Raw genomic sequence first — 72,089 nt, 5'->3', positions numbered from 1 at the left:
CAAACGAATCCAGGTGCATTCTGGAGTAGCTTCCACAAGTACTGGCAAGTAAGCACTCCAAAGCTTCTTGCAGTCCAGATGGTCAGCTGTACCAACAGTACATTGGTACCCATACCCTCTCTTGGGACCTTCCCAAGAGAGTTTGGCTGACAATGTCACTTTGGTAAGATCACAAGGGGGTCCTTGTTACGGGTTTATAGAAAAACTGTGTGCAGTCCTGTCCAGACTTATCCATCCCTTTTATGCATCCACAATGAGCAAAAGAAACAAGCCAGGAAAATGGAAAAAATCAAAGTTTACTATTAAGTAGCAGAGTCAACGAGAAAATTAAACAAGCAGCTTCAAAAACACAAAACCTCCAGCTTCAAAATAACTCAGTCCATCTGAAGCAACAAAACTCACATAAAGTTCTTTGCATTAAATTCATGCATCTTCTTTGGAGATTTCTTCAATGGTGCAAGGAGACAAGCATAGTAGGCTCTCAGCCAGGAAACTTACTCCGAGTAAGTTCTGAAGCAAGTGATTCAGTAAGTCCCAAAAAACATTACAAACATCCCCCAAATTATACCCCATTCAGGGAGTGGTTCAAGCTTGTTATCCTTGATTGTTCTAATTACCCAACTATGAGTTGTAATTGACCAGGTGTTTTTCCCTTAACACACACATACACAAGTAGTGATCCCACAGAAACTTAGTCAACTACATGCATATACTGCAATAGTCCTGGGATTCTTCTTGTGATGAATGAAAGGCTGGAATAAATGTTCTTGCTGTGGAACTGGCTTATGTCATCTGGACTGATTGTGTAGACTAGAGGAGAGGCACTTCCTCCATGTTCCAGCTACCATTTTTTGAACTAAGGAGAGAAGAACAGCCAGGCACAGTTCCATCATGCCTTGGCCGGAGCAGCAATACTGGAATCCAGGATTCAAATTCCCACTCAACCTAGATAAATAGGAGGAGGGAATCCTCTCCGTGGAAGAGAGGTATAGTGGTCCCTCATGAGGAGAGTGGCCCTGACAGGTTGCCCAGAAATATTTTAGGACATGGCCAGCCTTAACATTAACATAATGGAAGTCCCCACCCCATGCAAAAAAGTTTGAGGATCATGAAAGGGCAGCAAATTTTAATGTTATATTGATCATTATACATAATGGAGGGTATTGGGGGATTCTTTGCCTTCTGTGCATATTGGGCACAGAATATTATATACCTAGACTTGGAGGAGCAGGCACAATTTACTACTTTATCTTCGTAAGCTAAGGTTTTGTATGCTAGTATCAAGGGAATACAATCTCTTTTGCATTAATGAAAAGACATGGGATCCTTTGACACTGCACAATTATAGTGCTATGACTTTGCTTTAAGACAAGGAAGACTCAGTTCATTCCTCTGAAATTAGCATCTAATATTCATTGGTAGTCTTCCATAAAAGTACTAAACAGGACTGGTCCATCTTAGTTTCATAGATTAGACAGGATTTAGTGACTTTAGGATATTTAAGAATTACATTTAGCTGTGTAAAGAGGGACATTTACAATCTTAGGTCAGAGAGTATCTCACCCAACTACAAACCCCAGGATTCCATAGAAAGTAGCCGTGAAGGTTAAAATGGAATTGTATTAAGCCTGTAGTGTGAAAAAGGCTAAACTCTAGTCATAATTCTGTATGACAAAAAGCAACATTTTGTGACTAATATTGTATAGCTGTGTTGTTTAGTCTCAAACAACACAGCTTTTTCAAATGCTGATGGGAGCAGAACACTTTTCAGCATGTCAGTGTGTATTATTCAAACTTTGTTGTGCCAGTAATACTACCTGTTGAAAATGAAGCCAAAACTCTCCAAATTTCCCAGGGGCCATGTATTTTAATGAGAATGTGCTAGCTATTCATTGAAAGGGCTAACTTTGGATTTCTGTAAAAAAAAAAGTGCACATCTGTGTTGGCTGTGTTTTCATGCCTTATTGATAAAAGAAAAATGCTTTCCCCAAGTCAATTACTTCCATGTATACACTTCCTTCCAATCCCCCCTCCTTTTGGTATCATGTCTTTCCCTAAAATAATATGCTTTCAGGTGTGATTCAGGAAACACAAATCCAGGGGAAAAGCAGAAGGTTTAGAGTTTGTTTGCTTGCTTGTGTATTGCAATCAATCTTTGGGAAATTTGACAGCCGAGGCAGGGAGTTGAGAAGCCACTTAATCCTTTCCAAACAGGCAAATAGACTGTGGAAATTTGTTCTGCCAATCTGTTTTTCTCATCCAAAAGGAAAACATAAGCAGATTCAGTGTCTTTTTCTATATGTTGTAAAGAGAGGTGGGGATTAGTGATTATGGTAATGGTGATGTAATGAGGAGGCTTATTTAGATTTTTACAATGGGCTTAACCACAAGCCTACCATTTTCTACCATCCATACCTTTTTTCGCAGTGACAGGTGTTGCTATTAATGGCTACAATCCTGTTGGTTAATTCCAGCTGGGTTAGACACATTGAAATAATGGTTGAATTGTGAGTAATTCCCATTTATTCCATGTTTCTATTCTAGTTGGAACTAATACAGGATTTAGGTCTTTAAGGTGAGACATAGGTCTACATGGGCCAAATAAAATGGATTCATCTTACAACAATTGCCCCGAGGAGTCCACATGAACTATGGCTTGTTTCACAACAGAAGCCCTGCTTCCAGCTGTTGACTTGGCACAAGGCGAACGGCAATTTATTCTGGAACTACCAGGAAGCTCTTAATTGATGCATGTTTTTTGGATGTGAACTGATTTTCAGAGTCCTTGTGTCAAACAGACCCATTGCTGTGTCATGAGCTAAAAACAGCTCTTTGGCAGAACCTTGCTGACAATATCACTTTTGGTCATCACAAAGCTGGGTGCTCTGTTATGAACATATCAGAAGTGATGTTGCCAGCAAGGCTCTGCCAGGAAACTTCTTGGAGTGCTTTTGGCCTATGAAATGGTGGTGGATGTGGAGGTCCCAATGCACTGTCAGCTGGTCAGCCATCTGGATAACAAAGGGCTCTGGAGATGCTCCCATAATCATGTGGCAGCTCCAGAGTGCAGCAATCTGCATTATTGTGGTAGGTGGAAGAGATGCAGCTTTAGATAGAATTTAGGCCCTGATACTTGGAGGAACACCTGTTTCTATATTTATCGGTCCAATGACAGTGGTGAGAGCAATACAATGTGAAATCACATGGGATAGGTCTTTAGGATGATAGAAACATAATGCTGAAAGGCTTAATCTTCTTCATGCAGAAATACACAACTCCTGAAGCACTCCTGAAACATTCCCATCCAGTCTCCATTTAAAGGCCTCCAAAGATGGAGAATCCACAACCACCATGACAACCTATTCCATTGGGTTGTTGTATGTTTTTCGGGCTGTATGGCCATATTCCAGAAGTATTCTCTCCTGATGTTTCACCCACAGGCAGGCATCCTCAGAGGTTGTGAGGTTCTGAGGATGCCATAGATGTGGGCGAAACGTCAGGAGAGAATACTTCTGGAACATGGTCATACAGCCCGAAAAACATACAACAACCCTGTGATCCCGGCCATGAAAGCCTTCGACAACACAACCTATTCCATTGTTGAGCAGTTCTTACACTAAAATTTTTTCCTTTAAAGATGTTGTTTTTCCAAGTTTTTTCAACTCTCTTTTTATTATTCAAAGTGCAAGTAATAAAGCCCTAAACAGCTCGGGTCCTGCTTACTTGTGTGACCATATGTCCCCTTATGAACCAGCGCAAGCTCTTAGATCCGCTGGGGAGGCCCTTTTCTCACTCCCGCCTCTGTTGCAAACATGACTGGTGGAGACGGGGGAGAGGGCCTTCTTGGTGGTGGCCCACCAGCTCTGGAACTCTCTCCCTAGGGAGATTAGATTAGCACCTACCCTGGCCACATTCCGCAAAAATTTGAAGGCTTGGATGTTTCAACGTGCTTTCGAACAGTAGATGCGTTGTGTTGTCGAAGGCTTTCATGGCCGGGATCACAGGGTTGTTGTATGTTTTCCGGGCTCTATGGCCATGTTCTAGAAGTATTCTCTCCTGACGTTTCACCCACATCTATGGCAGGCATCCTCAGAGTTTGTGAGGAATATGGGAAAACTAAGCAAGGAAGGTTTATATATATCTGTGGAAAGTCCATGGTGAGAAGAACTCTTTGTCAGTTGGAGGCCAGTCTGAATGTTGTAGTTAATCACCTAAATAGCATTGAATAGCTTCATCTCCTGGCTTCTTCCTGCCTGGGGGCATCCTTTGTTCAGAGTCATTAGCTGCCCATGTCTGAAACTCCTCTGTTTTCAGACTGTTGCTTCTTATTTACTGTTCTGATTTTTGAGTTTTTTTAATACTGGTAGCCAGGTTTTGTTCATTTTCATGGTTTCCTCCTTTCTGTTGAAGTTGTCCACATGCTTGTGGATTTCAATGTCTTCTTTGTGTAGTCTGACATGATAATTGTTGGAGTGATCAAGCATTTCTGTGTTCTCAAATAATATACTGTGTCCAGGTTGGTTCATCAAGTGCTCTGCTATGGCTGACTTCTCTGGTTGAGTGAGTCTGCAGTGCCTTTCATGTTCTTTGACTCGTGTTTGGGCAATGTTGCGTTTGGTGTTTCCTCTGTAGACTTGTCCACAGTATACGGTAGACTCCTGCAGAGGTGAGAGGATCCCTCTTGTCCTTCGCTGACCGTAGCATTTGTTGGATTTTCTTTGCAGATAGTTTGTAGGTTGTGCTTCTTCATCAGTTTGCCTATGCGGTCAGTGGTTCCCTTGATGTATGGTAAGAACACCTTTCCTCTGGGCGGGTATTTGTCTTTACTCTCATGGCTTGCTCTTGGCCTTACACCTCTTCTGATGTCCATGGTGGAGTATCCATTGGCCTGTAGAGCCCAGTTTAGGTGGTTTAGTAGATGCGTTTTTATCGCCTTCCAGTCTTAACTATTTACTTTCCTAACCCTCAGCACTTTACCCTATTCCTGAATCTCATTGTCTTGCATTTTTGCATATGCCTGCACTCCCTGTAATTTCTTAAAAACCCCAACATTTAGTCCTGATGCTCGCTGATGTATTTTATGAATATCATTTTACTGTTATTGTTTATTGTTTAAATTATATATGCTGTCGTCATATTGTTTTATCTGTTGATTGGGCTTGGCCCCTATGTGAACCACTTCAAGTCCCCTCAGGGAGATGGAAGCGGGCTATAAATAAAGTTGTTGTTATTATTCTTGTTCAGAACTCAAGACATATGGTCTATGTGTGTTACCATATAATTTAAAATGTTTTTTCCTGTATTATCCAAGGCAATCTGCCTTTTATTTCTGCATTTTTTATTTATTTAAAATATTGAAAAATTGTGAATTTTACATATTCGGTACTTAAAACTTCTTATACATTCTTTAACAAATTTGCAGTACAGAGTTATGTATATCATAGTTCCTATAGTATTTTCACTCTCTAACTATATTACATACTCATATTATTTACTTTGGTTACCCTTCACCTAGTGCTATTTTGGGAGAATGTTTTTACAGAAATAAAGGGAATCACCAAAACAGAAATAATAGGAATGCCTGAAACAGCACTGTTGTCATTTATGGATAATATTCAAATATCAAAAGAGTTAAAGAAACTAATCGCCAACTTGGTAACAGCAGCAAGATTGTTAATAGCCAAAAAATGGAAAGGAGGGGAGGGGAGTGCCAATTGGAAGAATGGTATAAGGAGATTTGGGATATTGTGATAAATGATAAATTGACATGCAGGGCCGGCCCAAGGAAATTTTCAAGTGTAAGCGAAACAGGATTTTGGTGCCCCCCCTCAAAAAAAAACCCAATCACCGAGAAATAAAAGGTAGAAGTGAATAGAATGGATAAAAGAGTTTACCTTACAACCAGAAGTTTATTAACAACATTATGTTCATATAGTAACATTACATAGAATTAACGCCAATCTGGGATTTTAATAATTAAATATTTTAATAAACTTTGCAACAATTTTAATTTTTTTGTTATTTCTAGTCTACAAGTACTACACAAAGGTTTCCTGGTCATGATATCTCTTCAGAAGATTTTTCAGACTTCAGACTAGCTTCAGATCAGTTTTGTTTTGGGAGAACGCAGCCCCAGGAGAATAGACACTTCCTTTCTCAGGAAGTGAACTCTTGTCCTTCAGAAGTGCCACGCCAGCGTGGACCATTGTAATGGGAGTGGCAACATAGCCAGCCTATGGCCCCTTCACTTGAGTGGATATTTTAACATCCAGTTTTCCTTAACACAAATCCACATCTTCAGTGTCAGTCCCAGTAATGCCAATACAGGAAGGTGGAAATGGTATTGCTGAAGTCACAGTGGCAAGGTCTTGACTGGTTGATGGTCCTGGTAGAGGCTCTGAGATTGGTATCTTTCTGTCATCAGCATGATCTGATTCAGTCAATTTTGTTGTCTCTGGCTTTCCTGTCTGACATGATGGTGAAGTCGTGAAAAACCTTTGCAATGCTTTAGCTTGACTCTTATCTTCTTGGCTATGCTGCAACCTCCTTTTACGATGAAATGCTCCCGATGGCTTCTTCTTGCTTGACATTTTCTGCTAAAAAACCCAACTCATCATATAAGGAAGGGGAATGACGCAGAACAACTTTCAGCTTATGACAACACAGCAGAAATACAGCCTGCAGCTCCATCCAAGTACAGTAGAGTCTCATTTATCCCACATAAATGGGCCAGCAGAGCGTTGGATAATCAAAAAATGGTGATTAGCATTGAATAGCCTTGCTAGACATAGTTATGGACCAAGCATTTGAGCATTATTCCTAGCAGTGCTATACTTGAGGACTTTATAAGTACAGCAGAGACTCTACAGTAGAGTCTCTACTGTAGAGTCTCACTTATCCAACATAAATGGGCCAGCAGAACGTTGGATAAGCGAATACGTTGTATAATAAGGAGAGATTAAGAAAAAGCCTATTAAACATCAAAATAGGTTTTGAGTTTACAAATTAAGCACCACAGCATCATGTTAGACAACAAATTTGACAGAAAAAGTAGTTCCATGCGTAGTAATGCTATGTAGTAATTACAGTAGAGTCTTACTTATCCAAGACTCCCGTATCCAATGCATTTTTGTAGTCAATGTTTTCAATATATCGTGAGAGGGCCAGCTAACACCTCCCAACAAAGTATTCCCATCATCAAAGTCTGGTAAATCCTCTGTTTTCTCACGGCCACAGACGGTAGAAGCACATACCATATTGCAAAGAACACCACTCTGAAAACAGGGGAATTCCAGACAGGAAACAATCAGGGCCAGCTAACACCTCCCAACAAAAAATTCACTTAGAGAGGAAACAGCCAGGCTGTAAAGCTGCAAGGCCATTACATCCTTATCATTTTTCCTAATTGCAGCATTCATACTTGCCTCTAACAGACAAAAAAAAAAAAAACAATCGGAAATATTGTAAATTCACAACCTTTAAGAAATAATATCCCCTGATGGCACAGCATGTGAAAGCACTGAGCTGCTGAAATTCTGGACCAAAAGGCCGCAGCAGGTTTGAATTGGGGGACCAGAGTGAGCCCTCACTGTTAGCCCCAGCTTCTGCCAACCCAGAAGTTCAAAAACATGCAAATTTGAGTGCATCAATAGGTACTGCTCCAGCGGGAAGGTAACGCCGCTCCATGCAGTCATCTCACATGACCTTGGAGGAGTCTACGGACAACGCTGGCTCTTTGGCTTAGAAATGGAGATGAGCACCAAACCCCAGAATCAGACATGACTGGACTTAATGTCAGGGGGAAACGTTTACCCTTTAGGGTTGTTGTATGTCTTTCGGGCTGTGTGGCCATGTTCCAGAAGTATTCTCTCCTGACGTTTCACCCACATCTATGGCAGGCATCCTCAGAGGTTGTGAGATATCCATATCATGTCGCCCTAAATGGCTGGACGCACGTGCCGATCGGCCGGCCGATCTGCGCCTGCGTCCAGCAATCAGAGCTTTGCAGTTTGGCGTGGCGGCAGCGGTGGCGCTATGGGGCGCTGTCGAGGCGTCGACAGCGCCCCCTAGTGGCGTGCACCCGAGGTGGCAGCTTAACCAGCCTCATAAGGTAAACCAGCCCTGGCAGTGAACATACCACGTTCACTGGATTGATATCCAGGAAAGCTTAGTCTCAAGGGTGTTTGTTACTGAATTCCTTTATGACTTTTCATAAAGGAATCTCTCACCTTTGACAACTCTTTCTCTGGAGGTTTTTAAGCAGAGGCTGGGTTTTTTCCATGTCAGGATCGACTTGAGAAACTGCAAGTTGCTTCTGGTGTGAAAGAATGGACGGCCTGCAAGGTTGTTGCCTAGGGGATGCCCGGATGTTTTGATGTTTTTACCATCCTTGTGGGAGGCTACTCTCAAGTCCCCACATGGGGAGCTGGAGCTGACAGAGGGAGCTCAACCACTCTCCTTGGCTTTGAACTGCCGACCTGTCAGTCAGAGGCTGGGTGACTATCGGTCATGTGTGCTTTGATTGTATTTTTCTGCATAGCAGGGAGTGTGACTGGTTGGTCCTCGTGGTTTCTTCCAAATCTAGGATTCAGTGATTCCATATTTGTATGATGAAGCTTGCTTCAAAGCAACCTGGAAGATACTACATGGTACTGTATTGAGGAAATCTTGAAATAGCTTAAAACAGCACCACTTTTTGAATGCCTTCAGCCACTAAAAAAACCCCTCAAAACAAACAGGGCAGAGCTGGGCCTATCTTTTCCTGCAGTCTCACAAGACTTCAAGAAAGATACAAACCAGATCCTAACATAATTGGGACCACGTGCACAGCCCAGTCCAGCCTGAAAACAACAAGGACAAAGCGAGGGTTGTGAACGTCTGGTGGCCCTGGCCTCACGCCGATTCTTCTTTCTCCCTCTTTCCAGACGCGGAGCTGTTAAAATGCTAGAATTCCGCAAGAGCCTTGAAAAGAGGGAGAGAGGCAACTGAGTACATGAAGAATAAATGGAGCCCAGAATGAACTTTAGGCTTTGGTTAAAATAAGTAGCTGTAGGTGTAATAGTTAAACTAGAAATACATGTTGATATTATAAATGTTTCTTTTTATATAACTGTAGCAGAGAAAGTATCTTTTGGCCAGTTGGAAGTGACACATAATCCGTTTTTTTGGTTTCATTTAGTGAACTTAGTGAGGGCAGGCTTTGGCACCCAAATTATGAATTTTGATATCACCTGTTGATAAGTCGAGGGTTCTTCTGTGGAGAAGGGAAAACTCCTGCTACCCCATTTTTCCAGGGAAGTATTCAGAAGCGGTGGCATGTGCAGAGAGTCGAGGGGCTGGTGCATCTTTGAGGTTATCTTGGGATGGACTAGGCTTTCACTTTTTGTCACTCCATTCAAAGTTGATGGCTTATTTCGTAAGAATTAAGATACAGGGCATATTGATCTGTGGATAAGTCAACCCAAGTTTTTGGGATGTATTTTTCTTACTAAAAGTACTAGACTTATATGTAAGTATATAGGGTAGTTATTGTACAGTAGATCCTCAGTTAACCAGCACCCGTGCGAATTAGCTGTTGAACGAATGTAGTTTCTGGCTGCTTGAGAGTAACTCTTTAAAACAGGCCTAACACTATACCCCGTACCGTACCAAACCCAAAACTCTGTATTGACTTGGTATTACTATGGAAATACAGTAATTAAACACAAATGAAGACAAATAAAGACAAACTTTAAAGATAAAGGTTTCCCCTTGAAATTAAGTCTAGTCATGACCAAATCTAGGGGTTGGTGCTAATTTTCATTTTTAAGCTGAAAAGCCCGTGTTGTACATAGATGCCTCCAAGGTCATGTGGTCGTCATGACTGCATGGAGTGGTACCTATTGATCTACTCACATTTGCATGTTTTCAAACTGCTAGGTTGGCAGAAGCTAACAGTGGGAGCTCACCCTGCTCCCTGAATTTGAACCGCCAACCTTTCGGTCAGCAAGTTCAGCAGCTCAGCTGTCAATACAGTATTATTTCTTCCAATTTTTTGCCAGTTCCTTGAGGGTTCTGGTTAACTAGGAATCTACTCTCCATACCTCTTATAAGGGTTAACCTCTGGTTTGCTTTTTTTTTTCGTGTCAGGAGCAACTTGAGTCGCTTCTGGAGTGAGAGAATTGGCCGTCTGTTGCCCAGGGGACGCTTGGATGTTTTTGATGTTTTTACCATCCTTGTGGGAGGCTTCTCTCATGTCCCTGCATGGGGCTGGAGCTGATAGAGGGAGCTCATTCGCACTCTCCCTGGGTGGGATTCGAACCTGTCAGCTTTCAGGTCAGCAAGCCAACCTTTAGTCAACTACACCATCTGGGGCTCCTAACTGGTTTGCTAATAAAACTGTGAAAAAAAGTGGAATCCTGTACAGTAGAGTCTCACTTATCCAACATAAATGGGCCGGCAGAACGTTGGATAAGTGAATATGTTGGATAATAAGGAGGGATTAAGGAAAAGCCTATTAAAAATCAAATTAATTAGGATTTTACAAATTAAGCACCAAAACATCATGTTATACAACAAATTTGACAGAAAAAGTAGTTCAATATACAGTAATGCTACTGTATTTAAGAATTTAGCACCAAAATATCACAATGTACTGAAAAACATTGACTACAAAAATGCGTTGGATAATCCAGAACATTGGATAAGCGAGTGTTGGATAAGTGAGACTCTACTTATTTGGAAAGCTCTGGTCTACTGCCTATGTATGCAGTGTTTGTAGATGTGGCATTTGTTATACACCTTGAATGTGGTTTTATTGTGGTTCCACTTTAGGTGGAAAGAGCATGACAGGGGACCCTTGGGGGAGGGGAGTCTCCTGGGGGTCTCCTCCTCGCAGACCTTCTTTGGAAGGCGGGCTTTTCCTCCTCGCCCCTTCAGGCACCCCTCCCCCAAGTCCCCCTCCCCTCGCTTTCTTCGTCTCTTTGGGAGCGCGCGGGGGTTTTGTTTTGCCCGGCCGAGCCCTGAGCCTTCCTTCTCTTCGCCTCTCTTTGCGGAGCTGCAGGGAGGAGGTGCCGGCCCTCCACTGGCGGGGAGACCAAGAGGGAGAGGGAACGAAAGAGGCAGAGTTGGGCTGAGGCAGCGCTGAGGAGGAAGGAGGCGCCCCGGGCTTGGCGTGTCTCTCCCCCCACCCCCCCCACCCCCTTCAGCCTCTCCTTTTCTTCAGCCTCAGCGGGGAAGCCTCTTTCCGGAGCTGGAAGGTGAGGGAAGCGCCTGTGAGCCTCGCAGCCTCCCAAAGTGAGAGGCAGGGAAGAGGAGAAGGGCGGAGGCAGGCGCGCTTCTGGCTCCGCTCCCCACGTTTTCCATCTGTCTTTTCTTCCCTCATTTTCCGCCGCTGTGCAAGTGGTGCCAGACTCCTGAGGGAAGAAGAAGGAGGAGGATCTCGGGAGGGTTTCTTCCAGGTCCCATCTATCTCCTTCCCGGCTTTGTTTTGGAGCTGGGCCCCCGCCTTGAAGATCCTCTCGTTCTCGAAGCCCTCGTCTCCCACCAACCCAAAGGGGAGATTTTGGGGGGCTCAGAGCCCCTTCAAGCCGCCCCTCGGGTTTGTAAAGTGGGGGGAAAGGCGCTCCCGAGGGTCTGGTTGGGCGCGTTTCCTCCTGCTCTGGTGGATCCCAGCCACTTCAGAGCTTTGTAGTTTGGCGCGGCGGCAGCGGCGGCGCTACGGGGCGCTGTCGAGGTGTCGACAGCGCCCCCTAGCGGCGGCGCCCGAGGCGGCAGCTTAACTGGCCTCGTAAGGTAAACCGGCCCTGTTGACATGTAATATTAAGATTAAAAGAGGGTTATTAAAAAGAATGATTTTGGAAAGATATGGGGAAAATTTATAGAGTTTGTCTAATTAGAAGGTAAGAGGAACAAACCTGTAAAAGAAACAATGGAATTTTGGAAATAAATATTGTAATTGGCTGGTCTGTGGTGAAGAGATAGCACTTTAAAATGTTTTTAAAAGTATAACCAGTATTCGTTATTAGCTACTTACTGTGCATACTAATGTATAACTCTAGAAATGTTAGTCAAAAAACAGACCCCAAAGCCTGGAGTGACGAAGTCAATATAGATTGATTGTACTTTAACTCGTATAAAAATAGGAGCCATTCACTGAGTACTGTGACAAAAAGTGAGATCTCAATGCATTCCAGGAAAACCTAAAAGAAGCACCAACACTCTATTCTCTCATCTGCAATACTGCTTCTGGCCTTTTTGATTGTCTTAGCAGGAAAATGGCATGAAATAGCATGAAAATGACTGCAGCGGCTCTTTGGTGCTTCTCCTCAAAGGAGAGTAGGTCAGTTCTTCTTTTAGGTTCTTTTTGGAAGGACTAAGCTCTCCTCTTTCACCACTCTACGCAGTGAAGAAAATAGTTCTTTAAAATAAGAATTCACACTGTACCTTAATCTTTATGGAGAAAGGAACCTTTTCCTTCTGAGTAGAGTAGCAACAGTCCCTTTTGAATGCCTGGGCAGGAAATGGCATCAGAGGCGGTATGGTGCTGCTGGTCTCCAGATGGATCACTAGCACTTTCCCTTCTGTATGGAATGACCCTCAGATTATCCACAGGTCATATCAAAATCCATAATTCAACCTCACTTATATGTGAGGCTGATTTATGCACAAATATGTTGTCGAAGGCTTTCATGGCCAGGATCACAGGGTTGTTGTATGTTTTCTGGGCTGTCTGGCCATGTTCCAGAAGTATTCTCTCCTGATGGTTCACCCACATCTATGGCAGGCATCCTCAGAGGTTGTGAGGTATGGAGAAACTAAGCAAGGAAGGTTTATATATATCTGTGGAAAGTCCAAGGTGAGAGAAGAACTCTTGTCAGTTGGAGGCCAGTGTGAATGTTGTAGTTAATCACCTTAATTAGCATTGAATAGCTTCATCTCCTGGCTTCTTCCTGCCTGGGGGCATCCTTTGTTCAGAGTCATTAGCTGCCCCTGGTTGATTCATGTCTGGAACTCCTCGGTTTTCAGAGTGTTGCTATGCACAAATATATATGGTAGTTGGTCATAACTAAATAGTGATGATGAATAGGGAAACAGTATATCTATAAAATCGTTCCAGATTCGTGACTGCTATTTACCCACAATTGTGACACTATTACCTGTAACTGTCCCACAACTTTACCACACATTAACTGTATGGGGAGAAGGAAGTCCATTCTGCCAGCAATTGGAGTATAGGTGAATATTTCTGTCAGATTTGGAACATCAAACCAGGAGATGATACTTAGTTAAAAATGTTTAACTATGAAGCTGATACAGAATACTGGTCCAATTTCCCCCCTTTATGGATTGTCATTGTAGCATTCTGCTCCATTTATGACACAGACCCATTTTCATGTGTGTGTCTAGTAGACACTACATTGTCCTTATAGGAAAAAAGAGAAACAAAATAAATTTCAACTAAAATGAGATTATGTAGAAGATTCCACAACTATTGCAAAGACTAGATTTATACATGTATGTCTTGTGTTTTCCCATTTTCCTACAACTTTCCTATATAAAGGCTATAATATGCCATCAATAGAAATATTAAAATCCAAACCTGAGAAGTTTTACGGAAGAGAAAATTGCATTTTCTACAATAAAGTAAGCCCTTTAGTTTTAACCATTGTCTCCTTCACCTCTATCTGCACATTGCTTTTCCCGTTCCCGTACTCTCGTACCGGGTTACCTAGTGTTTAATCAACAGCCTAATGTGGTAACTCATTTGCAACAATGATTCTCCACCTTTCAGACTGTCTGGAGCCAACCTTCATCAAACAGTTGCTGTTGTACTTAGCACCTTAATGGTCTTTCTGACCAAACAATGTGTTGGTGGAGGTGGAAATAGATCCTTAGAGATGGGAATAATTATGGGACAGACACAACACAAATGCTTCTGGTGCCAGATTTGGTTACTTCCAATAAGCAAAATTAAAGCAAACGTAATCTCTTCTATGGTTACATTGCAAGTTTCTTCAGGAGATGTTAGGTCAATAGTTTAGAAGACTTAAATGGCCTTGAGGTGCACTCTTGAAAGTCAGAAGGATCAGGGGCTGGGATGGAGCTTGTGTAAGCTGTATTTGTGTACCAAAGCATGGCACAAAATATGGTGCAATTATTATATGAATTTTACTAACGTGTCATATGGAGTCCCTTCCTTACATCAAGTGGGAGGGCCAGATTGTTCAATGGAAATCTAGAAAGTGTGGATGTGACCTCTGGGATCATCACATAGTTTGGGATTGATTGTTTGTAACTCAGTATCAAGTTGATCTGGTCTTTTCGTTGTAATAAATTGAGCATATTGTATTGTTACTTTGTCATTATTTCACTAGAGCCTCCAAAGAAGGAGCTTCCACTACACTCTGAAGCAGGGAGTTCCACTACTGAATATTAGGAAATTCTTCCTAATGTTCAGGTGGAATCTCCTTCCTTGTAGTTTGAAGCCATTGTTCCGTGTCCTAATCTCCAGAGCAGCAGAAAACAAGCTTGCTCCCTCCTCCCTATGACTTCCCTTCGCATATTTATACATGGCCCTCATCATGTCTGGGCTGTGGTGCAGCTGGTTAGAAGCCAGCTGCAATAAATCATTACTGACTGAGAGGTCATGAGTTCGAAGACAGCCCGGGTCAGAGTGAGCACCCAACCATTAAATAGTTAACTTGCTGTTGACCGATGCAGTCCGAAAGACAGTTGCATTGGTTGGTTAGGAAATTTAGGTCTTGCTTTATGCAGGGAGGCTAATTTAGCTAATGTACAACACCATAAAACCTTCCAGCAGTATGTGGAAGAATGAGGAAGTACTCCATCAAGGACTCAGTGTCACAAGTGGACGGTGAAGCGGCAGCTCCCCCTGTGGCCAGAATCAAGCATACCCTCATGAAACCAGAAGCTGGAACATTAAATTGACTCTGCGTCTGTCTGTGTCTGTCTATATATGTCGTATGTCTAATGGCATTGAATGTTTGCCATGTATAAGTGCATTGTGATCCACCCAGAGTCCTGTTCGGGGTGAGAAGGGCGGAATATAAATACTGTAAATAAATAAATACATACATACATAAAATAAATAAATGTCTCCTCTCAGCCTTTTCTTCTGCAGGTTAAGCATGCCCAATTCTTTAAAGCACTCCTCATAGGTTTTGTTCTCCAGACCCCTGATCATTTTAGTTGCCCCCTCTGAACACGTTCCAGCTTGTCAACATTTCCTTTAAATCGCGGTGCTCAGAATTAGACACAGTATTCCAGGTGTGGTCTGACCACACCTTCCAACAGTAAATGACCATGCAGTAAACAGTGCTTGGAAGTAGCCTTCTGGGATTGGTAAGGGAGGACATTGTAGTAGTCCACAATGTCCACAAAATGACATTTTCACATGTAACTTGCAATCACTAACAAGATTCTGGTTTAAGGTGCTGGAATGTGGATGACTTGTTCTCTGCTCTGGATTGTAACATTAGCTTTACTTCTGATTATATTCCACTATGAACACCATCTTGCTTCCCAAATGCCAGTTTTTACAATATCAACATTCACCATCAAAACAGTAAAAACAAAATAACGCAAAGCAGAGGGATATTCACTTAATTTGAGTGACAATTATGGTAAAGAGATTGGCTGTCCCATTCTCTGTTCTCCTCCCCCCCCCCCCCCCCCGCCAAAGCACATTTCAAGCATCTGAAGATTTAAACAGCAATAAACAATTTTATGTGCAATTCATCCAAGCATATCTTTATTTGCAATAAAAAGTGAAAACAGCCTGGGAAAGAAAGATGGGGAAATAAGGCATAAAATGCAGCCCAAAAGACCTTCAAAAGGCCCAAGATATAAATAAATAAAACAGTATCAAAATAATAATAGTAAAAAAACAACTAATGATGATGTTTATCAAAAGCTTTTTTTTACACAACACCCATTTAAAAACAATAAATATCTCTGAATAATTCATGGATTAGCGTAAGATGAAAATCATTTTTCTTCCTAAAGGTCTTAGTCCAAATATTTCAAATGACAGATTCTTCTCTCCACCCAGCTATTGATTACAATGTCATGTAAATCTTATTACAGAGACACAGGGGTCACGTCTCGAGTATGGTCATTAATTTATTTCTCTCTGAGTGTATCAGCAATATTTGCAGGAGAAAACAAAATTTGAAAACCTCTTGGAGCTGTTTTGAATATACATTATTTAGTGTAAATTTTGTCTTTGCATTTAGGCATAGGGAATCAGAGGATGGATTCACTTGGCAACGAAGGAGAGAAATAATATTTGATTGTTGTTTCCACAAAAAATGGTCACAATCCACACCCAGAGTCTAAAGCAGCTACTGAGGCCTCTTTCACAAAGCTGAATAAAATCCCTCATTATCTTTGAACTGGAATATATGGCAGTGTGGACTCAGATAACCCCATTCAAAACAGATATTGTAGCATTATCTTGACCTACTCTATTCCCCATCTCTTGCCAGTCTGTTCTCCTTTTGGACACAATACAGCAGACTTATGGTCAATCTCCTCCAACTAGTGCAATAAAGTGAATTTGCTCCTGCTCATGAGCAAAACATGAGGCCTCTAGAGACCATCTATACTGAATTAACTTTTGATTACCAGCAGCACAATGGAACATTGCTGAAGGCTTGGTTGCATTTTTCACCTCGTATTTATAGAAGTCTATTTGAGAAATGAGAATCCTAGTATAAATGTGGATGGTACAAGAGTGTGGAGTGTTTAAAATAAAAGTTTCTATACTGATGGCACTTCTAAATAGACACTATAACACTATAACCCAGTTTGGAAGTGGATGAAAATGAACTGGTTTCACTGTGCAGTGCCTACACAAAAATCCCAGAAACCAGTTTGAGGCTAGGACAGTGACCATAGTATCTATGATTAAACAGCAGCTGGAAAATGCAGGGTTTTTGCCTTAAGCAGTCCACTGAGATGCACTGATGCACATATAACCATGTCTGCTTGGGAGTATATAGAGTATATTCTTTGCATGCAGCATATCATCTGGCTTGTTCTGGACTTTCTGGTGAATTTTTTAATGCACTGTTTTTGGCTTTATACATGCTGCAACATGCATTGGAAGTGTACATTTTATGTACATCCTGCCCTCAAGACGGCTTCAAACTGCATTATAGTGAATGTGTAGAACATCCTAAAGTAAAGATAAAGGTTTCCCTTTAAGTCTAGGGGTTGGAGCTCATCTTAATTTCTAAGCCGAAGAGCCGGCGTTGCCCATAGACACCTCCAAGGTCATGTGGCTGGCATGACTGCATGGAGCACCGTTACCTTCCTGCCAGAGCAGTACCTATTGATCTACTCACATTTGCATGTTTTCTAACTGCTAGTTTGGCAGAAGCTGGAGCTAACAGCAGGAGCTCACCCCGCTCCCCGGATTCAAACCACCAACCTTTCGGCCAGCAAGTTCAGCAGATCAGCGGTTTAATCTGCTGTGAGTGTCTCAGTGAGTGTGTAGAACATCCTAAGTTAGGTAAATAAAGTGATGTCAACCTGTATACTGTGTAAATGCACCCCATATTTATAATGAGGAGTACTTGAAACATAAACCAATGTTGTGTTTAGATTTGGGTCCCAACTCCAATGTATGTGCAGTAGAGTCTCACTTATCTAACATAAACGGGCCAGCAGAAGATTGGATAAGCCAAAACATTGGATAATAAGGAGGGATTAAGTAAAAGCCTATTAAACATCAAATTATGTTATGATTTTACCAGTTAAGCACTAAAACATCATGTTTTACAGCAAATCAACAGAAAAAGCAGTTTGATAAACGGTAATGTTATGTAGTAATTATTGTATTTACAAATTTAGCACCAAATCATCGCAATGTATTGAAAACATTGATTTCAAAAACATTGGCTACTAACAAATTGACTCCAAATAAAGATAGAATTGCATAAAATGAACTTACAGAAATTGAATGCATAAAAAGTTCAGTCCTTGCTGCCTAGAGAAAGATCTGTGGATCTGGGTGGGAGACAGACTGCGTTGGATAATCCAGAACGTTGGATAAGCGAATGTTGGATAAGTGAGACTCTACTGTATGTATACAAGGATATTCCAAATTCTGGGGAAAAAATCCAGAACACTCCTGATCCTGACCATTTCAGGCAAAGGATACTCTACTTCTACATATTTTCCCAGCCAATATGAAAGTTCATCACTTATTAAAGCAAGTGCTTCTTTTTCATTTCCTTCTGGATGGAAACTGCTTTATGTATGCACCATTCTGCGTGATGCAACTGCTTCTTCAACATTTCACACTTCATAAAACGCCTGACAGTGTAGCTTTTCAAAATACGCTTCTAATAAATCCAGTCTAATATTAACATTAATAAACCAAAGTAGGTCTTCGTTAGTGTGCTTTTCAAGGCACGAATATTCACATTCTAGTAGAGTAGTTAAAGAAATTAGCTTGATTGATTTAAAAAATGTGATCAATGTTTTTTAAAGTTTTTTTTTCATTTCAATGTTTGGGTGATTATTGTTCTGGTTGTAATTCTAGCGAGACTTATCCTGGGTGTAGTTATCATATCTACATAACAATGTACAACCACATACAAATGTATTGAGATCATCTTAATATAACACCCTCCCCACCCAACCCCGGTTTGATGAAAAGTAAGCCATTTGTACTCAAGGATAAGGATAAGATTGCAGTGTTACTTCTATTTTTCTGTACCCCTCCCAGCTCGAATGGAGTTGGGTTATATTGTAGGAATAATATGTCATACACACTTGAATGTGTTCAATGGATTTTTAAAATGTATTTCTTCTATATGACTATACTTCTAGATTTGCTTCAGATGAGCTTCTGAATCTATAAAATGTGATGACTGATCTATATGGAAGGGAAAATGGGATCCCTGAAATAGGTTTTGGTTTTTTTTTTTTTTATTTGCAACCATTTCTTATTCTGGAATAATACTAGCAGAATGAGTTGGAAATTCAGTCTGTAACTGTCTACAAATGCATTGACATTCATACAACCAAAATCTACGTCGCACTGAATCTCCACTCCTGTGATGTTCGTAAATAAATGACAAATAATATCCCCCAAATCTTTGAAGCCATTACCTTTTAGCATCTCACCATTTTTGTCCAACTGCATTTTGAAGAGGTCATAAAATAAGCTATTTTGAGGGAGCTGTGCAGGAGAGGAACCATTTCAGTCAGCTTTGTGCTTTGTTTTGGTGTGGTAAAATGGTTGCTTTCCTGTTTAAAAGTCTGTTCTATCCACAGAAGTCAAAAGTTCAAGAGAAGATCAAAAGTTCAGCTGGAAAAAATAAAAGGAAATTAACTTAAAAAGAACAAAAGTCTTGAATACTCAAGGGACTGAGAGAAACACATTTGATATTTTAATTCCATTTTAATGAATGTTTTAACAGTATTGGCTGAGATCGTACATCTGGGGCTACAATGTGAAATGTACAAGGATGGAATTATTCCACTGACACAGTACACAACCATACTAGTAAACTGTAATAAACACAACAGGGCACCACACAAGATATCCAAGCTTTTGAGTAGTAAGCAATACAGTGAATGATCAAGGATTATGTGTAATAGATATGACATTCTTAACGGCTTGGACCTTGATTGTTGGATTATGTGATTTTAATGTTATATTGATATGTTTTTAATTCTACATTTTAATGTTAAATGATGTTGTTGTTTTATGATTTAATTGATTATGTTACTATTATTTTGTTAGTTGTTTGAATGTAAGGCATTTAATTTTGCCATAATTATGTTGGAAACTGCTTTGAGTCCCTGTTGAGAGGAGAAAAGCAGTATACAAATGAAGTAAGTGAATAAATAAATATCCCATTGCACAATTAGGGCTCCCAACAGCCTTACAGTTGCCTTCAAAGGGCCATTTGTAATTGTAAGACTGTATAAATCAGTGATGGCCAACCTATGACACGCGTGTCAGCACTGACACGCCTAGCCATTTTTGCTAACACGCTGCCGCATGCAGATTGATTGGATGACTAATGTCTTTTGTGGCCAAATTTGGTGTGATTTGGTCCAGTGGTTTTGTTGTTTACTCCATGGGAATTATGCACACACACACACACACACACACATATATAAAATTATTCTATTATTATTCTATTATTATTGTAGTATATTATTATATTATTACTATTATATTATTCATGACTACATTGAAACTACAATAGAGAGAAATCAGCGTGGAAACTGCAAGAGCTACCATAGATTATTGTACATGGAAATAATTGTAGTAAATAGTTTTTGATTTATTAGTTATATATTACAATTATATATTTTTGTTATTTAAACTATATATATTGTGAAATTATGGTTTTTTTTCTCGGAGTGACACACCACCCAAGTCATGCTAGGGTTTTAAGTGTATTTTGACACACCAAGTGCAAAAGGTTGCCCATCATTGGTATAAATGTAACTATGTTGCCATGGTATTGAACACCTGATTGGCCACATAAAATGATGTCGAGGGCCAGATTTGGCCTGCAAGTCTTGCATTAGACACATGTGATCTAAAATAATAGTAGTCACTTTAAAACAGTGGTTCCCAACCTGTGGTCCATGGACCACCAGTGGTCCCCAAGAACTAAAATATGGTTCGCTGCCTCACCGTTACTACACTGTTGCAATGAGAGTGACTGGTCTTGCAAAACCCTCTTATAGTGCTGAGGCAATGGGAATGTCGGGAGGGGAGAGGTTGCCTACCCACAAAAGGCGTGACAACAAGCCTCCTGACTGCTGCTTCTCTTCCTCCTCCATCCCCCTGAGTGGAGCCATTCCATGTGGTGAATGGAAGAGGGGGGACTTTGGTGTTTTTGTTTTTAGTATTGTTCCTGGGGCTATTTGGGGTGCTGATTCAGAAAATTGCATTGGATAGACCATGTCAGCTCTAGATGATTAAATATGGTTTTCTGTGGGCGAGCAGATGGCGACTACTGGATGGCATATGTTCTGTATCAGAAACTAGAGCTGGTGTGGTCTATCCAATGCAATTTTCTAAATCAGCACACCAAATAACCAAACTGAATCTAAAGTTGATCAAAAACTGATTCGTAACCTTTTTGGTACTAATGTTGGAGAGTGCTCCATGGTCAAAGTGGTCCATAATCAAGTGGTCCCTGGTCAAAAAAAAGTTGGGAACCAATGCTTTAAAAAGACTAACAATCCATGACATGATTTATTGCTTAAAACAAGACAAAGTAACCACAGCACATATACAAATAGGATACAATTAATTAATCAGTTAAAATAAATTAATCTTCATTTCTTTCATCCTCTCCAGCAAGAATGAATAATATTTATCCCTCCTGAATGAAATCATAGAATCATAGAATAATATAGTTGGAAGAGACCACATGGGCCATTTAGTCCAATCCCCTGCCATGCAGGATTGTGAAGATTTTTGTACATTTAGGGAAGTGGTTTGACACATCAAATTTCTTTTGTAAAAAAAAGTGTCTTGGGACACAACTATACTGGCCACTTAGAGTGAAAGGCACAAAGATGACCTCTGTGATGCCCAAATGATGCCCAGGACTGATCTGGTTTAATGTGGGGCAAAGCTGCTTAACGTGACCATGACACATGTTAACGAAAGTTGTAGATTGCTCCAAATTCTCCTTGCAACTTTGGGACGATAGTTTCAAAATAGATTTACCCCCAGTTGTCGGAATGCCTACACTAGCTTATGTGTATGGTCTTTCAAACCTAATGGCTGTCATAGCAAGCAGAAGCTTGAAACATACTCTGTGTTGTTTTCTCCAAGCACATTTTGTAAGATATGGAATAAAATCCAAACAGCATACAAGGTGCTTCTCTCTCTCATGTGTTCACCAACTTATGTTGAAAGACAATTTCAGAACTCTTTCTTCTCTGCAAGAGTGGCTTCTTCAGCCCAGCAGTGGTAGAATATATTGAATTTATACGGTGACATTCACACTGCATGTCTGCTGAAACTCGGGTGCTTGTAATTTAAGGGGAAGCCATTTATTCTCCAGTGGGTGCTCTGCGAGGCCATTTGCGAAAGCTTTCAGAGGCGTCATTTAAAGAGGGCATCCATCACATGAAGCTGGACTCCTTCGCTGAGTGAAGATTTTCACACTGCTGCGCCTGGGATGTAAACAAAGATAATGCATTTGATTTTTGTATCGATTACTCGAAGGGAGGCTAAAAGCATCACAGGAGACAAAGGGGATTTTCCAAATCCAAACAGCCTGCCAGACCTAGTTTACTTCTGTTTCTATCAGATGTGGTCTCCCTTTTTCTCCTTTCCTCTTCACTTTCGGAACTTTGTGACAGATTCTACATTTCGCTTCTTCACTTTCACACTTTCACTGTGGTGATCCATGGCTGATCAGAGCAGGAAGGTTGGTAATTATTGCTGGATGAAATTAAACAAAGAAGAAACATTATTTCTGTGTGTATGTGTGTTTTTGTGATGTCCTGGGATAACATATTTATTTATTTTGAAGGGTTTAAAGTACATTAATAAAGAAAAGAAAATAGATTTTATTAGGTTTTTCAATCACCACCAATAGAACTGTTATGATAATGTGGGACATATGCTTCCATTACATCATTGTAAATATGAACAATTTAGCTGGAATGTGGTTGGGCTAATTTTTACATATAAATTCAGTTACTCCTGCTCTTGTACTATTTTGGCCACTGTGCAATGCTTAGTTCACAGCTGCAAAAACAAAGAGCACCTCTACAACGCAAGAAAAAACGGGTAACAAAATAATTATAATTATAATAGTAATTATTATTACACTGACCACTTAGTGCAAAAGGTAAGAAGATCAGCTCTGTGCTGGCTAAACAACGTGGGAGGCTGATCTGGATTAACAAAGCTGCTTAATTCAGCCTTGAATCAATGTTGTGAGTTCCTCCAAATTCTCTCCCCAAATCAGGAGTAATCTGTAACTTGGACCCATGTAAACTGTTGGGAAAGTTTAGAGATGGAATAGATCACAACTGTTTGCACGGCCATCTTATGTATCAATGGTTTGGGTGACATGGGGACATGGGAGGGCACTCACCATATCTTCCTGTTTTCTCATTGCAATGGCCAGCAAATGTGACATGGGTTATGCCATTCACTCATCTCCTGTAGTGATGATGGCTGGAGCAATGAAGCAATCAGACAGAGGGGGGTGATTCCTTTTCTTTCCCCCTCCTACCATGTCCATTTGGTGCCCCAGCTGATGTCACTCCAAATGACAAGTGATCTGCAAAATCTATGTCATGCCCACTGGCTACAGTTGCACAGAGAAGAGGTGATGTTAAGTGTGTCTGTCCAGTGAGACTGAATTGGGTTTTGTGCTGCTGGATGGTTAGGATTCCCTTGCCACCACTCAAGCGGGTGGGATGGTGGTAGCCTAAACCACACCAAGGTCAATCTGGTATTTGTTCTCCCAGATTGTCCCAGGATAATTGGTCAGTTTAGAACTGCCCCAAGTCAATTCTTCAGCTAATTTCAGAAATCTCCAAATAGGCCAAGAGAACATGCACAGCTGAAAGCCTTGAGAGCTGCTGATCAGAAATGATCTCACAGTGCTCAATAGTCCCATGTTTTACACTAAATGTAAGACAACTTCCTGCTTCATCACACTAGAGACTGAATCCCTTTTAAATCTGGTTTCTGCCTCCTGCAGAATTCTGGTGTTTGTAGTTTGGTGAGGTCCAGGACCTGTCTGGTTGAGCTGTTTAAAGCCCCCTCCTGAAAGTGGATTTAAAGTGGATCTAAGCTCTAGTGTGATGAGGTCCCTTTAGTCCTAAAAATGTCTATGGGGGAAAATTCATGCAAAATGCATACTCTAGGGCAGGGGTCCCCAAACTAAGGCCCGGGGGCCGGACGCGGCCCTCCAAGGTCATTTACCTGGCCCCTGCCATCATTTATAATATAATCTTTTTATATCAGTTTTAATAATATAATGTATTGTATATACATATGATATTGATAATAATATTATCATTTTATAGACTATAATATTAATAAGAATACCATATCATAATATTAATTATATGTTATATATTATATATAATATTACAGTATAGTGGTATAATTCAATATAGTAATATATAATGCTAATATTGTGCTATGCTAATAATATAATATATTGTATGTACATACAGCTGCTCTGAGTTCCCTTCAGGGTGAGAAGGGTGGGATATAAATGTAGTAAATAAATGTAGTAAATGACTAAATAAATAATTTTGGACTTGGGCTTGCGCAAAGTCTGAAATGACTTGAAGACACACAACAACAACAACAACAACAATCCTAACGAACCTGACTATCTCATTGGCCAGAAGCAGGCCCACACTTCCTATTGAAATCCTGATAGGTTTATGTTGGTTAAAATTATTTTCATTTTTAAATATTGTATTGGTCTTTCATTGTTATTGTTGTTGTTTTGCACTACAAATAAGATATGTGCAGTGTGCATAGGAATTTGTTCGTTTTTTTCCCCAAATGATAATTTGGCCCCTCAACAGTCTGAAGGATTGTGGACCGGCCCTCTGCTTTAAAAGTTTGAGGACCCCTGCTCTAGGGCATAGGAGGGCAAAGTGCATCCCATAGATCATGTACAAACTGAAGGCCATTTTTGTGACTCCCAGGGAACTTCAGTGGTAAAAAAATAATACCATATGACTCCCGTATATACGGGACTGGTGTCCATGATTTCATTTATCAGCATCCAATAATAGATATATTCTTTAGGCATTTTGTAAGACATCTTTTGTGACTCAATGGCATACTTGGACCAGAAGCTCTTTTTTTCAATAGGCTCTCTTCACTATTATCTGAAGTTTTGTGTATCTAAAATATGGGAACATTCCCTACAGATATACCCCTCGAAAACAAAAGTATATCATCAAATGCACTCTCAGAGTGTAGAGGGCATTTCTGCCACATGGGAGCTTTTTGAGATTATAAGAATATTTGCATTGTTTTTTATAAAAAAAGATGTTTTTCTCTGAAATGCTGTACTGGAGTGCATGGACTACATTTCCACCATGTTTTCTTTGACTTTATGGGCCAATTTGAACCAAAGAGAAGTCCTTTTTGAAACTGAAAACATGATCAAAATATTCCCATGTATCCTAGAAGCATTTTCATTTATTTTTTTTTGGTGGGAAGAAATGTAGCCCGCCAAGGTCTCCTAGGGGTCTGATTCACCCCTCTAAACTTACAAAGTTTAGACCTCTGCTTTAGAGGAAAATGCATATCAAAACACCTTTGAATTTTTGGGGCAGGAAAGAAAATGAGCTTACCATCCTGATATGGATGGGATGAGAAAGGTGGTGGGATTTTAAGAAATTCGCCCAAAAATGAAACTGATAAATTTTTCACATCCCTCCTTGTTGCTTCCCAGTCCATGGTGTTTAGATACTCTCCTGCCTCTAAAAATGGAAATGGCGCAGAGCCGTGCAACCGAGAGCCAATTTGGCAGACTTTAACAGGCTTTGAGCCTGATTTTGAGTCAGAGCCCTCCCAGACAAAAGATTCCCCCCTTGTTATGAGCTCCGCCAACATCTAAGACAAGCGTCTTTTGACAAACTTCAATGGCATTTAAGGTCTGAAAAATAATTGCTCTCTGTTTCCCTGTCTTGTCTCCTCCGAGGTAACTTTAGGGGGGAAATCTGGAGCTGTTAATCATTGCTACTGTCTTTAAGCCAACCGTTATCCCCACTATCCACTGTTATAGCTTAATGTTTGTCTCCTGCAAGGCATTAGATAGGATCTTTCACCAGGTATTTCAACTTGGACTGACTGCTTACTGATATCGCCTAAACTCTACCAGCAGGATATTCCTTCCAAAACTACAGGGTTGGAGATTACAGTGGGAGCTCTATAGACATGTAAAATGTGGAAATTTCAATTAAAATTCAAATTGGTTCAGAAAGGAAAAAAGAATACATAACTTGTCAGATAGTGTCATTCATGTGAGATTCAGATCTTATTAAGATTCTGTACTGTGCTTTGCATAGGCTCACTTGGTTCTAAATTTTCCAAAGGCTTTGCAGTGGATAGATGGCTACAGTGCCCCTATCTATGGGATTTTTGGGATGGCCTACGGAGTGGTGGCACAGTACGTTAAAGCGCTGAGCTGCTGAACTTGCAGACCAAAAGGTCCCAGGTTCAAATCCTGGGAGCGGAATGAGCTCCCGCTGTTAGCCCCAGCTACTGCCAACCTAGCAGTTCGAAAACATGCCAATGTGAGTAGATCAATAGGTACCGCTTCAGCGGGAAGGTAACGGGGCTCCATGCAGTCATGCCGGCCACATGACCTTGGAGGTGTCTATGGACAACGCCGGCTCTTCGGCTTAGAAATGGAGATGAGCACCAACACGACTGGACTTAATGTCAGGGGAAACCTTTACCTTTACCTACGGAGTTTGTTTAGGAAGTTGTAGTAACCTCTGAATATAGCTATGAACCTATATTTTTGTTGTTATTTTCTGTCAAGCAAACTTCAGTTTTCTGTTGCTGTGTACCTTCTAGTCATTTTCCACATTATAGCAAGACTACAATAGGGTTTCTTGATAAGATTTCTGCAGAGAGGGTTTGCTATTGCTTTCCTCTGAGGCTGAGAGAGTATGACTTGCCCAAGCTCATCCAATGGGTTGCTGTGGTTGGTTGAACAGGGATTCAAACCCTGGTCTCCTAGAGTTGTCCAGTGTGTCTTCTGACGAACTTATGGCAACTCTATAAATGAGAAACATCCAAAATTCCTAATCAAATGCCTTGTTTAGAGCTTGCCAATTCAGGGTTGTGACTTCCTTGTCTATCCACATGTAATGCAGTCTCCTTCTGTTTTCTATTGCCTTCTTCTGGACCAAACATTATTATCTTCTCCAATGGGTCATGTTATCTGATGTTGCATCCAATGTGCACCAGCCTCAGTTTCATAATCTCTTGGCCTCTTGTCCAAAGTAGAGATCAATCAGACATCAGGATAATCAGATATCGTAACAATTGCATTTTATAATGATCTGTGGTTACTCACGATTTACCTGGCCAGCCATTTTTAGGGCACAATACAAAGTGCTTGTATTCAAAGTGCCTTGAATATCTTTTGTATTAAAGTTTTATCCAGTTATTTAGAAGTATGCCATGCTAGCACTAGGGAACTCATGTATAGAAAATCAGGGTTATAAAACATATACAAATGAGATTGGGTACGTAACTGCAAGGCATAATGTATCACTGCAGGGTAGAAGGTACCAAAGAAAATGTAATGCACAATAGTGCAAAATGTGCAAAATACAATTATAATGTTCAGTGCACAATGCACAGCCCAATGCTCAACAATGCTATATGTGCAAGTTTACTTCCATGTCTGTTAACACAATACTTTTGTACCATGGTGAATTCATGCTGCATACATAGTGTGATGTGGGCTTGCGTATATCACTCACATGATGATGATGATGATGATGATGATACACTTTATATATATTCCACCCTTCTTCCCTAGGGAAGATTACAGCATTTACGTACATAAGCAAACATTCAATGCCTTTACAATCATATACACACAAACACAAACAAAGGTAAATGCTTCTCCTTTCATTTCCGGCTTTGGAGGTGATGCTCATTTCTGGCTCTGGGAGATGCTCTTTCTCCATTTTCAAGCTGATGAGCCTTTAGTCTTACTTCCTGGTCATGTGGATGACAAGATTGCCTGGAGCATCTTTTTGCCTTTTTCTGCAGAAGTGGTACATATTCATCTACTAACATTTACATGTTTTTGAATTACTAAGTTGGCAAGGAACTAGAACTGACAGACGGCTCATCCCCATCTTGCGGATTTGAACTGCCAACCCTTAGGTCAGCAGATTCAGCAGCACAAGGGTTTTCCCCATTGCGTCACCGCGGCCCCTTTACATTTTGCCAACTCAAAATGTGTAGCTGGTTTTATAAGGAAAATTGTACATACATAACACACCAACAGGTTTAGAACCATGGTCTATTCAGCTCCTTCATGGATCCATGTCTGTCAACCTTTTTCTGGGTCTTCCTATCCCAATGAATTTTGAGCTTTACTTTTCTTTTTTTTTAACTTCATTGCTTACCTAGGCATTTGATTCAAAGAGACTGAATTATTTCTTTGTTATCACTTTTATATCTCCCAGTGCTTTGATTTATGCTTTCTTTCAGCAAAGCACAATGTTTTAATATCCCGTTGTTTTTAAATATCTCTTGAGCCACATCAAAAACTGTTTGATGTCGTTAGCATGTGGGATTTAAAGTTTTAAGTAATAATTTGCATAAGTAAATAAACAACTTCAAAGCTGAAGCAAATCAGATCATTCTGATTTGGATAGGAATGATCAGAAATACAGATCATTCCCATCCAACTTTTGAATACGATCTTTCATATTTATCTCATACGCTCTCAATTTCCAACACCATTGCATGTTGCCTATTTCATAAATATTAATACCATTGCATGTTGACTATAAAAACAATAAAATGACTTTTAATCAAAACCGTTGCATGCCAACTATCAAACATGTAAATAAGATCATATATGAAGTTTAAGATTGCATGTCTACAATTCTACTTTCATTTTTTCATTAGGAAAAAATGGTCTGTCAGTTTTATAAATGTCTAAAAAAAATTTTTAATCATGTCAGAAGCAACTTGAGAACTTACTGTAAGTCGCCTCTGGTGTGAGAGAATTGGCTGTCTACAGAGATGTTGCCCAGGGGATGCCCAGATGTGTTACCATCTGGCTGGGAGGCTTCTCTCACATCCCTGCAAGCTAGAGCTGACAGACGGAGCTCACCCCTTCTCGCAGGTTCAAACTGGCAACCTTCAGGTCAGCAGCCCAATGTTTAAGTTAGCAGTCCAGCTGGCATAAGGTTTTAACCCATTGCGCCACTGTGGCTTCTTCTAAAAAAATTAAACTGCTGTTAAATATTGAAATTGGTATTTTGACAACTACTATTACTAACAAAGCAAAGAAAGTTTCTATTTACTTTTGAAATGCAGAAAGCAGTCTTTGTTTTAGCTTTCATCTTTTCATGGATATTGTGTGCTCTTCTTTCATGTTGTCTGTCACACCTCAATTCATCTTGACCAGAGGAGGTTTTGTTGTAGTAGTCAAACTTTATTTATTCATCATTTTGTAAGTTAAAAACCCATTCTCATAAAATACTTTTAGTATAGGAAGGATCAAGGTAAAGAAGAAAATGCCCTTCTTTAGAATTAGTGAGGTTAATAAGGGGAAAAAACGTAATGTGACAAGCTTTCAATGTTCATACACTTGTTTTAAGGAATACACTTTCTGGGCTACTTAACCTCTCCTTTCTTAGGGGCATCCATTAAGGATAGAAAACTGAGACAAAGCTGATGTGGAGGAAAATAATTTTTAGACTAAAATGGTTTGAATCAAAGTTGGAGAAAACTTAAGTAACTACCTTATTTGAGTAACTAAGTATCATCTCCAAGAGTAGCATCTCCAATGCTCCTTATTTTTGACTCTCTGGACATCAGCTGTTGTGAGTGATGGGTAGCTGTTCTCACATTGATTGGCACATATGGAGCTGATGTTTCTACCTTCTTTCACAAGCAATTTCAGGTGTGATGAAGACTTGCATTAGAGATCCTGCTCTGTCACACCAGGAATGGCTGACATCCATTCCCAGTGTCCAAATCAACAGGAGAACAGACCCCGCTTGCTCACAGTGGCTGCTTCCTGGGGAACTTTTATGATCCCTGTGTAACTCTTACACCAGGCATTCTCAAACTGTGATCCTCCAGCTGTCTGGCCATTCAACTCCCAGAAGCCCTATCTAGCTTTTTCAATGGTCAGGAATTCTGGGAGTTGGAAGCCCAAATAGATGGATTGCCCTACACTGTAGGGATAGTGAATGCAAATTAGTTCCAAACACATAGTGATAGGTTGTGTGATAATGAATCCCAAGCAATAAAGTTAACAAAAAAATAAATACTGTATATACTCAAGTATAAGCCTAGCTTTTCAGTCGTTTTTTTAAGCCTAAAAAAGCCCTTTCTTGGCTTATACTCGGGTGAGGGTCCTGGTTGGCTTATATTTGGGTCAGCTTATACTCGAGAATATATGATACATTTATTATTTTTCTCTATTATGATTGGTATTATTACATTTATTTTTTCTCTATTATTGTTGCTACTATTACATTTATTTTACTCTATTTTTATTATTATTAATACATTTATTATTTCACTCTGATATTATTATTATTACATGTATTATTTTACTCTATTATTTTTAAAAGGATACATAAGCACATTTACATTGAAGAAGATGAGAATAATGATTTGATCAGAGTTGGACAATCTTATCTTAAATTTGAGCTTTATGTAAATATTCAAAAACATTTAACCTACTGATGCCTCAATTAATGTAATTTTATTGGTATCTATTTTTATTTCTGAAATTTACTACTCTCGGCTTATACTGGAATCAATGTTTTCCCAGTTTTTTTGTGATAAAATTAGGTGACTCGGCTTATATTCGGGTCAGCTTATACTCGAGTATATACGGTACTTCTCTGAGTGAAAGTTACGTTTTCCAAGTTCTGCATTGAATGGGAGTTAGACATTTTCCCAGCTCTGTTTGGAACACCTTTTTGTGCAAGCTATATTAGCATCGTAGTCCACTCAGAGACAATTTTCAAGTTTTGCCTTGAAAAGAAAACAATCTGCAGTAGTCACTTTAAAGGAACTTACAGTTACAGTGTCCTCAGAACACACAGTAACAGCCTTTCATTCATTCATTTCATACTCTGCCTTTCTCCTGCCATGGGACCCAAGGCAGTTTACAATAATTTTAAGTGAAAGTTTAGCTAAAATGTTGTATCACAAAGGGTTTTTAAAAGAAAAATTGAACAACAATTCTATTAAAATCACATAATTGGGCAGAATTTAAACACATTTAAATCATAAATGGAAACATACAAGTAAAAAAACTCCCACTGCATACCACTTTCAAATTTTGTTTTTCCATGATATTATAAATCAAAGGCCTTCCTAAATAGAAAAACAATCTTAATCTGCCAAGAAAGCAGAGAAGAGGCTAGCTAGACCTCTTGTGGAAGAGAGTGTTATAGCCTGGGAACTGTCATTGGGAAAGCTTTCTCCTGTATCCAGGGGTGTCACACTTATTTTCATTGAGGGCCACATCAGGCTAATGGCTGCCTTTAAAGGGCGATTGAATCCCTGGATGGAGAATCCATGGATACAGAGGGACAACTATATTTTTACCTAGTAGCCAATGCTCTTTAGTTTTAACCACTTTGGGTACCCAGATGTTATTGAACAACAACTTCCATCACTTTTAATTATCCTCCATGTGAAGTGGGGATAATGGGAATGGCAAACCAACAGCACTTGTGGCTCTGAGGTTGGGGAAAAGATTAAAGGACATTTAAAAGTCAGACATCATATCCTTGTGTTTAAATTCAAACCCCTCTGCTCTGATTAAACAGAACAAACTGCAGCCTTCCAGATCTTACTGTATTCTAACTCCCATCAGCTCTAGTCATGATGGCTAATGATGAGTAATACAGGAATTGTAGAACAGCATCTGGAGGGCCACAGAAAATGACATGGTGGGATGGATTCAGCCCAAGGGCCTTGGGTTCAACACATGTCTTGCATCCTCATCAAATATGTCTGAGATGGTGTCAAGACCAAGACAAACTCTTCTTTTGAAGATTTGTAAACCCATGTTGACTCATATCTAGATATGTGGGGTTTTTTTTTGAAAGATAATATTAGTCCAAGCTATGTGGGCTAAAAGGTTGTAGCCAGCACCTTGAATTCTACCTGGAAATGGACCAGCAGACAGAGAAGTTGCTTCAACGGGGGAATTATATTAGTCTACCAGCCTGTCTGTCTGTCTATCTATCTATCTATCTATCTATCTATCTATCTATCTATCATCTATCTATCATCTATCTATCTTTCTGTTTATTTGTCCATCTATTTATCTCTCTGTGTATCTGTAAGAACTGCTGTGGTATAGTGGTTTAGGCATTATATTATTATCCTGAAGACCAGGGATTGAATGCTTGCTTGGAAGCCAGTTGAGTGACCCTGGAAAAATCACACTCTCTCATCCTCAGAGGAAAGCAAAGACAAACCTCATCTGAAAAAGTCTTACCAACAAAACCAGGAGCCCCCAGTGGCGCAAAGGGTTAAACCTTTGTGTTGGCAGGACTGCTGACTGATAGGTTGGCGATTTGAATTCAGGGGAAGTGGGTGAGCTCCCATGTGGGGACATGAGAGAAGCCTTTCACAAGGATGATGAAACATCAAACATCCAGACGTTCCCTGGGCAAGGTCCTCACAGACTGCCAATTCTCTCACACCAGAAGTGACTTGCAGTTTCTCTATTCACTCCTCACATGAAAAAAAACCCCAACAAAATAATGTAATAAGTTAACCTTAGGGTTACCATAAATTAGAAGCAACTCAAAGGTCCACAACAACAATCCATTCTTACGTTCATCCAGAGCGATGATCTTACCCTGAAATCTTTCCTCTTTGACTTGAAGATTGGAGAATGGAGATCAGGTCCTGAGATCTAGTGACTTTACCTAACATCCTATTCCCACAATGGACTGTCACATGTGAAACGTGAGCTCAATAGTATACCCATCTTTGTATTTGAATCTGGTATTCAAATGCCGACTGCATCTGGCACTGGAATAACAGATAGCCATTATGATGAATAATAGCCATAGATAGCCATATCAGTTTCAGGCCACATCAGTGGATTTAGTTTTCAGGCTCTTCATGTAAATCAGTCAGGCAGAAAGATTAAAACAGCTCTTTGTGAGTAATATACAACTTCTGAATAAAGAAGGCCACAGAGAGCCATTCATTATTATGCGGCTACCTTCTGCCTGGTATTCTTTGTGAGGAAGATAAAGATAAACACTAGAAACAAAAAGCACTGTCCCAAAGGTGTTCTGAGGCAATGCTGAATGCCAAGAAGCCAAAAAAATCTGTCCAGATATTTTATGCAAGAAGTGTTTTCAGCCAGAAATGCTCTGCATAGGGACAAAATTGAATCAAATTAAAAGCTTATATAAAAGATTGTGAAGTTGTAGATAGAATGACATCAGAATGAAACTGCCACACAATATGAACATGATAGAATAATTATGAAAGTGGACAATACTTGGAAAGTCCACACTTTCTAATGATAACTTAACTAATCCACTTTGAATCCCATCTCCAGGAGAAAGGCAGGGTATACATTAGAGATGTGCACGGTACCCAGTTCTATCATTTCATTCGTTCTTCCTTTCCTTTCGTTTCAGGCGGGAGCCCGAAATGCAAACCCCTACCTCAGAATGAAAATATGGTCGGCATGAAAGAAAGTGGGTGTGGGAATCATTTCCTTGCCTGCTTTTCAGGCCACATAGCGTTCCTCACACGGAGAATTGCTTTTTCCTTCTGCAGAAGAGAACCTAGTTCTCTTCTGCAGATGGAGGAGAAAGCATCACAGAAATAGTGGTATCTTAAGCCCTGTCTTTAAACCCAGGTCTCCTCTGCAGACCAAGGGGAAAGCATCACAGAGGAGTGCTATCTTAAGTAACTCTGATGCTTTTAATCCAGGTTGTAATGAAAAATACAAGGATAGACCATGCCATTGCCAAAAATAATGGGAAGAGGAGATTTTATTTATAGAAAGAAAAAAATCCTTAAAAATCAGGGGATGACTCAAACATTATAAAACTTGGTGGGCTAAAAGCCCGGGTCGGGTTAAGCCTCCGACCATTAAATAGCCCGGCTTGCTGTTGACCTATGCAGCCCCGAAAGACAGTTGCACCTGTCAATTAGGGAAATGTAGGGACACTTTATGCGGGAGGCTAATTTACAACACCATAAAACTGCCAGCAAAACACAAGGAAAGGAATGCGGAAGTACAGCCACTACTGGATGGTGAAGCAACAGCTCCCCCTGTGGCCGGAATCGTGAAGCTGGAAAAATGTTAAAAATGCCTCTGAGTCTGTCTAATGTATGTTGTTTGTCTGTTGGCATTGAATGTTTGCCATATATGTGTTCATTGTAATCCGCCCTGAGTCCCCTTCGGGGGTGAGAAGGGCGGAATATAAATACTGTAAATAAATAAATAAATAAATAAATAGATAAATAAAAGTGGTAGATGTGCCCTTCATATATGTTGACTTTCACCCCTCTAGCCCTAAAACTGAGGAGAAGGAGAGCCTGGGGAAGCCCGCCCATAGTGGCCAATGGGTTGAACATTTTCGTTTTTTAGGATGCTGAATGAAAACACCAATTCGGAAAGGTGACTGTTTTCGGAAGGCGCTCCAATACAAAAATGAGGGCCTTACAAATGAAACAAACAGAAACGGATAGTGATTCTATACAAATGCACAAGACTGGTATAGATCCATGTACAATGTGACCCTTGTATAAATGGGGGATACATTTCCAGATTTCATGTGGATATGAAAAACTGTGGACAATACTGAGCTTTATTGTAATGAAGGGCTTATGGACCAAGAATATCACAGAGATGTGTTGAAGGACCTAGAATATGAGTAGAGAAGCTATTGTTTGCCTGAACTGTAAAAAACAAAATGCAGATGCAAGGTCCATACCGTATATGATAATAGATTGACATATGATAGATTTTTGGAGAAAATCCAGATCATGGATGGGTCAAAACTCAAATCAGCAACAAGCCTTCTACAGTACCACATAAAATCCAGATTATCTGCTTTGTACTGGATTATATGGCAGGGTAGACATATAATCCAGATTAAAGCAGTTAATCTGGATTATCTGCTTTGAAAATCTGGATAATATGGCAGAGTAGAAAGGGCTGGGGTTGGCTGTGAATCCAAGATAATAACAACAAAATACTTTTAAATATTCATGCAGAAAATATTTGTTTATCACTTCTTGCTGGGGATTCCAGAAAATGAACAAGAACGAAAGACATTTACAACAATTAAAAAAAAACACACACACACCAATGGTTGCTATCCTGTTCATTATTACAAAAGCCTGAACGTACACTCCCGTGATTCTAGGAATTCATATTTATGATTGTTAATGACCAAATGTAATCCTCCAAATCCACCTTAAGGTAGGCACTAGGCAACAGTCTGACCAATGGGTTTCCAAGGCATTAGAAATAATAATAATAATAATAATAATAATAATAATAATAATAATGGGGCAGAGGCCTAAACAATATAGGACAAAATATAGGCAAAATAATACAAATCACACTATAAAAAGATAAAACAGCAATACAATATATCAATTAAAACAAAAATACAGGATAAAAATTGCATTTAAAACACATAAATGGTAAAATCGTAATAAATACGGGATAGATGATTAAAAACCCTCTGGGGCTGAAGGGCTCTGGGAAAGGATGGCTGGGAAAGGACAGCTGGATCCTTCTTATGGCAAGAGGCATGGTCTTTATTCCATCACCCATGTCTCTTCTTTCCTTTCTTGGTCTGTGCTGTCCTTTCTTTTCCTTCTTTGTTTTAACTCAGCATTTCTCAACCTGGGGGTCACCCTGGGGGGGGGGGTTGCGAGGGAGTGTCGGAGGGGTCACCAAAGACCAGTATTTTCTGTTGGTCATGGGGGTTCTGTGCAGGAAGTTTGTCCCAATTCTATCATTGGTGGGGTTCAAGGGGCTCTTTGTAGGTGAACTATAAATCCCGGCAACTACAACTCCCAAATGTTGAAGTCTATTTTCCTCAAACTCCACCAGTGTTCAAATTTGGGCATATGCCAAGTTTAGTTTAGTTCCAATGTTTGTGGAGTTCAGAATGCTCTTTGATTGTAGGTGAACTATAAAATTCCAGCAACTACAATTCCCAAGTGTCAAAACCAATCCCCTCTCAACCCCACCAGTATTCAAATTTGGGCGTATTGCGTATTTGTGCCAAATATGGTCCAGTGAATGAAAATACATCCTGCATATCAGATATTTACATTATGATTCATAACAGTAGCAAAATGACAGTTATGAAATAACAATAAAAATAATGTTATGGTTGGGGGTCACCACAACATAAGGAACTATATTAAGGGGTCATGGCATTAGGAAGGTTGAGAACCACTATTTTAAATGAAGAAGTTAACAAAGGAACCAGGCAGAACCTTGAGATACCCTACAAGTAACTCTTGAGCATAAATTTACACTCTGTCTCCTTGATGTAGCACCCTGGCTATAATCTTAATTTTTTATTATTTTTTTTACTTCTTTGATATCAAAAGGCAAAACAGAAATTTCCTGGGGAGATGGAATATGTATTGGGTTTAGAGCTTTGAAGTCTGATTAGTAACCCTTTTTATGCCCTTCCTGATCCTTCTAATTTTGATCCAGTCCTGGTTTTATTAGGCACAGAACCTTTCCCGAAAATTTCTTTGGGTGGGGGAAAATATTTAATACAGATGGTAAATTAGTTTTCTTTTCAGAGTGCGCATTTAATTAAATTAAAGTACTTCAACATTGAAATGTTAAAAAGAAACAGCAGCAGAAGAAAAGCAAGTTGAATTTTATTACTTTTATAATGGGGGAAAAAAGACCAGACATTCTTTGCTGTATGATTATCTCTGAAGTCCTTGCTAGCTTTATGTGACTTGTCTTAATGGGTAGAGCTGTCTTGTGCAGTCAATCAAGATCTGTCAGCATGATATTTATAATGTCGGTGCCATTATTCACAAGATATCTTTCAAAGTTAAGGAGCCTGTGATGTGCAGAGTTATATAATGAACACACTACTGTATGAATAGTTTTGTATTCTGATCAGGGTTGGGATATCATATGGGTGAAGCTGGTTTAGCCAGAGGTCAGAGATGACTTTATAACATTAGGTAGACAAACTGGCCTTCACTGTTAAAGATAGTCCCAATTACATAGTCCTGCTGCTGGTCTGTCTTCTGCCTTCCCATGATTCTTCCGTTCCTAGCTACTAACAGATAAAACATATTGATAGAGCATTCCCATTACCTTGTGCCCTTGATATTTCTGTGCCCTCATGGCAGTAGTAAAGTGATGCCAGGCAATGGAATTCTCCTTATCCCAGTCCTTCCTCCTTGCTATTCCAAAGCTGTCTGTTCTCCTTTCCTTCCCACCTCCATTGGGTCCATGGCAGCAAAATGAAGATCCTGATATATCTATTATAGTTCAAGCTTTTGTGACTTACACTCCTTATCTTGAGACATCTAGATATGTAACATCTAGATTGGATTACTGCAGTGCACTCTATGTGGGGCTGCCTCTGAAGATGTCCCGGAAACTGCAATGTGTGCAAAGGTCGGCATCTAGGTTGTTAACCAGGGCAGGCTACAGGGAGTGGACAACACCTCTACTGAAGCAGCTCCCCCTCCTCGCTCCCAAAGCAGCCCGATCTGAATCAAGCACCAGCTTTCCCTCATTCTCCTTCGGCCTCCTCGGCTGAAGAAGAGGGAGCAGCCGCTGCCAAGGAAGACGCACATGCCTAGTAACTAACTACCTCTAAAACCTGTACTCGAAATGACTCAGGGCTCTGGTCCAAGCCTCCAAAATGCCTTTATAGAATAGACTTGATTGAATGTTTTCTGATCTTGTTTTTGTGTCCTATGATCCGAAGTTTGACTTCCCTGCCCGTTTGGCCAATGTAAATAAGTGAGCAGGGACATGTAATGGCATAATTTATTTATTTATTTATTTATTTATTTATTTATTTACTTACTTACTTACTTACAGTATTTATATTCCGCCCTTGTCACCCCGAAGGGGACTCAGGGCGGATCACATTATACACACATAGGGCAAACATTCAATGCCCATAAACACATCAAACAGAGTCTAAGACAGACAGACACAGAGGCAATTTAACCTTCTCCTGGTGGGATGTTCGATTCTGGCCACAGGGGAGCAGCTGCTTCATCATTCACTCTGACGGCAATTCCTCATTCCAGGTCATAAATTAGTTAAACTTGCCTCCCCACTTTTTTTATAAGTGGTACCTTATTTTCTACTTGATAGATGCAACTATCTTTCGGATTGCTAGGTCAGCAACGAGCAGGGGCTATTTTTTATTTTTAATTGACGGGTGCCCACCCTGCCACAGGCTGGCCTCGAACTCATGACCTCATGGTCAGAGTGATTTATTGCAGCTGCTCAACAGCCTGCGCCACAGCCCGGCCCCCCTTCAGTGGAGCAGGGTTTTTTTTTACCATGTCAGAAGTGACTTGAAAAACTGCAAGTAATGGTGTGAGAGAATTGGCTGTCTGCAAGGATGTTGCCCAGGGGATGCAGATTATTTGATGTTTTTTATCATCCTTGTGGGAGGCTTCTCTCATGTCCCCGCATAGAGCTGGAGCTGATAGAGGGAGCTCATCAACACTCTCCCTGGGTGGGATTCGAACCTGGCAGCCTTCAGATCAGCAACTCAACCTTCAAGTTACAAGGCTTTAATCCACTATGCCATCAGGGGCTCCAGTAGAGTAGGTAGCTAATCAGGGTTGCCCAACTTCTCACTTCACACTGTTTAGGTAATGAGGAAATTGGGAGAAGAGACCAAGACACATTGGTCCCCTTGGACACTTTAGTTTGAAAGGGAGTTCCAAGGCTTGCTGTTATGGTTAGATAGGAGCAGGATGAACTTTGGGACCAACTGTGCTAATCATGCCCTGGAGACTAGGATGCGGAACAATGGCTTCAAACTACAGGAAAGGAGATTCCACTTGAACATCAGGAAGAACTTCCTCACTGTGAGGGCTGCTTGGCAGTGGAGCTCTTTGTCCCGGACTGTGGTGGAGGCTTCTTCTTTGGAGGCTTTTAAGCAGAGGCTGGATGGCCATCTGTTGGGGGTGCTTTGAATGCGATTTCCTGCTTCTTAGCAGGGGGTTGGACTAGATGGCCCATGAGGTCTCTTCCAACTCTACTATTCTATGATTCTATCCCCTTAGGTGATGGTTGTTGTTGGGAGGACAGGCTTCAATGGGCCTCGCTGGTCAGAAATGATTAGCCGGTCAATGACAATCTGTAGGTATACATTGGGCCAGGTGCTCATGCTTGACAGTCACATACCATCCAAAGTTGTTCAGATGAAACCCAAACTCAATTGGCTAAGTATATGGGCGTGGTCAAGTTGGCAAAAGGTATTAATGCAGAAGAGCACATAAGCTTAGGAGAGGCTATAGCCATTTGCCCCACTTACTGAATTAAATGCAATCCACTTTTGTACTTTGAACACAGTTTTCAGCAAAATGATGTAAGTTAGGAGCAAAGGGGTAAGTTGAAGGGGGAAAGATTTTAAAAGCAGATGAAAACGTGGGATGACACGGGATTAATTGAGATTGGCCCTTTCAAACCAGGACAGGTGGAGAGAGTATGCAGTCTAAGTGGAGGCCAGAAATGAATTCCATATTAAGAAGGCCCCATAGGAGAATTGAAATTTAAATAACTTAATAGATGAGGCCTTAGTTCACCCCATCATCTGTGTCTCATTTCTTCATTTCAAATGTCCCTAGTGGATTCTGCAATAAAATATGATCCCGAGGGATGAAAATGTCCTTCCGAAGTACATAAGTGCTTAGAAGGTTTCTTCTTACTTTTTATAAAACCTCAGCGGTCCAGAAAGAAACAGTAGCAAGGAATATATATTTTCTGTTGAGGGCCGAATTCCCTCTGTGCTAATTAGGAATGTAATTCTTTGGTAATTTCAGCCTCCAAGGAAGCAATTAGTAGCTTCAGAAATATTCTTCCTGCTGTGAGAAAGTTTTCAAAAATTGTGTTAGTTTCAAAGAAGATTTGCAGTTTGAGGCTTAGTCTGCACAAAATTTGCATGTGGATATTTTTGTGCAGAAAACAGCATCCTTTGCACACAAAAATAGTCCCTTTTGTGGGATTTTTCTAAAAGGGAGAAATAAGTTAATATATTTTTTAAATAAAATTAATTCCAAATCATGAAAAGTTTCAGCAGTCTAGGATTCTCCTCTTTAAAATCCTTTGGACTTTGACACTCCAAAAACACATTTTGACTATTCCAAATATTTTGAAATATTCTTTCCATCCTTAATGCCAATTTCATGGATGTTGCAGTCAGTTGAAGATAGAATCAACTGTGTGTTGACTTTACAAAATTATTGGAGCTTGGGACTGGATTGAAGGAAATATGACACTTTTGGACTGTCTTACAGGAAGTATGTCCAAACTACCGTAAGCCACATTTGAGGCAAAATACTATAACCCTAATTTATATATATGTTGTGTGCCTTCAAGTTACTTTTTAAACTAATAGTGGCCTTAAGTTGAACCTATCACAAAGTTTTCTTGTTTGATCTGCTCAGAAATGATTTGCCATTACCTTTCTTTGAGGATGAGAGAGTGCAACTTATCCGAAAGTAGGAATTTAAACTATGATCTGCCAGCTTCCAATGAGTGTCTTGGGTTTTCTGGCCTTTAACTGACCTTTTCCTGATTTAGGCATATTTCTCTGGAGTTTAGTGGCAGTCTGGACAGCTGGATCAGCTCAATCCCAGATAGACACTGCACCATTTCCCTTTTCTATCCCACTGGGATTGAAGATCTGACAAATATGTGGTCATTAAAACAACTGGAAATCTACTTCTTCTCATTGGCATATGGAGAGGAGGAGGATTAGTCAATGAGAGACCACTGTCTGGGCCCTGGTTGAGAACTATTCTGTATCTGGGCTTTGCTAGTCTATGTCAGCCTAATTTTCCACCATAGGACACACAACCAACCCACAAAACTTTGAGAACTCCAGTTGTCTCCTGCAAATTTAATTGTGAATGTTTATTCAGATTTTGTGTCATTATATATTTTTTGTCTGACTGTTGTTTTAGTTTATTGATGTTAGCTTTAATTCACTAATGTTAAGTTTAATTTGATGTTAGGTCATAATGTTGTTTTCATATGTGGGGCTTTTCTGGGATTTTATGTCATTATTTGTCTGTTTTTATGAAGGCATTGAATGTTTGCTGTTGTATGTAGGAATCCTCCTTGAGTCCCTTCAGGGAGATAGGACAGAATAGAAATAAAGTTGTTGTTGTTGTTGTTGTTGTTATTATTATTATTATTATTATTATTATTATTATTATTATTATTTTATTATGACACAGCAAACAAGATAGATATGCTGGATTTCATATCACAAAATCACAAGTCGAACACTTCCCAAGTGTCTAGGACTGTGTGATGTATTTTAATAATAATAATAATAATAATAATAATAATAATAATAATAATAATTGCAGTCACATCTGCTTATGTTAGAATTGGTGTTATGTGGGTACCCATGATGACATCAGCAGACACAACAGGCAACATATAATTTGCTCCCCGGGGAGATTAGGCAAGTCCCCACCCTGGAAATTTTCGGGAAGAGCTTGAAAACCTGGCTCTTCACACAGGCCTTTGGATAAGGTCTGCCCACCTTCATGATAATTCTTGTCTCCTGTGACCATTTCCCCATTGAATGCACCTTAATTTGATATAGCCACAGGGTTTCACTTCCCAAGTTATCCTCTTACTAATCTGTAGCACTTTGTCACCTACCTCAGGTTTGAAATTTATACGGTGCACTTTATTCAATCTTTATTTATTTCGTGTCAAAAGCATTGTACAACAAATACATTTCAAATAATGGGGAAAAAAGAAAAAAGAAAAAAAAAAGAAATCACAAGCAACTAAATAGTTTTGGACCAAAAGCGGGCAACAGCAACTGCATTGTCTGTAGCTGTATTGTCTGTATTCAATCTATTTTTAGCTTGTGTTTTAGTTATGTTATTAAGTCTGCTACTTTACCTGTATATGGAATCATAGAATCATAGAATAGTAGAGTTGGAAGAGACCCCCAGGGGCCATCCAGTCCAACCCCCTGCCAAGTAGCAGGAAATCGTGTTCAAAGCACCCTCGACAGATGGTCATCCAGCCTCTGCTTAAAAGCCTCCAAAGAAGGAGCCTCCACCACAGTCCGGGGGAGAGAGTTCCACTGCCGAACAGCCCTCACTGTGAGGAAGTTCTTCCTGATGTTCAGGTGGAATCTCCTTTCCTGTAGTTTGAAGCCATTGTTCCGTGTCCTAGTCTGCAGGGCAGCAGAAAACAAGCTTGCTCCCTCCTCCCTATGACTTCCCTTCACGTATTTGTACATGGCTATCATGTCTCCTCTCAGCCTTCTCTTCTGCAGGCTAAACATGCCCAGCTCTTTAAGCCGCTCCTCATAGGGCTTGTTCTCCAGACCTTTGATCATTTTAGTTGCCCTCCTCTGGACGCTTTCCAGCTTGTCAACATCTCCCTTCAACTGTGGTGCCCAGAACTGGACGCAGTATTCCAGGTGTGGTCTGACCAAGGCAGAATAGAGGGGGAGCAGGACTTCCCTGGATCTAGACGCTATTCCCCTATTGATGCAGGCCAGAATCCCATTGGCTTTTTTAGCAGTCGCATGACATTGCTGGCTCATGTTTAACTTGTTGTCCACGAGGACTCCAAGATCTTTTTCACACGTACTACTGTCGAGCCAGGAGTGCCCCATTCTGTATCTTTGCATTCCATTTTTTCTGCCGAAGTGAAGTATCTTGCATTTGTTCCTGTTGAACTTCATTTTGTTAGTTTCAGCCCATCTCTCTAGTCTGTCAAGATCATTTTGAATTCTGCTCCTGTCTTCTGGAGTGTTGGCTATCCCTCCCAGTTTGGTGTCGTCTGCAAATTTGATTATCGTGCCTTCTAACCCTTCGTCTAAGTTGTTAATAAAGATGTTGAACAGAACCGGGCCCAGGACGGAACCCTGCGGCACTCCACTCGTGACTTCTTTCCATGATGAAGACGACGCATTGGTGAGCACCCTGTGAGTAAATGTCTTTTATAATTGCACATGTCTTTGTACATTTGATGTGTTTTATATTGTTACTGTTTTTATCTGGGTTGTAAGCCACCCCGAGTCCCTCCAGGGAGATGGAGCCGGGGTATGAATAAATAACAATAATAATAATAATAATAATAATAATAATAATAATAATAAGAAGAAGAAGAAGAAGAAGAAGAAGAAGAAGAATTGCACAGAGCTCTGGGTCTAGCAAAGAGCAGTGTTGGTGACACAGAGGGTGTGATGATGGTCTGGTGGGCCTGATGCAGTCTTGGATCAGCTAGGCTATCTGAACACCAATGAGACAGCACAGAATTTTTGGCTGGATCATCTGGACACCATCATGTCTGGAGAATAATGCTCTGGACTAGCCCCAACTTAAGCAGCCAGTGTAGATTTGATTCTAGTCCAATACTCAACCCCCTACACCATACTGTCTCTCAACCTTGATGTATAATTTGATTTCTCCTACATCTATGCAGTATACTTCTGTAATCAATTAGTTAAAGTCTTTGTTCTTTCAATGACACCAAGAAAGCCCACGTACCTCAGTTAGTTAAAAACATTGTGCTAACAAGAAAAGAAAAATAAACAAGGCAAGGGATAGTCATAGAAAGGAGAAATATCAACGAATGGTTCATAATTAAATTAAATGTAATTGCATTAGGCAGGCAAAACAGAATGGGGAGAAGAACCAGAAGAATATTATTATTCGCAGAATGGTTTTGAATAAATCCTGGTGGAAGGCATTTGATAAAAAATTTCATAGTTGGTTATTTGGGGAAGGGTGATAGAAATTGCTAAATGGTATCATTAGCATAGCTTTCTAGCTTTCATCCATATTGCTGCACTATTTTTGTTTGGCATTCAAAAGACCTCTTCAAATGCAAAGGGATCATTAATTTCTATTGTTTTTAAAAAGAACCTTTGCATTATAATTAGTTATGTGGTGGTTCTATTTTTTATAGTTTTTTAAAATGCCTATTAAAAAGTATACAAATCAATTCCTTTTTGTTTTTTGTCTTTATATGGGGAAACATTTTGGATCCGCTTTTAACTGTTTGCTTTCCTAGAAACCCGAAGTGAAGTCTTATGACCATAACAGAATAGGATGGGAAGAATGTTTGGGACAGCAGGAAACCATCTCTGCTCACCATTCACACCACATAATTAGGACTTTTACATTCTTATTTGTATATTTTATTTATATTCTTGTTTTCTACCAAAGCAGAACCCAAGACAGCTTTAAAAACAAGTTAAAACACATATCACACAATGTAAAACAATAAAAATCTTCATTAACTGCTACATCCTTTAAACCCTGGGGATATAGTGTTAATATTGTGTAGCGTGCAAAAACCCAGGGCTTTGGATAACTTCTCAATTTGCTTATGTATTATCTGTATAATGCCAAAGACCCAAAGGAAAAGAGGGAATGGGAAGAAGAGGTAGAAGGAAGGGAGAGATGCTTAAGTTGATTTGATATTCTTTGATTTTGTCTAATCTGATGGTTCAGAAAACAGTTGCCCAGACTCTAACCACTTCTTCAGGGAGCTTTAGTCCCCAGAAAAACAAAACAGGCAATGCACCCGCATACTCTTCCATCATCCTTTTTGAAATGAGCTCCCATTGGTGCAATGGGTTAAACCCTTGTGCCAGCAGGACTGCTGACCGAAAGGTTGGTGGTTCGAATCTGGGGAGCAGGGTGATCTCCTGTCTGTGAGCTACAGCTTCTCATGTGAGGACACGAGAGAAGCCTTCTACAGGATGGTAAAACATCCAAGCATCCCCTGGGCAATGTCCTTGCAGATGGCCAGTTCTCTTACACCAGAAGCTACTTGCAGTTTCTCAAGTCGCTCCTGACATGAAAAAAAATCCTTTTAGAAATGCTCATTGGGTCTAACTGAAGTACGTAGTCCTCTGAGTTGGCTGTGATGTATGTGATCGATCCATTCTATGATGCAGGGCTAGATTGTTAGAATACTTTCGACTGGGCTTGTCTACGTCAATTTAAAAAATCAGATTTACCAAGGATCCAGGGCTGGTAAATTACATAAATATACAATCAATTCTGATTAGTATTTCAGGGTTTATTTATTTATGTATTTATTTATTTATTTACAGCATTTATATTCCACCCTTCTCACCCCGAAGGGGACTCAGGGCGGAGCACATTACACACATCAGGCAAACATTCAATGCCTTTTTAATATAGGACAAAGACAAACAACAAACATAGCTCCGAGCGGGCCTCGAACTTATGACCTCCTGGTCAGTGATTCATTGCTCTCCTGTCTGCGCCATAGCCTCGGGCTTCTGCCCTTTGTCCAACTTTGCTCCAATTTAAGCAAAGTTTGGAGAAACTCTGGAGTTTGCTAGAAAATATGGAATTTTTGTTGACGTTGTGTAAGACGTCCCACTGTAATGGGACACGTCCAAAAGTCATGCTACTGACTACTTGTTCAGTGGCCCTGATCTATTTATCCTCAGCTTCAGAGAATATGAATGTTGTGTAACAGCACAATTCAACTTTATTTATGATTATGTATGCCAGCTTTACGCCATCATAAGTAAGTTTGTGACATATATTCATCTGGATTTTATAAGATTGGCATGAATCTGAATTCTTACTTCTGCTAGTCCAAGACCTTGAAACCCATCAACTTGTGTTTGGGTTCTAACTCTTAATGCTACAGGTGTTGTGTTCAGCATCCATGGACATGCCAAGCCCCAAATAGGAGCAAGAAAGAATCTCCCTGTACATAGAAAATAAGCATGCCATTGAAACTTTTTTTATTTTTTTCAAAGATGCTCATTCTATCATCACTAGTATGGTGAGAAATCGGTCCTAGGACTTTTGTGTTTCCTGTGGTATAAAAAATAATCTTTATTTAGTAATGCAAATCTCATGCCATAAACTAAACCAAAGTAAGAGTAAGATAAATTTGTTTGGGCTCAAAGGAAGTGTCTGTTTGAAAACCTCAAACTGAGCAAACAAAAGGAAGAAGTATTGGTTGATGTAATATTTATAGCTCAAATCGCTAATGCCATAATGATCAAAGGAAATATATTTGCCAGTAGGATGCTAGGCCCAGACGTTGTTTGTGGATGAAAGCAGGTAACGGTGAAATATATGAATCCAGAATACAATTTTCATACATTAGAAGGTCTGCCTTGCTCTAATTCTGCTCAGAAGGAAAATATACTTCTGAAGGCGCCCAAGGAGGACTTCATAAGGAATCAATTTCTCCCTGAAAAGAATAGATAAGGTGTTGTGTTCTCGCCTTCAATGGCAATCCTAGATTAACAAAACAACACACAATGAGTATGAACTTTTAAAATATTGTAATTGTAACCGATAGATTTACATTTGAGAGGGAATAGGAGACTTGTTTTGAAAGGCGCATGGATTTTCTGTGACAGATGAAATTACAGCAACGGGACATTCATGGAGTTCTTTTGAGTTTTCAAAATATTTTGTATCTTTTCTAACTAACACTATTTCAGTGTGGGAAGGTTAGATCAACTTTCTTAGGGCTGCTGTTTTGGATTTCTGCAGTGGCTGCGGTTGGGCTAGATGCCCATAGAAATCCTTCCTAGTACATGGCCAAGATCCTATATTAAGCTTGCTTATTGTAAATCTATGCTCACATAGTTAAAAGTAGTTGTATTACAACAGCCTTCTGATTAATGGTAAATTGTATTGTATCTGCCAATGTGCCATTTTTTGTGTCTCATTTTGCAATGGGAACACAGACCAAGGCAGTACAAAAGCACTTTGCTGAATTAACCCTTGTGAAACCATGCTAGTAAGTTTTCCCTTTGGAAACAAACTCAACTATAACATCCCAAATCAAAGAAATGACATCCAAATATCACTTTATGCTACACATATGTATATTTATGTATATCCTTTATACACACTAGGGTTTTCAATAATATGCTGTTTTGCCATTTTGGCCATGCTGGTTGTAGAACAGTGGCAAAGTTACTTTTGCAAGCTTTCTTGGTAAGTCACATGTTTTACAGGCTTGAAGAAAAAGACAATAGAAACTATTGAGTTGATTAGGAAACACAAGACAAGTCGAGATGAATAGTTTTCCTCATTATTTTTTTTTTTTGGCCTTAAAATTTAGTTAAAGGTATAAGTAAAGGTTTTTCCCTGACCTTAAGTCCAGTTGTGTCTGACTCGGGATTGGTGCTCATCTCCATTTCTAAGCTGAAGAGCCGGTGTTGTCCATAGTCACCTCCAAGGTCATGTGGCTGGCATGACTGCATGGAGCGCCGTTACATTCCTGCTGGAGAGGTGCCTATTGATCTACTCACATTTGCATGTTTTCAAACTACTAGATTGGCAGAAGCTGGGGCTAACATTGGGTGCTCACTTCGCTCCCTGGATTTGAACCTGCGACCTTTCAGTGTGCAAGTTCAGCAGCTCAGAGGTTTAACCCACTGCATCACTGGGGATAATAATTTACATATTAAAACATAAATAGTAGGAAGAATTTTCTGAAGGTAAGAGCTGTTTGAGAGGAATATGCTGCTGTCTGGGAGTCTGGTGGAGTCTCCTTCTCTGGAGGTTTTTAAACAGAGGTTAGATGGCTATCTGTTAGGAGTGCTTGCATTGCATCTTCCTGCACGGCAGAAGGGGGTTGGACTGGATGGCTCTTGTGGTGTCTTCTGACTCTGTGATTTTATGCTGCACCAACAGACAAAACTAAGAAGGCTTTAAAAATGAAACTGGAGCAGAACTTGAGACAAGGCAATCACCGAGATTGCCATTGTGGCTTATAATATTAGGTATGGACAGTTCTCCAAAGATTGTGTCCCTTGTAAATCTAGATTTAAGAATGATGTCTATGGCGAGTCTTGTGGGACAGTTTTTCTCTCTTGTTTTGCTAGAAGTACCGATTCCCCCAGCTGTTTGCCCTCCACGAAATAATTCAAACATCTATGCTTAGGAAATGATGTGAAAGCCAAGTTTCCAAATTCTGTATTCCTCTGACACATGAAAACAAATGTGTTTTGACCTGGCGATCAACAAATTTTATGGCTCCTTCTTATGCACAGAACTCCATCTGTTTCACAAATGCAGCATGAGCCTAAGAAAGTGATTGTTAATCTTAGAGTGCAATGTTAGAATTCAGCTTGCAGTTTTTCATTCCCTGCATGTTGTTATTTTATGATTATGATTTTTCTTAGTCCCCTGTTGGAAAATGCCACTCAGCTCCCTCCTGTTCCCCGGCAGGTGACTTGACTGGAAAATGAGACAATGGCTAGAATCCTGTTGGTGACATAGATTAGTACTCTTGCACCAGGGGTTTTCCTTTTTGGCTCAGGGTGCAATGGATGTTGCCTGCTCACTGATGTGCAAGCAGACTTCCATTACTGTGATGCAAGTCCCCAGTTACCAGTGGGGATTTTACGCTACACTGCCTTCCTCTGGAGCACATGCCAGCAGGGGCACAAATGTGCAATTGATTGCACAGCAGTGCCATCTTACATAAGAACAGTGGAGAACAAATGTAACCTCAATGAAGAATTGTTTTGGATTAGTGGATGGGTAGCATCTAAAGATAGGGCAGTATTTTCTTGTTCAATTCAAAATGCATGAAAGATGAAATTGCCAGGGCTAAGGATTAGACCCTATCTGTACGGAATAGATTAGTAGGACCTACTATTTAAAGGTGAAGGTAAAGGTTTCCCCTGATGTTAAGTCCAGTCATGTCTGACTCTGCGGGTTGGTGCTCATCTCCATTTCTAAGTCGAAGAGCCGGCATTGTCCGTAGACACCTCCAAGGTCATGTGGCTGGCATGACTGCATGGAATGCCGTTACCTTCCCGCCGGAGCGGTACCTATTGATCTACTCACATTGGCATGTTTTCGAACTGCTAGGTTGGCAGAAGCTGGACCAACAGCGGGCGCTCACTCCGCTCCCGGGATTTGAACCTGGGACCTTTTGGTCTGCAAGTTCAGCAGCTCAGTGCTTTAACACACTTCACCACCGGGGTTCTTAGGACCCACTATTTAGGAAGAGATAAAAAAAAATCCAGCATGATATTGCACTTTGACTGTTGGACTCTAGGAGACTAGAGCTCCAATGCATGCATGACCAAGGAAACCTATTGGGTGACTTTGGGAAAATCGCACACACTCAGGTCACTGTGAAGGTTTCCATGGCCGAATGGGAATTTGAACTCTGGAATTTCAATGTCCTAGTCCTGTCCTCAAACCACGATATCACTTGTGCAATTTCAGCATTAAAGACAAAGAAGGGAAAAGATATATGTCAAGTAAAAGCAAAATAAACACTTTGGAAACAGTGAGGGAGGGAGGTGAAGTAGGTAGGTAATGAGAACATGGAGGGATTTGGCATTATTGACAGATTTGACTTGCCAATTGAATGGAGATGGGAGAATCACCTGGTTTTGGGATGGGTTGTTTGAAGGATATATAGGGAAAAAAGAGTAAGAGATAAATGTACTGAAATCATCATCATCATCATCATCATCATCATCATCATCATCATTTAATTACTTATTAATCGCCCTCCATCCACGATGCTCTAGGCGATTTACAAGATAAAATTGTAAAGGATAAAAATACATACTTACAAATATTGATGAAATTAACATAGATTAAAAGCTCTAGTAAAGAGCCAGGTCTTGAGTGCTAGGGTGAAAGGCCCTAACTCATGCATGGCTCTCATATAGGGCGGCAGAGCATTCCATAAGGCAGGAGCAGAAATAGAAAAAGCTCTGTGTCTGGTCCTTTCCAAGTGCACTTCTCTAGGACCCGGTACATAGAGTTGCGACCTCCGATGATGGGAGAAGGAGAGACGGTCCCTAAGGTACAATGGGCCCTGGCCGTAAAGAGTTTTGAAGGTCAGAACTAGCATCTTATATAGACCACGGTAATCATTTGGAATCCAATGCAGATGCTGCAGCACTGGTGTTATGTGGCATTTCATGGGTGTTCTTGTGAGTAGCCTGGCTGCTGCATTCTGAACAATACGGAGCTTTCGGGTCGTGGACATCGGAAGGCCAACATACAGGGTGTTGCAATAGTCCAGCCTAGACGTGACCGTGGCATGGATGACTGTTGTCAGCGCCTCATCAGATAGATAGGGTGCCAGTTGCCTCGCTTGTCATAGGTGGAAAAAGGCCTGTTTGCTGGCAGCAGCAACTTGAGCTTCCATTGTCAGCTGCGAATCCAAGATGACACCCAAGCTCTTAACGGTAGGCGAAGGAGATAGGGCAGCACCATCGAAGGTGGGTAGCAAGTGGGTCAGACCAGTCGAGCGGCCATGCCAGAGAATCTCGGTCTTCGCCGGGTTCACTTTCAGTCTACTAGCACGTAGCCAGTTCAACAGAGCCTTCAGACATAAGGTGAAATTGTCTGGTATTGACGTTGCTCCAGGCTCCAAGCGCAGAAGGAGTTGGGTGTCATCCGCATATTGATAGCAGTCTAGGCCGAAACTCTGAACCAAACTAGCAAGGCGTCTAATGTAGATGTTGAAGAGAAGAGGGGAGAGAATTGCACCTTGGAGTACCCCACATAGGAGGGGAGATCTGTGAAATGAGTGGAAACCAGCTGCAATGGCAGTTTACTTGTCTCGTGTGATAAAGTCCTCAGTGGAATTTTATGGCACACTATATTGGAATCTTTACAACAATGATGAGTGTGTTTGTTGAATCAATGACCAGTGTCATACCAATTAGCCCCACTCCTGAGATTGATGCATGCTTATGGCCACAAGGAAACCTATATATTTATTAAAATACGAAGTCTGCCAGTATCACACACATGTGCAACTCCCGTTACATATGTAGCTGTACTTTTCTGGCCATAGTAAAACAGATGCATTAACTGGGACCACTAACTGAGTTTAGAGAAAAACAATTGCCAACTTCCTAGGAATGAATTTTGCCAAGGAAGCCCTATGATAAGATGACCATGTCAACTTGAAGGTACATAACAACAGCAACAATATTAAGAAGTAGAAAATAATGGTACCTCAAATTTATTCACATGAATGTGACAGCTGGACCTGTTCAAATAGACAATTTCACAGGATGGGTTTCTACATAAAGATGATTTAAGAATAAGCTGTCTTGATCATATTAGAGCCAAGCTGGAATATTCAGAGAGAACTTGCATGCACTAGTTCTGTTTTTCAATGCTAAAGCACAGTGACAGAAACTAAGAAGCGGAAATAAAATAATCAGGTTAATGGGCTTAAATTAAGCCTGCTGTTATCAAATACAGGAAAGCACATATCATAATTTCTTGTATTTATTCATGTATTTGTTACTCAGATCCAGTCATTACAGTACTTGTTCTCTCTGTGCCTCTGTAGGAAAGCATAAGTAATATTAATTTGATGGAAGGTAGCATTACAGCAAAACTGATAATTGTATTATTCATACCCCTAAATATGGCATCTTATGGGGTTATGCCAGGCTACAGTACAGTCATTTATTCGGTGGATCGTAACTCATTTAACTCTTCCCGTGCATTGCATATGTCTGCTTCACCTGGCACATCATCTCCTTTGTCCAGGTGAAACAGACATATGTGGCACAGAGGAAGAAGAAGAGCTGGGACCCACGGCAGATGAAGTGGTGTGCAAGACCTGATTTTCTTCCTCTTCTTGTATGCCATGTGTCTATTTTGCCCAGGCAAAGGAAAGGAGGATCACAGAATCACAGAGTAATATAGTTGGAAGAGACCACCTGGGCCATGCAGGAAAAGCACAAAGTAACTCTGAAAGTTGGCTATCCAGCCTCTGTTTAGAAGTTTCCAAGGAAAAAGCTTCCACCACACTCTGAGGCAGAGAGTTCCACCGCTGAACATCTTGTATGGTCAGGAAGTTCTTCCTAATGTTCAAGTGGAATCTCTTCTGTAATTTGAGCCCATTGCTCCGAGTCCTAGTTTCATGGGCAGCAGAAAACAAGCCTGTTCCCTCTTCCTTATGACACCCTTTCACATACAATAGAATCTCTCTTATCCAACCTTCACTTATCCAACATTCTGTATTATCCAATGCAGTTTGCCTTCCAGTAGTCAATGTTTTCAATACATTGCGATGTTTTGTTGCTAAATTCATAAATACAGTAATTACTACATAACATTACTATGTACTGAACTGCTTTTTCTGTTGATTAGTTATAAAACATGATGTTATGATTTGTAAAATCATAATGTAATTTGACATTTAATAGGCTTTTCCTTAATCCCTCCTTGTTACCCAACATTTTCGTTTATTCAACGTTCTGCCGGCCCGTTTATGTTGGATAAGCGAAACTCTATTGTATTTATACATGGCTATCATGTCTCCTCTCAGCTTTCTCTTCTGCAGACTAAACAGACCTGGTTCTTTTAGACACTCCTCATAGGGATTCATGGTCTCCAGACCTCTGATCATTTCAGTTGACCTCCTCTGGACACCTTCCAGCTTGTCGATGTCTCTTTTGAACGGTGGTGCTCAGAACTGGACACACTAATAATACGATATAATAATATTAATTATATATTATATTAGCTTTGCCCAGCCACGCATTGCTGTGGCTTATGGGAATCCTTTGTTGGCCAGGTGGAATAGCAGTGAATAGCCTTGCAGTCTCAAAGCCTGGCCGTTTTCTGGAGTAGCTGGAGCTTTTGTTCTATGAACGTAGAGGCATGGATGAGGAGTTGTGCTGCCAGGTTTAGTGTTTCTGAGATGTGTAGTTTTGTTGTTTTGTCCTAGGCTGAAATTTCATTACCCTTTTATATATATAGATTTTACATGTAATATTACTAATAATATTACAATATATTGATACAGTACAATATAGTAAAATTATTACCAGTATTGTACTATGCTAATAATATAATATTGTATGTAAATTTAATTTGTAAGCCACTCTGAGTCCCCTTCGGGGTGAGAAGGGCGGCATATAAATGTAGCAAATAAATAAATAAATAAACTGGACACACTTCTCCAGGTGAGGTCTCATCTCTTCCTCACCTCCTGAGGATAGGAATGCTGTGTAAATGTTCACATGATAGTTCCAAGTTTGGGAATAATCATGAATAATCAAAACCACAAGTGTGAAATCCATGAATGTGAAGGGCTGATCATATTCCTTTCCTGGATAAGAAGGCTGGCTTAGCATATATAGTTGTTGTCCCACCTGACTTGGCAAGTTCATTTAAAAGAATATCTTTCTGTTTATTGGGGGGAAATGGATTATAGTGAAATATGGGAAGAAAATACCACTCCAAATGCAATGAAATAAGACAACATTAAATAAGTCTGTCTCTTTAGATGATGATCAAAGGAACTCCATCAGTTTAAAAATGCCATCCAGGGACATTATAAAATGTTGTGTGCTAGTGTAAGCCAACTTAATCTCTACTTCGGGGATTAATACACTTATTGGAATGTTGTTATCTCAGCATTGAAAAAGAATTTTGCAATGTATTTGTAGCCTGAAAATACATTACAATGCAATTTTAGGTGGAGAGCTTACAAACAAAATGCATATTTCAAGGGGAAATGCCTACAAAAACGGATATTTAAAAAGAAATGCAAAAAAGATGCATCGAGGAATGCGTACAACAAGCCTATTTTATAGGAATACAATTCAAATGCAAATGTTTTACACTGAAAAAAAAATGAAGAGACACCAGAAATAGGATGCCATGAAAGAATAGCTAAACATATGTAAAACTGACACAGACCAGAAATAGACAGATCTGCCCATCACTTACTGCCACCTTCGCCAGGTCTTCCCTTCATAACATTCATTTTCCATTAGGTTCAGTACTCTTTGTGTTTTAAAAATAGACTCTTTTGCAGGAATTAATGGTTTCTCAGCATATTTGTTACTCAGATCCAGCATATAGGAGGCTTAAAAGCAACCCTCATCATAAAGCAGAAACCAAGCATTCATCTTCCCTTCTCAGATGCACCATCAGCCTCCACTAATTTAAAGATAAATGTATTTTAGAGGCCATCAAGAATAGCAGCGGTTTTCTCTAGTTGAAGGCTGCAATATGATCAGGTGTCTCCTTCTGAGCCAAAACATTTTTTCCTGGCATTATATTTTATTCAGGTTTAGAGATTAGCTTATTATTTCATTAATTAAATCATTTATAGGTCATGTTATATTGTGGGAAGAACAGAACAGAAAGGAAATCAATAATATAAAAGGAATTTAAAGAAAGCAATGTAAAAAAAAATGAAGCATAACAGTTTAAAATAGTTATCAGCAAGTCTGTTTGGACCTGAGGGCCAGTGTGATGTAGTGGTTTGAGCTTCACTTTAGGATTGCCATAAGGGTCACCATCCCAACTGCCACTGCCCTGGCCTTGCAGGGAGAGAAGAGGAGACAATCACAGTACCATTGTGCCTAGGTCCAGTCACTGGGCATTAGCCATGTCCAACATCCCAATCTCAAATTGTAACCCCTTATGTAAAATTCCATGTACACAGATAGAACTATATAAACAACAATAAGAACAACAATAGTTTCCAAACTTTCATGAAACTGATATAGTTGTCTTCTAGGCTCTTAGATCTTTGGTTGACCTTTTTGGATTAATCTTTCCACCAACTCCCACCTCGTCTTTGAACTTTGCTTTCTTCCTCTGAACCTTGAACAGTCTGGACCAGGGGTCCCCAAACTAAGGCCCGGGGGCCGGATGCGGCCCTCCGAGGTCATTTACCTGGCCCCTGCCCTCAGTTTTATAATATAATAGATTGTATATACATATAATATTGATAATAATCCTAATTAACCTGACTATCTCATTGGCCAGTAGCAGGACCACACTTCCCATTGAAATCCTGATAAATGTATGTTGGTTAAAATTGTTTTTATTTTTAAAATAAAAAAATAATGTATTGTTCTTTCATTGTTGTTGTTCTTTTGCACTACAAATAAGACATGTGCAGTGTGCATCGGAATTTGTTTGTATTTTTTTTTTCAAATGATAATCCGGCTCCTCAACACTCTGAAGGATTGTGAACCGGCCCTTGGCTTAAAAAGTTTGAGGACCTCTGGTCTGGACGGTTCTTCTGTTTTCCATTCTATGCAGGCCATGAGATTGTTCTGGCTTTCCTATACTTGGTCTTGCAGGTTGTAAGTATGCTCACTTGGGGACTTGCCAGCTTTAACCAGGGCATCTACATGCCTTGATGCCACCATACAGAAAACTATCCAAATGTGTAAAAACACATGAAAATGTACCCATTCTACCCCTGTAAGCAGTTCATTTTGAAAAGAACTGACGACAACTTTCTGGGAGAAGTGGAAAGGCTTGACTTCCATGGGGATGGGTGGGAGAATTGACACTTGGCTCCCACCCAGCTACTCCTCCCTGATTTTGTAATAATAATAATAATAATAATAATAATAATAATAATAATAATAATAATATTTGTTATTTCTTACTCACTGGTGCTGGAAATTCAAAGTTTTCCTAAGTCTCATGGATAGTTGAGGTATGCCTGGCAAGCTGTGCTAACCACAGATGTTCTGATTCAGGAATCAGGAATCTAACCAGGTTGAAAGCAAACAACAGACTTTATTCAATTTTTGGGAAAGGGACACTCGTACAGCACAGATGTTCAAAGGGGAAAAGTGTAAAGACACAACCATTAGCAGACATTATTATACACAAGAGTTCTCATGCACTAACATTGCTATGTTGGAGCCCCCGGTGACGCATTGGGTTAAATCCTTGTGCCAGCAAGACTGCTGACTTGAAGGTTGGGTTGCTGACTTGAAGGTTGCCGGTTCGAATCTGGGGAGAGTGTGGATGAGCTCCCTTTGTCAGCTCCAGCTCCCCATGCAAGAACATAAGAGAAGCTTCCCACAAGGATGGTAAAACATCAAAACATCCGGGCATCCCCTGGGCAACATCCTTGCAGACAGCCAATTCTCTCATACCAGGAGCAACTTACAGTTTCTCCAGTTGCTCCTGATATGAATAAAATGCTGTTTCAAAACTCCCTCCGTTTCTCCCGATTGGCCAGTGCTGAGAAACTGGTAGGTGTTTCCTAGGCCTCTGATTGGCCAGGAGGCTGGTCTTAGCCAGTGCACACCCTGATTGGAGGAGTCAGTGGTGACGTAGCCTGGGATCTCCTCCCACGTGGACAGGAAAGCCCTGGAGTTTCCAATAGGCTGGCAAAGGCAGTCTCAGGTGTGGAGAGGTCTCCAGGGATTTTGCTAACCCCTGGGTGGATAGCACTGGAATGCTGGAGACAAAGCAAAGTCCAAACGATGACAGCCTTATGCAGATAACGGGTCCTGTTGGAGAAGGCAATGAAAGCTGTTTTTCCAGACATCTTTCCATGCTGGAAAGACAAAGAAAGAGTCCTAAAGATGTCTATTGCTGATGGGATTGCAATCAAAATTTTATTGTAGACCTTTGTCCTGTGGATAGCTGTGATCCCCAAAAAGGGAACTCTTGGGTAGTGGGCAGATGGCCTTCTGCAGAGATCCAGGAAGATCCTTTGTTTCATAGATTATATCCCATCTCTGGTTCCCACACAGAGTATGGAATGGGTGTCTGGAATTGCTCAAGGGGTGGTTGGAGAGGTTACTGCAGTTCATGAGTTCATGTACATTTGCCTTTATTTTAGAGAGTTCAATAATAATAATTACAATATAAAGATAAAAAAGAAAGTTCATGTGGTATTCTTGGTATAGGCTTATAGAGGGAAAAGGGGTGAAGAGAGGCTGAGCATAAGGTGGTGAGGGTTATTTGCCTTATTTATTTCTACTTTATCTCCTTTGCACATACGCATATTCACATAGGGGAAAAAAACCAAATATAGAGAGATACATTGTAGCAGGGGTTTGGAAATGGTGGTGTTCTTGATACATTATGATTGCCTAGATTGTAGCTTGGCAGGAAGGAAAGGGAGAGGGATAGATCATGGTGCAATCTCCAGTGAAGCTCTGGAGATTTGCTGCTGTGGACCAGCTCAAGATGAACTGCTGAGCCAGGCATGAGTGTACGTGTGGAGGTTTGGAGGCTATGGAGTTGGGTTTGCTGCAGGTCCTGAGAGGCTCGAGGGAGGTTGTGTGGGTGGTGGCTGTTTCCATTCATATTTATATCCTGCTCTTCTCACCCCGAAGGGGACTCAGGATGGCTTACAAGTTATATTGTACATACAATATATTATATTATTAGCATAGCACAATATAAACATTATATATTACTATATTGTACCATACCACTATATTGCAATATTATTAATAATATTACATGTAATATAAATCTACATTTCTAATAGTGTATTATTATTATATTGTATTACATTATAATGTTATCAATGTTATATGTTTATACAATTTATTATATTATTAGTATAGCATAATATGAGTATAGTAAAATTTAAGGTTTCCCCTGATGTTAAATCCAGTCGTCTCCGACTCTGGGGGTTTGGTGCTCATCTCCATTTCTGAGCCGAAGAGCCGGTGTTGTCCATAGACACCTCCAAGGTCATGTGGCCAGCATGACTGCATGGAGTGCCATTACCTTCCCGCCGGAGTGGTACCTATTGATCTACTCACATTGGCATGTTTTCGAACTGCTAGGCTGGCAGGAGCTGGGGCTAACAGCGGGTGCTCACTCCGCTCCCTGGATTCGAACCTGCGACCTTTTGGTCTGCAAGTTCAGCAGCTCAGCGCTTTAACACACTGCACCATCGGGGGCTCCTACTAAGAGTATATGTACATAATATTTGCAAAGAAAGCCATTACAAAAGAGAAAGAAACGTGGTTGTTTTAGTATTGCTCTTTTCTCGTGGGAAGGAAACCAAAGGGCTTTCTGCCTGGTTTCTCTTGTCACTTCTAAAAACCATGCACTCATCTTAATTAATGAAAGAATCCATTCGTTTCATTGTATTTCTTTCAAAAAATCAAACCTCCGAACACTAGTTTGTTTGCCTTTGTGATTCTCCTTGAAGTGCCATTTCAAATGCAAACAGTGCCACACTCAACAACCCCTGGGAGGACAGGGATCTCCTGCAGGTTTAAAGTGATCTATAGGGGTAAAAATAGTTATTACCTGGCCCCATAGGGAGTCGGTAACCAGTGCCCTGCCAAGTAAGGCATGCTTAGGTCAAGAGCCCCACTGTGTGCAATTGAAAGCAGAATATTCCTGTTATCTCAAGGCCTCACCTTTTATTTCCTTTCTCAACAGTCCCATATTTCTTTACCTGAGACTTAGTCCTAGTGAAACCAATGAGACTTGAAGTATAAATATATGGGGCTATGTTTTTGGTTTATTTCCAAGAAAAATTATGTTTGACCCAAGGTGCATCTATAATATAGAAATAATGCAGTTAAACTCTAATTTACCTGGCACAATTCAATGCTATGGAATCCTGGGATTTGTAGTTTGATGAGGCTAAAGGCATTCTTAAAGTCTGGGGGAATTGTTAATTGTCAATGCTATTTTAAGGGTATTATTTATTATATTTTCATAATATTTTAACATAAAAACCATACTGTAACTCAAAACGCTCTTAAGTTGGGATGCTCTTTTTTCTTTTTAAAATTAATTTTATATATAAATTAATAACTTACAGTGAAACAGAACACAAAACAATGAACATTTTACAAACACATAGTCCCACCACCAAGGCCTGAACAATTATCATTTCCTTTACCATAAAGTTTATAAGTCAACTATTAAACAAATGTCATATCCAAAATTCCTGATCAACAAGGTTGTATTGTTTTTACCTTTTTACTCTCTAAAACATATTTAACAAAATCCAACCAATATGAAACAAAATCTCATCTATTAGTTTCCCTTCTATACACCCTCATTTCCATTGATAGTTTATCATTTAAGGCTACGTTCCATACGTTCTCCACTTTAGAACTTTTAATCGAGATCCATCAGCGGCCCTAGGTCTCCTTCCCAGACCTTTTCTAACAGCCTCAGCCCTATTTCTTCACCTATTAATCCATTGTATATTTTACCAATTAATCCTTTCCCTGCTATTTCTTGCTTTTTAAGTTTACTTAATCATTCTTCATATTTATTCAGCTCTCTACATTTGGGATTTTTACCTAACCAGTCCTTTTTCCAATTATATAGTTGTTGCCTTTCAAACCAATTCAAGACACCTTGTTGTTCCAACTTATTAAACTTGCCCATCAATTTTGTATCCATTCCTTCCAAGAAAGAGCAGTTTCCACCTCTACTAATTTTTTTATTTTTGTTTCACTTTCAGGTCTTCTGGGAAAATTTCCAGTAAAACTATTGGGGTTAGGAGAGAAACTCCTGGAAATATCTTGTTTTTTAAACTTAATCCATGTCTCCATAACATCTTTAGCCAGGTTATTTTTTTACCCGTGTTAATAATTTTGCCTGTTTTTGACATGGAAAACACTTCCCCATAATCTCTTTGCCAACATTTAACATCCAGTTTCAGTCAGATTAATTTAGGTTCTGAGAGAAGCCTAAACACTCCCTTTATTATATGTGTCTGATGATAAGTTTTTAGTTCTGGTATTCCTAATCCCTCTAATTTCTGAGGAATATACCATAAGCATCTCAATAGCCTAGATCTTCTAGTTCCATTATAAAATTCATTGATTAATTTCTGCCATTTTTTAAAAATCAGCATCTAGTTGTTTAATAGGTAACATATTGCAACGGAAATTACATTTAGATAAATTTTTCATTTTAAAAATGACTATTTTGTCAAAGCATGAGAGATTAATTTTTTTATTCCCATAGTCTTTCTTGGATTTCCCTAAATAGTTTGTCAAAATTTAATTTTTTTAACTCCCCAAAAAATTAAGACTCTCAAGTACTAATTAATGCTTCTAAATCTTAAATTGGTCTATTATTTTCTCTTTGTCTTTTCCTTACAGGTTTGTTGTCATTACCTTTGTTTTTTCCCAATTAATTATTAGACCTATTATTTTTCCAAAGTTGGGATGCTCTTAAGTAGAGGTTCCAATGTACAGTAGAGTCTCACTTATCCAACATAAACGGGCCGGTAGAAGGTTGGATAAGTGAATATCTTGGATAATAAGGAGGGATTAAGGAAAAGCCTATTAAACATCAAATTAGGTTATGATTTTACAAATTAAGCACCAAAACATCATGTTATACAACAAATTTGACAGAAAAAGTAGTTCAATACGCAGTAATGTTATGTTGTAATTACTGTATTTACGAATTTAGCACCAAAATACCACGATATATTGAAAACATTGACTACAAAAATGGCTTGGATAATCCAGAAGCTTGGATAAGCGAAGCTTGGATAAGTGAGACTCTACTGTATATCTTTTTGGTTGTTCTGCAATTGACATAGTCAACAGAGTTCAACAAGTGGGTCTAAATCCTATTGTTAGTTTGAGTTAGAGTAGAGTTAGTCCCAGTTGATTAACAAACATCATGACTCATCTTTCAACAATTATTATTATTATTACTATTATTATTATCACTATTATTATTACTATTAATTTCATTTATATGCCACCTTTCTCTCACAATAGGACCCAAAGCAGCTGACTTAAAGAATGGATCCAAGAGGATCCAAGTCATGCAGTTACACATTGTTGGATGGTGCATGTACGTGTGTCACCTCATTGGCTGGAATTACAGAGATTGCTCCTGTACATTTGCCATTGCACAATGGGACAATACGCAGGTGCACTGGCAGATACACTATAACTGGTGTATTTGGAGATATACAATCAATTAACCTAAACTTTAGGAAAAACATCCTGATGGTAACATCTATTTGATAGTGGAAAACACTGTCTCAGGGAATGGTAGAGTTTCCTTCTCTGAAGGTTTTTAAACAGGGGCTGGATGGTCATTTGCTGGCAGTGCTTGGATTGTATATTTCTACATGGCAGGGGGATGAACTGGAAGGTCCTGTGGTCTCTTGGAAGTCTGTTAATATTCAGCAAAAAGGTAAAAAGGCTTTACTGTCATGTAACTACATGAATGTAGATTTACGTGAAAAAAACATGATGCAGGATCTCTGAACGGTCACAATTAACATCTTTCTAGGTGGAGAAGAGACATGATAGCCATGTATAAATATGTGAAAGGATGTCATAAGGAAGAGGGAGCTGGCTTGTTTTCTGCTGCCCTCAAAACTAGGACTCAGAGCAATGCATTCAAATTACAGGAAAGGAGATTCCACTTGAACGTCAGGAAGAACTTCCTGACCATACAAGCTGTTCAGCAGTGGAACTCTCTGCCTCGGAGTGTGGTGGAAGCTCCTTCCTTGGAAACTTTTTGACAGACTCTGGATGGCCATCTGTCAGGGATACTTTTATCATGATTTCCTGCATGGCAGTGGGTTGGACTAGATAGCCCATGGGGTCTCTTCCAACACTATTATTCTATCATCTATCACTATCATCTCCTCTTCCCTCTCAGCCTCCTTCCATCCCACATAATGCAGCCAATCTGAACCAAATCAAGACAAGTCCAGTTTTTTGCCATTTGCTACATAAAGCATTGGTTTTTTTCTCTTGATTATATGGAAAAACAGCAATTTGATTGGACGACTCAAATCTTAACCATCTGGTCCAAAGCTAGCAGGTGTTCCGGAAGTGTCCATTGATTCATAAATATTTATATATTCATAGGTGTCTTGGTTGTCACATTGGGTGTTTTATGATTTTGTTTACCTCCGTTCTCTGATATATTTATAGCTTCGTTGGTTCCAGCGACTCCAGCCGAGCCACAGAAAGATCTGATAAAATGGGGCACTTTTGCAGCACAGAATCGCCTCTCTATGGCACAGCCTGATTCTGATATTAATCACTTAGACAGTTACCTCTCCCTACTTAGTAATGATGGAGCATTTAATTTCCAAAACTTTCAGTGCTTTTGTGTGTGCGCGTGAGTGTGTCCCTTGAGGAGAAGAGCCAACTCTCCTGCTATTGATTTTATTTTAATTTCTCCGCCCACCTTAAAGCAGTTTAAACTAATTCCCAGTCCTTGGCATTTGAGTTCAATCAACAGGAATTAAATTATTTACACAGGAGACAGAGGGCTTGGCAATCATAAAACTGTGCTAGCAGGCAGATTCTTTATCTATCATTTAGATAGCACTTTGGCTCTGTGGAGATAGAGCTGTTTCTACTGGAGATAGCCGATGATGATTCCCATGTCCAGTGGGATGTGAATGTACTGTGGTGTTTGGTATGGTCTTTCAATTAACTTTCCAAGAAGCTGAATTTGATCTCCAAATATAAGTTGCCTATATCAACTAAAGCTCAGACAATACTCCAAATGGATTTCATGTCCTACCTGACATCAGATTCACTAAATGGAGAAGCTTCTGAGGAAAGGTATGAGTAGGGAGGTCATCTGTGCAAAAGTATAATGATCCAGTTTCTAACACAGACAGGCCATCTACACCACAGACAGGCCATCTACATGGGCAAACTTCGGCCCTTCAAGTGTTTTGGACTTCAACTCCCACAATTCCTAACAGCTGGTAGGAATGAACAAAATGAACAAAATCTGGCTACCAGTATAAAAAAAACTCAAAAATCAAAACAGTAAATAAAAAGCAACACTCTGAAAACAGAGGATTTCCAGACATGAATCAACCAAGGGCAGTTAACGACTCTAATCAAAGGATGCCCCAGGGGCAGGAAGAAGACAGCAGATAAGCTTTTCAATGCTAATTAAGGTGATTGACTACAACATTCACACTAACCTCTCTCACCCTAGACTTTCCATACCTCACAACCTCTGAGGATGCCTGCCATAGATGTGGGTGAAATGTCAGGAGAGAATACTTCTGAAACATGGCCGAAAAACATACAACAACCCAGCTGGTAGGCTGTTAGGAATTGTGGGAGTTGAAGACCAAAACACTAGGCGGGCCAACATTTGTCCATGTCTAATCTAGAATGATGGTATTAGTGATTGCATTCCAAAGATGTCCAGGAAATTTTGCAGGTTCTACAAATGTATGTGGGCTTTGGATGGATTCTAGTGAAGTCTAAGGGAGATGGAAACAGCTGCAAACTATGCATCTTTGACACTTTTCATATAATATGCAAATTAGAAAAAAAATCAGTGTGGAAGTTCCCTAGGATGAAATAACTTGAATGCCTCCTCCACAATGGGAAACCAGGGATGAGAATAATTTTGGAAGACAAATGGAACTGTGATGGAATATGTTAGCGGTCCTCAAACTTTTTAAGTGGAGGGCCGATTCATGGCCCCTCAGACTGTTGAGGGGCCGAATTATCATTTGAAAAAAAAATACGAACTAATTCCTATACACACTGCACATGTCTTATTTGTAGCACAATAATAACATTATATATTACTATATTGTACTATACCCCTATACTGTAATATTATTACTAATATTACATTTAATATATAATATATAATTATTATTGTATTGTATTATTATGAGTAGTATTACATTATATTAAAAAGGTAAAGGTTTCCTCTGATGTTAAGTCCAGTCATGTCTGACTCTGGGGGTTGGTACTCATCTCCATTTCTAAGCCAAAGAGCCAGCGTTGTCCATAGACACCTCCAAGGTCATGTGGCTGGCATGACTGCATGGAGCGCCGTACCTATTGATCTACGCACATTGGCATGTTTTCGAACTGCTAGGTTGGCAGGAGCTGGAGCTAACAGCAGCCGCTCCCGCCACTCCCGGGGTTTGAACCTGTATTATATTGTATTATATTATAATATTGTATTATATTAAAATATTAGTATCAATATTATATAATATTTTAATATTATATTATTATCATAGCACAATATTAGTAAATGAAAGACAATACAATATTTTAAAATAAAAACAATTTTAACCAACATACAATGTTACATTCCACGACCACCTGCAATAAGTGAAAATTCCTCGAAGTAGGAACACTATATTTGGACATCTCCTTAAGAAGGGCTTCTCCTATATGGCTTCTCCTTAGGAAGGAAATAGAAAGAGAGATTTATAATATTATTTTATGATTTATAATATTATTTTAGTGTTTATTAAAAAACCACGAAACAGTGAGTCCATAAAAAGTGAACCGCGAAGTAGTGAGGTAACACTGTAAACCTATCAGGATTTCAATGGGAAGTGTAGGCCTGCTTCTGGCCAATGAGATAGTCAGGTTAAGTAGGATTGTTGTTGTTGTGTGCCTTCAAGTCATTTCAGACTTTGGGCGAGCCTAAGTCTAAAACTGAGGGCGGGGGCCAGGTAAATGACCTTGGAGGGCCGCATCCGGCTCCCGGGCCTTAGTTTGGGGACCCCTGGAATATGTGTTCCATTAACCTGGGCCTCCTCCACAACACTCCATTTCACCACCATCACCAAGTTCCAGACATTCTTCCTCTGCCTTGGATCAGCAGCATTCCATGTCTATTGCTCAGACTGCATAAACAACTGGTCCTTCATATTTGCCAGTTTAACTTTTACAGATTAGGTTAAATATGGATTTTTTGTGAGATAAAAGCAGGATACAAATGATGATGATGTTCTGCTGGAAGTTGACCATAGAGACACACTGGAGGACCTAAAGACTTGCCATTCTTCTGGTCAATGAGTGGGAGGCAGCCAACTAGGCAGCCTGCTAGACACAGCACCATTGTGTCTTATTTATTATATCTTATTTGTCTCTATAGATTGTAAGCATGAGGGCAAATTAATGTTTTGTAAGCCCGGTTGAAAGCCTTTGTGGATGAAGACCAGGGTATAAATACTATAAATAAATGAAAATAAATAAAATAAAGATTTCAGGACATTTCTCTAGAAATTTCTAGGTACTCCAAAGCAGTTATGTGCACTTGCTGAACTCATGCTCACCATGTGCATAGATAAAGTCATTTTGATTACATAAAACTGGCATCCAAGTATGTATAGTACAGGGGATCATTTCTTGTGGTACCCACCACCAAGACCCTACACTTGGAAGGCAATCATACTTGGGCATGAGGGATCACCTATGATGATGATGATACATTTTTGTATGCATGTTTACACATTTCTCCAGTTGATTAACGTTGATTGTACCTCTTTTCAAGAAGACACATTTTTTTACTATGCAGATTTATGGAATGCTTGAGATGCATTTTTTTATTTGCTGAAACACACTGTTCATCCAATTGCCAGTATCAGACTGTCTGAGATAGGGAATTTTCATGTTTGTTGTTGTTTAAATGCTGTAAGTCAGAGTCAGCTTTGATCTATGGTGACCCTATGAATGCAAGACCTCTAACATCCTAAGGTTTTGTAAACCTTGACTGAGTCTGTCCTAATAATGTGATCTTCCTGTGTTGCTCCTGTCTTTAACTTCAGTAAGTGGTGTCATTGAGTTAAGGAAGCCACAGTCCTGCGTTTGCAAATCTCGAGCAGGGCAGTTTATGGAGTAGGGATCTCTTATTTATAAGGTTGACATAAATGGAAATCAACTTGGTGGCAAGCAACAAGTCTTCTCGTGATACAGTAGAGTCTCACTTATCCAACATAAATGGGCCGGCAGAATGTTGGATAAGCGAATATGTTGGTTAATAAGGAGGGATTAAGGAAAAGCCTATTAAACATCAAATTAGGTTATGATTTTACAAATTAAGCACCAAAACATCGTTATACAACAAATTTGACAGAAAAAGTAGTTCAATACTCAGTAATGCTAATTACTGTATTTACGAATTTAGCATCAAAATATCATGATGTATTGAAAACATTGACTACAAAAATGCGTTGGATAATCCAGAACATTGGATAAGTGAATGTTGGATATGTGAGATTCTACTGTATGTCCAAAATACAGTATCACCCATTTTGACCTTTGCTTTCAGGCTTGATTTGATCTTGGACCCACTTTTTTAAAGCTTCCTTAACAGTCATACTATCCATAGCAATCCCTTGTCTTCCTGTCAATTTTCCTTGTTGTTCGGCTTTCACCGCCAAACATAGATATCAGAAATATGATATAGATATATAATTCTGTTCAATGATATATCTTCGCACTGGACAATTATACCTGGTTCCGTCATAGCAGCCATTCTGATTCTTGATCATCTTCCAATATCTTTATTTATTACTGAGTCCAGATATGGAAAATCATTTTCTATTTCAATATCTTAACCATCCACTTCAGAGTTATATGAACCATCCATATATAAATCACCCATTGTGATTATTATTGTTTTCTTAATGTTCATCTGTAGCCCTGATTTTGCACTTTCTTCCTTGATTTTCTTCTATATTTTAATAGGGTAATTCAAAGATACGGTTGTGCAAATCTGGATCAATATGCAAAGGGAGCATGCAGCATCTTTGAGCATGAGAGAGAGACGTTGTTAGCATGAAATTTCATAGGATCTGATGAAGTACACGTAGAATTAAGTCTATAAAAGCTTATGCTATGAAATTCTTTTTCTCAGAGTGCATTTAAACTATAAAATTAATGCAATTTAACACCAATTTGGCTCCATTCTATGGAATTCTAGGAGCAGTTGTTTAGCAAGGCAGAGAAAGATAATGATTTTGTAAAACTACAATTTCCATGATTACATGGCAGTTCAAGTGGTGCTGAACTGCATTAATTCAACAGAGTAGATAGATACACTTTCTGTCTCAAAAGGTAATGCAAGATCCCTATTCTTTGGAAAATGTAAACACAATGAATTTATTTTGCTTTCTGACCTGAGGCCCATCCAAGACTTAGCATTCCAACCATTGTGAGTAATACACTGAATCTGCCCTTTTTGCATACAACTTTAACTGCCAATCAACTCATATCTTACCTTTTTTTACTATCACAGTCATATCCAATTACTGCAAGCTGTCAATATATAAATGTAAACTTCTCTCTCCTCTTTAGGTTGAGCTGAAGCTAAAGAAAATCAGAGACAGCACTAAAAAGAAAAGGGATACTGGAAAAAATTATATGCATGTGTGTGTTGAAACAATTTTTTTTTTTAGCAAATCATAAAGAGTAGATTCATAACACAAAATAATTTAAATTCTATGACACATTCTATATATTTTATATAGACTTAATTAAGTCAAATTTCTATTTCAGCTACAAAGTTTCAAGTCTAAAACCCCCCGGAAAATGACTCTTAATTGGTAATTTAATGGTTACAAAAAATATCACAGTGCCTGTTGGGAGCACTTGAAAACTGTGTCAATACACTTTATCAGGATTCAAGTTCTACTGATAAACTTTGGTGGATACTCAAGAATTGAAGTTCAGCCAGTCTTTCTTGCCCCATTGTGCTTCTTATGTATGTTTTCAAATGTTGAAAAGTTGGAAATGAGCTTTCATTTGTAGCTGTTGACACTGGCAATGTGGCAGAAATCTGAATAAGTTTATTCACATTTGGAAAAGCTATCACAGACAAGATATGCTTCTAGTGCATTTGATGGTGTAACTTTTTTTCCATTTTCTACACCACAGGTCAAACTCTTCTATCAGTGTGTCGGTATCTTGAAAGCATTCATTGTAAAGTTCTGTGCACCTGTTCAAGTTCGATTTTAAATGGCCACAATTCATAGGGAGGAACAGTTGCAGTTCCTTAACTACTTTCCTGTGCCTTGTAAATCTTTCTTGAAACTGATTGCAGAAAAGGTCCAGAAATGTGATGTACACATTTAGTCTATAATATTCCACTGGTGTTGGTGAAGTTGCTTGGATGTTGCTTTTACAAGTCTGCCTTGAGTATATGTCCATCCATAGACTCCACCATTGATCTTGCTGTGTCAAAGATCTTCTGAAATTCTTTCATAGATTCTCTGTGCATCTCCCTGGCTTTTTCTCAGAGACTTTGGACTCCCTCCACCACCTCTGGATTGTTTTGCACAAGAGATAGGCTGGGGAGGTGGTCATGAGTTGATACCTGGCTAAGCTATATCTATATCAGGTTACTCTCTCAATTTCTTTGTTTGTCCCCAGGCACAACTTACCCTGTTTCCCCTAAAATAAGACATCCCCAGAAAATAAGACCTAGTAGAGTTTTTGCTAAATTGTTAAATATAAGGCCTCCCCCGAAAGTAAGACCTAGCAAAGTTTTTGTTTGGAAGCATGCCCACCGAACAGAACACCAGAGCATGCAGGATCGATACCATAAAGTGTTGTACATGGAAATAATGGTAGTAACAAGAAATTCTTGATAGGATTCACAGTTTGTCTGGTTATGCTGGTTTGTGATGATAACTACTGTACAGTATATAATAAACCTAGAGCATCTTTGGGATCAAAAATTAATATAAGACACTGTCTTATTTTCGGGGAAACACGGTAGCAGAAAAACTATTGAATCTTGTCTTTCCACTAGGCTTAGGTAAAAACAAACTGCTGTAACCTCTTCTAGTTTGTGTGTCCTTCTTCATGAACAATTTTTACCACTTTGAACACCTTGGTGTGTTGGTTACATGTACTTTTTTTTCATCTGTGGAATTATAGAGAGGAAATGTAAAGGGCATTTGGGAACAATATGGTGTTCTATGACCTATTTGGAATTGAGTGGGGATACGTTTTTTGAATTCCCATCATGAAATAAAGAGACCAGACACATGAAAATGGATCTATAGAGCCATTTCTTGACCTATTTATTTATTTCCTTCCTAGAACTTCAGCAAAAAACCTGTGCACAAAATCACTACTTCAAAGGGAATTAACTTTGAAATAACTCTTGAGTTATACGCCACGTATTGAGAACTGTCCCTGGGTCAGGTGTCACTCTCTCCAACCAGCTCCAAAGACATGCTTGGTCGAGCATCATAGATCCAAAGGGCCACCCAAACTTCTCAGCCAATCTTAACTGGAAGGCCATCCTGAGACACTCCCTCCCAACCCTGAGTATTTTAAGAGAACTCTCACTCAAACCCTAAGGTGAGCCCCCTTTTACAGTCTGCTGATACACAGAAACCTATAAAGTAGTGGTTCTCAACTTGTGGGTCCCCAAGTGTTTTGGCCTACAACTCCCAGAAATTCCAGCCAGTTTACCAGCTGTTAGGATTTCTGGGAATTGAAGGCCAAAACATCTGGTGACCCACAGGTTAGGAACTACTATTATAGAGACTGTTACGGAAGTCCACCTTTTACCCCAAAAGGAGGTGCCAAGGTGCCTACCAGGACTATTTATAACCTTTACCATGTCATGACAACTTATTTAAATAAGTCATTTATAACACCCTAAGCCATATATTACAACCAAGATAAACAGTGTGGGGTAGGTGAACCCCGCTCCAAGGGGATTACCTGGGGGGAAAATTCTTACCCTATTTATTTATTTATTTACATCATTTCTACCCCGTCCTTCTCACCTGAGGGGACTCAGGGTGGCTTACAAAAATGACAATTAATGCCAATACACCTATATACAATAAAATAACATTAAACAGTTAAAACACTTAAAACATTTACCTGGCCCTTACATGACCTGTTTGCACGTGCACTGTCATTAGGGTGGGAGGAGACAAAAGGAGAGAGATGAGGGGTGACTTGGCCTTAAATAAGCTCCTGCTCTGCCCCTCACCATGTGATTGTTGAAGCCAGCCAGCCCCAACCAGTCTTCTCCATGGGGAGATTCAAATACACAGTCACACTTGCACATTAGGACTTTGCCTGCTAGCTGTGCATAGGGCATGTGGTTGTGTATGTTTGGGGGCTTTCTGGGTGGTTTTGGTCAGCAATCATCTGAAAGTCATATCAAATCTCCTTAAAAATTGGGCTTGGGGACTTTGGAGGACTGGTAGAGAACTTGAGAGGCCAGTGGGAAGTAAGAGAAGGACTTCTTTCTTGGTAGTTTCTTCTAGGCTCTGGAATTGCCTTACAAAGGGGACCAGCATGGTCCCCTCTTTGTTTCCTTCAATCCAGCAGGCTAAAATGATATTATTCTAGCAGGCTTTGAAAACCAAAAGTTTTGAAAGAACAAAGTGGTACAAAGCTTTAACCAATTTTTAAAAAATAGCATTTAATCTTTTCAACTGCATTTTATTTCTTTAACTTTGTGGTTGGGATTACAGCTGCCTGCCTCAGCCATACTGCCAGAAATTCATCAGGTGGCATAGACAGAAAACGTTAAAGAGGTAGACTATCCAAATTATATATAAGCTGAATATTTGACTGTATGTTTCTACTCAGTGTAAGGACAGGTGATCTTTTATGGATGTGAAGTGGGTTTACTGGCAACTCTTTTCTACTTTTTATCGTATCTCCGGCTGTCAGATGATTGAGGGAAGAGGACTCACCCCTTTGAGTTCACTGTAGGACTCAGTCTGGCCGAGTCAATAAAGATCCTTTCCACCGGCCTGCGTGTTTCCCAGGGGTCTAGAAAGCGGCCTCACTGTTCCAAACCCACTTAAAAATAAATGATTTTTTTCCTTGACACCTGTAGACCTTTTCAAGACGACGCTTACTCTAGTGCTGGGGGGAATATTTGAGTTTCATCAAGAATGATGGTAACTGTGACCCATTCTCAGGTGGGGAAAGAAACATAGTTCCCTTCCTGTCAAGATGCCTATTAGTGCTCCAAAATGGCCTTGTTAAATCTTACAACAGATGCTGTTTTTTCGCTCATAATGATGTTGATGGTGTCGGAGTGGCTGCTAGGGATTCTGATTCTGTTGTATTCCCCGACGTTCCCTGAAAAACTTTTCCATTTAATGAGATGTTCTTTGGGTTTACACACCAGGCTGGAAGGATGAAAAGATCAAGGATATTAATAAAGCCACATGGCTTTTTGAGAGCAACCGACCAGCAACCCAAATCTTTCTGATAGAAAAGTAGGTTTGGCTGCAGTCTGTGATGTGTAAAGGCAAACAAATGCGGGTTCCTAAATTGAACCCTTCCAATTAAATCTCTCTACTGACAGAGATCTCAGGGCTTCTGTGGTGCTGGACAAAAGATGTGAGAGGCATTGGCCAAGTCTGAATTTTGGTATGAACTTTTCAGGGACACTGCAATCTATACTTTTCAGGATTCCATGATTAGCACTGCAATTCACACGTGATGCACATGTGCAACATTGTTTGTTTTTGATGAGACAGATTGGCTGAGAGGCTACATTGGAACGCTATAATGGGGAATATTATGCATTGATTGTGCTATGCCCTTTGGTACATGGCAGTGTGGCACAACTGAATGCACAGTCAAATGTGTAACAAAATGCACAATTAAATACACATATGCATGTATATAAGGAGCCCCGGTGGCGAAGTGCGTTAAAGCACTGAGCTGCTGAACTTGCAGACCGAAAGAAATGGAGATGAGCACCAACCCCCAGAGTCAGACATGACTGGACTTAACGTCAGGGGAAACCTTTACCTTTACCTTGTTACATGTAATATTACTAATAATATTGCAATATAATGGTATAGTACAATATAATAATAATACACTATTATAATTGTAGATTTATATAACATGTAATGAGGAGCCCCGGTGGCGAAGTGCGTTAAAGCACTGAGCTGGAGACCGAAAGGTGCCAGGTTCAAACCCTGGGAGCAGCATGAGCGGCCGCTGTTAGCTCCAGCTCCTGCCAACCTAGCAGTTCGAAAACATGCCAATGTGAGTAGATCAATAGGTACCGCTCCGGCGGGAAGGTAACAGCGCTCCATGCAGTCATGCCAGCCACATTACCTTGGAGGTGTCTACGGACAACGCCAGCTCTTCGGCTTAGAAATGGAGATGAGCACCAACCCCCAGAGTCAGACATAACTGGACTTAACGTCAGGGAAAACCTTTACCTTTACTTATGCATATATGTATAATGGTGGCACTTATGCAGTGTTGCTTTTTCAATCTTGAATTGAATGTGAAGTTGATGTGTGTTACTAAAATGTGCAGTTGTTTCTGTAGAGGCACTCACACATGTGTAAAATAGCAACAGAGTTCTGATTTTGTGATCCCAAGGCACACCTACCATGAGGTTTTCTTGGCAACATTTATTCATAGGGGTGGGATGGCCTTTGTCTCCCTTTGAGGCTGAGAGAGGGTGATTTATCTAAGGTCACACAGTGGTATGCCATGGTGAAGCAAAAACCTGAACCCTCCCGAGTCATAGTCCAGTTCTCAAACCATTACACCAGGAATGGGCAAACCTTTTTGCTTTAGGGCCGTATTGCGGGCCCATACAGAAGGACCGGACTAAGAGAGACAGGATGGCCAGA

The sequence above is a fragment of the Anolis carolinensis genome, chromosome 3 (assembly GCF_035594765.1).
Source record: "Anolis carolinensis isolate JA03-04 chromosome 3, rAnoCar3.1.pri, whole genome shotgun sequence".
Lineage (NCBI taxonomy): Eukaryota > Metazoa > Chordata > Lepidosauria > Squamata > Dactyloidae > Anolis > Anolis carolinensis.
Note: the sequence above shows the minus strand (reverse complement) of the source record.